The 72,089-nt window shown below is 39.2% G+C and overlaps 1 protein-coding gene across 1 annotated transcript; it reads right to left on the minus strand.

Moving 5' to 3' along the window:
• Nucleotides 1–8,764: 8,764 nt before the first annotated feature.
• On the minus strand, nucleotides 8,765–33,992 carry LOC150084914 (cystatin-1-like). The gene is made up of 3 exons (XM_090375643.1): nucleotides 33,630–33,992; nucleotides 12,619–12,729; nucleotides 8,765–8,924 (listed from the first exon to the last, which is right to left on the minus strand). Exons 1-3 carry the CDS (start codon nucleotides 33,816–33,818, stop codon nucleotides 8,793–8,795), a joined length of 432 nt encoding a protein of 143 aa, XP_090231769.1. The 5' UTR covers nucleotides 33,819–33,992; the 3' UTR covers nucleotides 8,765–8,792.
• Nucleotides 33,993–72,089: the final 38,097 nt, after the last annotated feature.

A 72,089-nucleotide genomic window follows, 5' to 3' on the forward strand; every position in this document is an offset into this window, starting at 1 on the left:
ATTTATTGCTCAAATAAATTCAAGGAACTGGACACTTTTGGAACAAATAGGTGAAATGGTTTTTTTATTTCTTTGGCTGATGCTGTATAAGCTTGCTTTTTTTGCATCATGTCATACTAATGCTAATGTTCCTGTTCACTATCATTTGTCCCCAAGAAATCGTCACTCGCTTTTATGTCATAGAATTTATACAAAGGTGAATTTATCAAATACTGTAACCATATTTTCACTATTTTCTTCTGCACACATCCTTGTAGATATGATTTATGTATGAGTCTTCGTTTTATATGTACATTAATGGCATAATTGTCATCTAATTCTCTAGGTAATTGATGAACCATCGTATTTACATTACCTGGTATATTTATTACTTGTTCAAAGATCTCATATTGTCCATGTTCATAATGTAAACAACAAATCTGCATAAAGGGTATCGCAGTGATATCAAATGCTCAGTTACAACATCCAGTGGAGGCAAATGAGTAGGATATGTTGGATATATAAATCCATTTGACGTGGCCATAGTTGGTATCCGTCCCTCTTTTAATGAAGTATGACATGTATTACCAGTGTTTTTTTTGCAAAAAAATAGGTGCCGGTACTCATTCTTTGCTATCAGGAAAAATTGAAAATTAAAAGGATATGAAAAGTACTCTAAAAATTTTTTTTCCCTGATAGTTAATTTTGTAGTAATGTTTTTGGAATAAGAACAACAAATTTGGTATATTAACACAGCTTATTAAGTATAAATTTATTATTCAAGTATATATAGAAAAATAAGCAAATAAATCGGTTAACTACTGAGTGCCGGGCACTCAGGATGACACGAATTGTCGTTAGTGTAGTATCTCAAATAGAGAGATTTATGGTAACTGAAAAAAGTTTCTAGTACCCCGGCTTGGCCTAAAACTCAGGAAATAATGAAAACGTTGCCTATCTGAGTCTTTCCAGTTGTTGTAAATACCAAGGGTGGGAGAAGCAACTCCGACTTCTTCCTGCAGAAGCGATTAAAGTCTTGGGGGAGAAGCGACTGGCAGGTGAGGGCCCTGCAAGACTCAGTGCAGGTGCCTCCCCACCACCGCCGTTACCTCAACACTGACTCTCTGAGTACCTCCTTGCCGGGACAACCCCAGCTTTGAAAATTGTAAAAAAATACTTCTTGTCGCAAAATTTATAAATGACCTTTATAGAATTATTAACTATTTAGCAACCTTTTTGTCACTAAAAGGAGAGTTATTTAGTAAAAAGAAGCACGCTATGAAGTTCAATAAATTGAAGTGCAAAAAAAAAAAGATTTTGAACTAATTAACTAATTTTAACACAAAAATAAATGATAGATTTCAATCGCAAACATTTTCCCTTGATAAGCATTGAATAATGCATGGTTAATGTGATTTTTAAATTTTTAGCTCTGTTAGCAATGGAAATGGAGGGGGGGACACGAAAATTACTTACATTTTCCTGTCTGCCGCCATTTTTAATTTTAAAAATATTTTAAACATACTCGTTGAGCTCTTTCCAACGGTGTAGCTATAGGTTGTCGACATTTTTACACCCATTTTAACCCCCCCCCCCTCCATTTCTCAGACAAATTTTTGTCAACAATGATCAATATGGCGTTATGTTGGCCCACTTGATGTGCAAACCCTTGCAAAATTTCTAGTCAATAGGTTGAGTGGTTCCAAAGATACAATGCTGTGACAGAGGGATGGACAGGAAGACAACCGAGTGACATTTTAAGGGTCCTTTGTTAAACTATGGCCCTTAAAAATAATAATAAGTAAAAATAATTTTATAATAAAGTTTTTGTAGAATATTCCAAATTTTATTAACTTCTCATCCGACACCCTATGCCGACTTTTCTTCCTCTGTGTGTCTCTTGCTGAATGACCTTTCTGAAGCAGCCACAAATCGACATATTTTGCTGGATCGAAGTGGGTCAGCGGTGGGCCTACAATTTTAAGAAACAGTAGTGAAGAAACTGTTTTTCTCATCAACGAAGCTCTGGTTGGGCTGACGATCAGATTCTTTTGTGAAAATCCTCATTCACATTCACTCGATGAAATTGGTATCATACTCAGACCGTCCATCAAATTCTTCAATTCTTCCGAAACCATCTTTTCAATTAGGTACCCCCGAAATCCATGAATTGCATTTAGCTGTAACCTAATTGACAATTTTCAAACTTCATTTTCACCAAATGCTAACAATTCATGCTTAGAAGGTTCAATGCTTTCTTTGTCCTAGTTTTCCTTCTCTCGTCATCGGTATTGTCACTAGTTCTTAAATTTGAATTTTTTTTTTTTTTTTTTGAAAATGTCAGTGTCATTCGGATATTCAGGTACTGTGACCATGTAAACAGAGATAGCGAAAATTTACGGAAAAATGTAGATAACGCACTTCCGCGAAACAACAGATGATTATTTGTCGGGGTAAAAGAAATTTCTCCCTCCTAATTCTCGAACGGGGCGCTTACAGTTGATTCACAAAAGTGTCCAACCTACGGTCCGCGAGGAAAGTGAACTAAAACAGCATTTTAAATTTTGTTAATTATGAAAAAAATTCTCATTAAATGTTTTGTTCAGTAAATGTAATTGTGTATTGTACTTAATAAAATTTTCGAATATTTTCAATTTTACTTTTATATGCAACAAGATATGAAAAATGTAAAACTAAAGAAATCTAACTTTGAATTTTTTTTAATATGGCACCTGTATGGTTGCAAAGGTTGGACACCACTGCAGTAAGTGGGCCAGAGCCCATTGGGAATACACCTTGATCTGCTCACTGACCAGCGCGACTTCTCCATACACGGGACAGGTGGTCGGATAGGTTTTACCAGGTACCACTAAATTATAGAATAGTAATCCCTTTAGCTATCTTAATTTGCTCAGCCACACTAATTTCCTAAATTGCCTGAAGGCCAGAAATGCGAACAGTGCGTACCAAGTTAATTCTCTCCTAATCCGTTCGCTATATGAAATTTTTCTCGCTCAACGGAAACTATTTTAAATGTAACTTCCAAGGGGAATTCAAAATAATTAAACAGAGGTCCGACTGAGCAATTTAGAATTATAAAAATGGTTATACAGTTTTATACAGAAAATATCTTAACAATAGACAGTGAAAAATGTAAATTTAGTTAAATAATTTTAAGCTTATTTGAATAGTAGATAAACATGTAAAAAAAATGTACGGAATATTACAAATTTTGAAGTGCACTGCATCCAAATGTCACACGTCACTGTTAATAAACGTGCCGGTATGTTGTACCGTTGCGTACCATCACAAAAAAGCACTGTGTATTACACGTCATGAAAGTACTTACTTCTTGTAAATTAAATTCATTTTGAAGTTGTTGGAATGGTTTCAAATCTAATTGAAACCATAAACAATCACAAACATTACAACTAAATCCAAATGGGTTTTTGTACACTAGTTTTTCAAACTCACTGTCAGCTCGTGTAGACACTATAGGGATGTAATCAGGAATCTCATAGCCATTTCTAATTTCGATTTTTTTCGTGCACGATATTCCTTCATTCATTCTGCTGGAGTTTTAGATTCCTGATAAGTATCAGGCATAGTGAACTCTGTGGTTGAATTTCATTATTATTCGAAATAGTTTGAATTTCTAATTTCCTTTTCTTCCATTTACGATATTCCTTCATTATTTCAGCTCGAGTTTTTTTGGGTGCAGTTTGAGAACTCGGGTATAATGAAACCTTGTTGAATTTTATCTGGATTCACATTTCTGTCCAATTCCCCTTATTTCTTTCACGATATTCCTTCGAACGCTGGGCTGTACATTTTGGCACAGTCACTCGCGTATTAATCATTACTCTGATATAATGTAGCACGTCACTGCTCAATTGTATTTGTGTCATTGCAACTTGTTACATCTCTGCACTTGTTGCGTACAATTCAGTTTTCTTGGGTGCATGAATTGTACTTGTTGCGCCACTGCATGCAACAAGTACAATACATGCGCATCGGGTTTCGTAACGATTTATAGGTAACATTATACTTTTTTTTCCAAATAACACCGGTAAAAATGTTCTCGGGTCTCGGCTGTACAGAGTATAAAACAGAAATTTATTTATTAATTTTTTATTTCTAAAGTGAGCATAAGCTCACTTTAGAGGTAAAAAATTAATTAATTAGAGAAATGGAGTAAATTGAAAAAATGCTAATACTAAAGGTGAGAGGAGAAGTTAGAGAGATTAACAGGCTTAAACAGGTAACAGATGAAGCAAGAGAGGAATGGTGGGAAGCATTTTGTAGGAAATTAATATTAGAAGAGTTAGGAAGTTATATGGGTAGAGTATGTGTGGGGGTGGGGAGAATATCATGGAACAAGATAGCTTTGGGCAGTCAATGTAGCAAGGTAATTTGCAACATTGAAGGAAATGATGAGAAACAAGACAGCAGTGGAAAATATTGTTACTAGAGGAAGTGAGTTTTAAAAATTACAGAATTATGTGTGTTAATATATGAGCAAGGTCCAAAAGATTTTGAGAATGCAGTAATGATACCAATAGAAAAGGAAAGTCATGCAGCTGAATGTAAAGATTTTAGAATTATAAATTTGGTATTACATGCAGCAAAGATAACATTAACAATGTTAAACATAAGGATGAAGGAAAATGTGAGAAGACAATTTGATTTCAGGAGGGAAACAAAGGAATGCAATAAGCATAATGAGAATGCTGACAGAAATACATCTGGAAAGGAACAGAGCCATATGTGTATGTTTTCTAGATTTAGGGATGGCTTTTGATTGGGTGGGCTGGCTTAAATTATTGAATTCAATAATCCTTTAAGGTATTTCCTTGAGCAACATGATGCATGGGTAAACTGTGTTGTTTGAAGTTAATAAATCTCTCAAAACCTTTGATGGTTTTGAATGATTTATTACAAATTTGTTATAAATCATTCAAAATTACCTTTTTAATACAATAATACAGGAACTTTAATACAATTATAGAAAGCTGGAAGGGGGGGGGGAGTTGACTCTGCCCTTCATGTGTTTATTTTAGTGCCAAAAAATGCATGTGTGTGTACACACACACACACACAGCTAAACATGATATGGTCTTACTAAGTCATGATAAAAAGACTGCTGGCCACGAAGTCCACACTTTACCAAATTTATCTCTAAAGCATACAACTTGTACTATGAGTATATTACTTTCCCAAGTTTTAATGCTTAATTGGATTGGATCAGCATACAGTCACCTAGATGACACAACAGTACTAAGATTACCGACAGGTAATCTTAGTACTTAGTACTGGGCTGGCTGAAGTCCTTTGGTAGTAGGACTTCACAATCATGTCTTCAGGACTCCATCGTTCTGTTTTTCTTCACAAAGAAGTGAAGAAAAACAGAACGATGTAAACTCTTCTGGCCTTAGCAATCCAAAGTATAAACAGAAATTTATTTATTAAGAAAAACAAAACCTATTAAGATGTTGGTTATCAGCTTTTGCAAAACCCTGAAATGAGTGGGCTCTGATGATGTCTCCCCTTTTAAATTCTTTGGATGATTAGATGGAGTTTCTCAGTAAATCCACAGTGGATTACAGTGAGAGATTTTTGTATTAATGACCAACTTTATTGTTCTTTAACAGATCAAGCTATAGTTCACCTTTACCTTTTTTTTTTTAAATTATATACAAACATGGCTGCAATTTTAGTGTATATAAACATTTATGGTTAAAATTTGCTATGATTTTGCAAAATGGTTAGTTCAGTCAGTTATCAGCCTCTATAATAATTATGACATACCTTTGTATTTGTCTCTCATATTGCTGACAGGAAAGGCAAAATCTACTAATCTGCTGACAGGGGTGGGTATTGTTTTTGCTCATTCTAAGCTTTAGCAATGCAAGGTAGAGAAGTTTCTATTTTTTACATTTAATTCTTCTAAAAATAAATCGCTACTGATCTCTAAAGTGAGGGAGGGTATCCTTTACACAACACTGGAAATGAAACTGCAGAACAAATTTTTTCAATGGCTACCAGTTAGAGCAAGTTTTTGTTGGTGTTTATTACAATCATGTCTGTTATTCTTGCTGTTTTTAATTACGTATTGTACAAGTGATTTACTTACCATCAATTAATTGCCATGAATTAATCAATTAAATAGTTATTAAAAGGCACCCAAACATTCATAGAATTTCATTCTCGATTTCTGCAACCGACATTCAAAAGAACAATCAGCCGATGATACCATCCAGGGTAATGTGTATGTAATGTCTGAAAAACAGAAAATCTGATTTCTCTCATATCTCAGGTTTTCATGATAAATTGTTTGACACCTGCATTCTGAATAAGATACCAGTAATGTCAAATTAAACATATATAAACATTTTCCTCTCAAGAGTGTTTTTTTTTTAATTGAAGGGTAATGCAAGATGCTACTATCAGAGCACTTCACTTCCCTGTGGCCACAAAAGCAGAAGCACAGAGTTCTGTGTCGATCACACAACTCAAAAAAAAAAATTAATTTTTTAATCAGAAATAACTTTGATAATTTCACAATGCTAAGTTCAATTTTGACTAACAGCCAAAGGGATAAAAGGATAATGAAAATAAAACAATATAATTAATATAAATAAGTTGATAATGCAGAAAAATTATCATTAAATTTATTATCCAAAAACTGGAAAATCTCCAGGTCCTGATATTGCTGGATTTTGGACGTTGCACTTGTACTACTTTCAAACAAATGGATATTGCCAAAGGTTAATCTGCCATTTATTTAAAAGAGACAACCTATTTGATGAGAGATCAGCAAGTCCTGAAACAAGCTGTCATAGCAGTACCATGTTTTAAATAAATCAGAGGAGACTGAGCAGGTTGCAACTTAAAGTGATTGTCGTGCAAATTTTAAGTGGGTATACAGAAGTAAAATCACCACGACACAAAGGTTGCAAGTCAAGCTTATAAATGGCAAGGGGCTACTGTATACTGGAAAGGATAGAAGAATGAACAGTAGATTGTACTGGGAACAAAAAGTTAAGGTAGGATGGGAATGATACCAAAAAGGAGGCATATCAAAGAAAATGTGGATGAGAGAAAGTAGTACAGGGTGAAGATGGGAGTAAAGGATATTGAGAGTGTTAGATGTGCAGATGATATGGCACTGGTGATGGATTCTGAGGAAGGATTTCAGAAATTGGTTTATAGGCTAAAGGAGAACTGCAATTTATGAGAATACTCAAATATTGAGAAAATAAAGATTATGAGAGTGGAAGGAGAAAGGCGAGAGTTAAACATTGAAATAGGGGAAGAAAGAAGCAGAATGTAGCAGAGATATAAGGATAAGTATACCAATGCACAAAAAAAAGCTTTTGAGAAGCAAATAGGAAGAATATTACGTGGGAGTTTAGAAAATGATTAGTGTGATGTCTGGAGTAGACATGGATGTTGATAAACTGAGAAGGGTGGATGAGATGTTTGGCTGAAATAATTAAAAGACAGAAGAGAAACTGGATCAGACAGGGTGTTGCAAAGTGAGAGATTGATGAAGGGAAAAGTCTGGAGGAAGAGGCCCAGAGGAAGAATAAGGAAAACTATGACAAATGAATTAAGAGGGGGATGGTGGACATGGGAAGACTGAGAAGAGGGCTAAGGATAGGGCGATATGGAGAAGTGGTTACTGCTGTGTATGCTTGGATTTCCCGTGACAGTAAGTAAGCCCAAAAACTGATGACCAACCAACATCACCAATACCTATTTCTGTGATCTTTGATAATCCCAGCTTACATGCAGGATGGGGGACCTGAACTGTTACTATGTTTATTTTGTGACATGGGTAACCTGGTAATGTTTTCCAGTACTTCATTGGGCAGGTCGCATTACGCCAGAAAAGCTACATCCTAAGGCAACTTTTATGGCAATCCCTAATTTAAACAATTGGAAATGGTTAAAATAGTCAAGTTTTATAAAATTAGCAATCTTGCAAATGTTGTTTCAAAAATACTATTTTTTAAAATAAAACAACCTCTCATGCCAAATCATTACAAAATATCTCATATGTATTTAACACCACATTGCCTAATAATAACCTTGTTTATTTTTTCAGCGACATTATATCCAATTCCATACTATGAGAAACAAATATTACCAGATATCACATTAAACAATGAATGTCTTCAGCATCTTAAAAATATTTACTGTGAATTATTTTCTTAACTGAAAGGATTTAAAAGTATTTTAAAAAAATGTTCAACATTTCAAAATGATTTCTAAACTACAAGTATCTGTAGTGTTTTATTAATTTAAAGAAATTATACAGAGTATTCAAAATGTTATATACAAATTACACTCTTTGCCAAATATTTAGTGACCATATTGGCATGAAATTACTTTGAATTTATTTTGACATCCAAACAAGTTTTTCAAGCATTATTAAATACGAATGGATAATCTAAAAATCACTACAAGTTATTTGCTTAACTGAAAGGATTTTAAAGTATTTTTTTAAAAAATTCAACATTTCAAAATGATTTCTAACCTAGATATCTGTGTTTTATTAATTTAAAGAAATTATACAGAGTATTCAAAACGTTATATACAAATTGCACTTTTTGCCAAATATTTAGTGATCATACTGGCATGAGATTATTTTCATTTTATTTTGTGACATCCAAGCAATTTCTTCAAGCATTATTAAACTTGAATGGATATATTTAAAAAAGTAAAAGTAACTGTTCAAATAATTCTCAGCAGTGAATCATTCAAACAATCTGATAAAAAAAATGATTACTAAAAACAAATTTTATAAGTTAAAAAAAAATAGGATTCTTTGAAATCAAATTCCCAGACCTTGTAGTTTTGGGTACACATGACGAATGTAATAATTTCCGGAAATTTTGCCAACTTCTGATCCATATAGTAACATTACATATTTCTGATGGCTGCAATGTAAAATAAAAAAATTTTTAATGTAAATTGAGTAAACAAAATCAATGATTCAGGATTATTTTATTTTATTTATTTTTTTTTTTCCACCTCTCACAAATACTATTTTATAACATTCTTTGAAATCAAATTCCCTAACCTTGTACTTTTGGGTACACTGAATAAATGCTACAATTTCTGGAAATTTTCCCAATTTCTGATCCATATAGTAACATTATGTATTTCTCATAGGTGCAAGTTTTGAATCATTTATAGGGTTATGCATATGAAAAAAAAAAAAAAAAAAAATTGTGCATAACTCTTTAAATGATTCGGCGTTATTTCATTCTCGTATATTTAATGCCATCTATGAGATGAAGAATATTAGCATTAGTAGAGGCATATGATGCAAGAAAGCAAGCTTATGCACCATCACCAAAAAAAAAACAAAAAAACAAAAAAACAAAAAAAAAAAAAACGCGCTCCCATTTCACCACTCCGTTTGTTCCAAATACCTGTCCAGCTCAGCCTTAATTTATTTAGGCTATCAACTTCCACAACAAAAGATGGAAGTATGTTCCACCAATGAACTACCCACTGGCTAAAGGCAAACTTCTGCACATCTATCCTACATCTGTCTTTCCTTAATTTGAATTTAAGCCCTCTCAGGTGATTATTCTCAGCAAGAGGAAGAATCCTATCAGCATTGAGCATGCTCAAACCATTCAAGACTTTATACACCTCAATCAGATCACCTCGCAGGTGCCTAGTCTCCAGACACTGCAATTTGCAAAATTTAAGCCTTTCTTCATAAGAGCAGCCAATTCACTAATCTTTTTGCCCTTCTCTGTACTCGTTCCAACAGCTCTATATCCTTCTTAAAATGAGGCCTCCAGACCTGTATACAGTACTCAATGTGTGGCTTTAACCACTGCCTTATACAAGGGAATAATCACCTCCTTATCCCTGCTAGAAAAATTCCTGTATATCATTGACAAGACACTATGAGCTACTCTTGCAGACAGTCTGCACTGCTCAGAAAACCTGCACAATTACCCCCAGGTCCTTTTCGTTCTCTATCACTGGCAGTGTAGCCACAGAGTTGATACATCACTCTAAGGTTACTGCTTCCCATATGTAGTATTTTACATTTGTCAATGTTAAATTTCATTTGCCACCTCTCAGCCCATCTGCTCAACTTTTCTAGATCCTGTTGCAGCAGCATACTGTCATTAATGTCCTTAACAACCCTGCCAACCTTCGTCATCTGCAAACTTGGACATTAAGCTTGATATACCATTATCATTATCATTTATAAATACAGAAAACAACAATGGACCCAATACTGAACCCTGAGGGACTCCACTAATAACATTAGTCCACGATGAGCAGTGTCCATTGATTACCACTCTGTCTTCTCCCACTCAACCATCCCTTTATCCATATCAGCAATTTGCCACCAATGCCACACTGCTCCAATTTGTTCAGCAGTCTTCCATGTGCAACAGTATCAAAAGCCTTCCTAAGATCCAAGTATATGATATCAAAGTTATTCCCTGCATCCAGTTCCTTTGTGACCACATCATAGTATCCAATCAAATTGGTCAGGCAAGACTTTCCCTTAACAAAACCATGCTGTGTCCGAGCTATAACTGGTCTTGTCTAGATGATCCTGCAGTGCTTCTTTAACCAGTGCCTCCATTCATTTTCCTGAAACAGAAGTTAAACTCACAGGTCTATAATTACTTGTGTTGCCCTTTGATCCTCCTTTGTGAATTGGGATCACATTTGCACATCTCCAATCCATGGGTGCCTCCCTTGAGTCCAAAGAAGCTCTCATAATTATGGCTAATGATTTGCTTACTTCCTTTGCTGCCTCCTTTAATATAACTGGATAGATCCCTTCCACCCGGTGTGTCTTTTTTGTTTATCTTCAACAATTTCTCCTCCACTTTCCTCTGAGTTATTACAAAATCATCTAGCTCACCGCCAGAGTTTAACTCACTTCTGGCATTTCCCTCCCTGAATAACTCCTCATGGGCGAATGTAGATGCAAAATACTCATTTAGTTTCTTAGCCACCTGAGCAGGATCATCAACAGTTGAACCATCAATATCCAGTGGACCAATCTGATTCATCCCTTTCCTTCTAGAGTTTACATAGGTAAAGAATTCTTTGTTGTTTTCTTTGCATCCTTTGCCAAGGATTTCTCATAATCTGCCTTTGCCTGCCTAATATTCTTTGGTACTTAAGTTTCTGAAACGTTTTAAATAGATAAAATAGATATTTTATCTATTTTATCTTTTACTTCAACAAATTCTTGCAGTTAGAACATAGCCAGAAGTGAGCGTTGCAGGGAGCATTTCATTTGCAACCCCTCCCCTAAGGAAATTTTCATGTTTTAATTTTATGAAACCCCCATTAAAATTTAGTGGGAGTTCACAAAAATCATTTGAATGACATATCTGATTAATAATTACAAGTGATTTCTCATAATCTGCCTTCGCTTGCCTAACCTCCTTTGTGACTTGAGTGCAGACTAGCTTATATATACCATAGGCTTCACCTGATAATTTATATTCATTCCCATGCATTTTTCTTCTCTTCCAGAAGTCTGATTAGCTAATCTGACATACATTTAGGCCTGAACCTTGAACAGTATTTCTTTGTTGGTATGAAAAGCCTAGTAGCTTCCAAGATTAATTCATTGAATGCTTCAATTGGAATTTGCTGATGGTAACATCATTAGTTGGTCCTACTATATAGAATTTAAAAACTGTACCTTCCCTTTACTACTGATGGTAGTTTCATCATTAAGTAAATCCCACATTAGCACACTGTGATCAAGGGCACCTACTAGTTCCTTTATCTGCAGATTCTTAATGCATGAATAATCATTGCTGATAATTAGATCAAGAGTACTGCTCGCTCTAGTTGCCTCTCGAACATGCTGCTGTAGAAAACAGTCACTGAATAAATCCACAAAAGTCTTGTTATGGTACAATTGACCCACCTAAAAGTTCCAGTCAATATCCCCCATTTTAAGACAATCTAATTTAATGTCTCACTATTTCTCTGCAGAGTTGTTTGTTGTACTCTTCAGAGTCCTTAGGCCTATAACACACACACCTACTTTCAATTTTGCTTTCCCAGTACTTATGTCACACCAAAGTAACTCAACATTGCACTGGTGATACATGTCAACTGGATGCATCACACTGGCAGCCTGTCTGCCTAAGTAACCTGCCAGGACAGTTCATGGGATTTTGTCAGTGACTTTTATTCTCGACTAGCCTTAGTGTTGAAGCATACAGCTAGTATGTTACTCTGGGGTTACTGCTACCCACATGCAGTACCTTGCATTCATCAATGTTAAGCTTCAATTGCCACATCTCAACTCATCTGCCTAATTTTTCTAGATCTTGTCGTGGCATACCCCGATCAATGTCTTTAACCTTTGTATCACTTGCAATGTTATACATTAGGCCCGATATGCCTTCGTCAATATTATTAATAAATACTGAAAACAACAATGGACCCAGCACTGAACTCTCGGGAGGAATCCACTAATACCATTAGCCCATGAAGAGTAGTGCCCCTTGCTAACCACTCTTCTCCCACTCAGCCATCACTTTATTTATAGAAATAACATGCCGATAATGCCACACTAAGAATATAAATTAAAATAATCTAGAAAAAACTTATACTTACTTCATTAGCCTGAAGAGGGCAAGTTTTAACATCCGTGACAATTACATCATTTTTCTTACAAGTTGTTGGACCAATTTCAATTGTTAAATTGTATTTCAAACCAGCTACAACCTGCAGTCGTATATAATTCAATAAAACAAAATTATTCTGTGATGATTTATAAATAATAATTCTCAAGAACAAATATAGAAAAGATCTCAAAAGCTACAGGTGTGTGTGTAGGTAAGGGGGGGTTAATCCTCCAGTAAATGGAGTAAAAAAAAAAGAATCCAAAGGGGCAAGTGAATGGTTTATTTTACACATCATTTTGCTTTCTTGGGATAAAAATGCAATAAATTGTTAAATATGATGTACTTTGTAATTTTATTCTTTTCTGATATTATATACTGGAAGATTAGAACATATTATATTATTATTATTATATTGGTAATAATAGTCCCCAAGCATACACTCATAACCAAACATGTATTATGGCTGTAGAAGCACATATTTACAGGGAAATTTGCATGCTGTGTGGGCCGGAAAACCAGGACCAACTCACAGCAAAATATCCCACTTCTTCTGCCTGTATTCAGCTAACTATAGTTGCAACTGAAAAGGATTTTAGAAATTCCTCCAGTCAAAGGGAATCAAACTCAGACCTCTTCAATTGAGTAATAGATAGTGATGTATAATGCTGACTAAGTTGCCACAGAGCATGATTAGAACAAATAGTATTTTTATTAACTGCAGTGTTATTATCCAAAAGAAAAAAAATTCTCAACTGCTTCAGATACTTAGTAGTATAAAGTTTCATTTCATTTTGAAGCAATATGACACATATTTTTAGAATATACATGATTTAAAAAAAAAAACAATATTTGTACCATATATCACAATGTTCAAGTAAATTTAAGGGGAACCCCCTAAACTTACGTATTCCTTGGGAAAAATGTTCTTGTGACCAAAATAATCTTTTGTGATGGTTCAAACGTGCCTCCATTACATACACATTTCCAGTTCTGAAATAAACATAATAATACCAACATAGGTTTTGAGTGCTTTATTATCTTCAAATAGCACTAAACTTTTTTCCCAATTTGACCTTCAGCTTTTTTTATTTTATTTTTATAACCACTAAATACTTTGCATCTCACATATTCAGAAGCATTGGGGGGGGGGGGGTAATCAGATGTCTAGGGCCTGGAAATGATGACAAAAGACCACTACACAGAAAGACAGATCAGCCCTGTGAGGGTGTTTCCTCCAATGCCCATGCTGGTTCTCAACACTCCATATATTTGTGAGATAAACTGTATACATTTGTTATTCTTTATTTGGGACTGTGCAATAGTATCCTGGAACTCAGTTGCATAGCTGATTTTAGTTGCTCTTAGCTTTTTTTTTTTTTTTTTTTTTTTTTTTTATAATTACAATATAATCATTAAACAAATGTTTTGAGCCATTTACACAGGCATTGCTTCCTCTAGGCATGGAATGAAATGTTGCTAATTTTCTTTAAAGTGAAAGGGAATTTTGTACAAATCACTTTATATACATAATATTATTGCAAGGCAAGAATGTGATACATACAGTATATAAATATTAAGTTAGGTAATGTACACAGTGCATTACAATATTGCAGATGCATTTGATTTTTTTTCTCAAGTAAACTTAAGCAAAGGCAAAAAGTCTCCCTCCCCCAAAAAAGGAAATTTTCTGTTTCTGTGATTAACAGAAGTAAATAGTAAACATAGTTATCTTCTTATCAATTAAATACTAAGATTATAACTTTATAGAACAATTAATAAAAGCCTAAAGTTTTACTTTCTCTAAACTTAGACATTCAATTTAATCACAACTGTATGATCTTTATTACCTTCTCCCATATACAGGCTGTCCAGAAAGTCGTATTAAAGCTGTATAAATGTTGCTGCAGTGCTCTGTACTTATGTGATGAAAGTATACACAGTAGACTGTTGAAATAACAGCACTCCAAATAACGGAACTTTTAAGCTAACGGCACATTGAGATCGGATGTTTAGTATGGTGCATATGTACTGACGGCCGAAAAAAAAAAAAAAAAAAGAAAACAGCAAGTCACGTGATTACTATATTTGTTTAAGTTTGCCATTTTGAAAGTGAATTCTGTACTGATATTGCGGTTTTACATTTTTTTTTTTTTTTTTATTAGCCATATGGTGCAAGGAAGCCTGAGGCTTTTGCTGCACCAGCCAAAAAAAAATTTGAGTTACCCTGAGAGAGAGAGAGTGAGTATTAATGGCAGAATATAACATTGGATCGTCAAAATGTTTGTTTTTTTTGTGCAGTTAATAAAATTGCATTCTTAATCTCTCAATTTCTTATTTAACCTCATTATTTCTGCATTAAATATATTAAAAATAAAATTTCTAAATAATGCAAAAATCAAAATAGCGGCAACTTGAATCCCCAAAGGTACCATTATTCTGAAAGTCTACTGTAGTAGAAAAATCCTTGGAAATATTTTACTGTACAGTGAAACTTCTCCTAACGGACACCTCTCGTTAACGGACATTTTCAAATTCTCCAACTCACCTCCTATTGGTTTTAACGTGTTTGCAGCTTCTGTCTAGCGGACATTCTCTGTAACGGACGCGGACAGGCAATCTGCACTGTTTCGTTTAGATTAGCACTTAATTTGATCTCCCCATAACGGACAGCGGCCCTTTTTCTAGGAACTTTTCTTCCACGTATTGCCTCAATTGTGTGTTTATTTTCTATTTCCGATTCTCTTAATTTTATCAAGGTTTACGTCGATTCTCTTAATTTTATCAAGGTTTCAAGAATTTTAAGGCACGTGTAAACTTCTGATGAATTCGGTGTGTGCAGGGGGGGGGATTTGTCGGCCTTTCGTCTTTTGAGTTTCAGTTTTGTTCAGTGTCGTGTGAAGTGCACAATATCTTCTCGTAAACATTTAACTTTAAAAGATAAAGTCGAACTCAATGCGTATGATCGGCAAAAAAATAGTGTTCACAATCTCGCTGCAAAATCGGAAAGACGCAGGTAAGCGACATCCTAAAGAAAAAAAATCAATAATTTCAAATAGATATTTACAGTATACCCAGTTATAAAATATAAGTACAAATTCAGTAGCTTTCGGAACACGTGTCCCTTTATCAACTGACAAATTTGAATACATTACAAGCAAAGTGTGGCACGTTACTCATGCATCATTGTTGTAGCACGGACGTGTGCTGCCTTACGCCAGTGGTCATCCATCAATAAAACGGTTGTCTCTAGGATGGGATGTATACGCATGCCTTTCTGGCGATTTAATGCCTTAGGGTTGTTTATTATGTTTAGTGACTCTAGCCATAGGCGGTGGCGAAAGTGTCGCGCGTGGTCCACTATCTCAAAGTCGCGCTTGGGGTCAAGATCGTGGTTGGTAGCCCAAAAATGTTCTGCAAGCACGGACTGGTCAGTTTCGGCAAGCCGGATTGCTCTGTCGTGTTCCGTGAGGCGATCCTGGAGACGTCTCGATGTCTCACCTACGTAGCAACTGTTACAGGCCCTACAGGTGATACGGTACACTACATTGCTGCGTAAGACAGGTGTGACAGGGGTCTTCACACTGGAGACAAGTGAACGTAGGTTCCTACCGGGTAATTGCACACATTTGATGTTGTAACTTCTCAGGATCTTCGAGATACGTCCTGACACTCCTGGATAGTACGGAATGTAGGCGGACGATATGCCGACTTGCTTCGGAGGTCTTGGGTTGGAAGTAAGTTCTTGTGTCTGTAACAAGCATCTGTTTAGTACATGGGATGGATAACCGCATCTGGTTAGGTCCGCCTTCACACGGGAGATCTCGTTACGTCTAATTGTGTCGGTGCTGGAATGGCTCCAGGCCCTGGAGAACAGGGTGCGGGCAGTGTTATTGAGATGGCTTGGAGCATGGCCGGACCCGTAGTTGGTGAATTGACCGCACCACATGAGTTTGCGGTATACTGAGGTCTCTAGACATGGGCCTATGCGATGCACTAGCACGTCCAGAAACGGGAGCGAACCGTCCACCTCTGATTCTACGGTAAACTTGATGAAATTGGATAGAGAGTTGAGGTGTTCTAGTAGTACCGTTTCAGAACCACGTGGTATTATGGTAAAAATATCGTCGACGTATCTACACCACGTTGTAATAGGTGTAGGTGGGTTCTGGTGTATCTGCTCCTCCAGATCTTCCATGGCGATGTTAGCTACTACGGAACTGACAGGGGCACCCATAGCAGTGCCATGTACTTGTTTGTAGAGTGAGTCTTCAAAGGTGAAGATGCTGCTAGAGAGGCAGAGGTTGAGGGCGGTACAGATGTCATCAGTGGATAGTGACGTCCTGGATTGGAGGCTTAAGTCGCTCTCAAGGAGCCTTCTGGTGCAGTGCACGGCCTGTTGGACGGGAATCGAGGTGAATAAAGACACCACGTCAAATGATGCCATGACAGAGTTATCAGGGATTGAAATGTCCTTAATGATGTTAATGAATTCACTGCTGTTTTTAACGGTGTGAGATGTATTACCTATAAGAGGCGAGAGGAGGCTCGCGATGTGTTTGGACAGTTCATACGTTGGGGCACTGCAGCAAGACACTATAGGTCTGAGAGGAATACCCGGTTTATGGATCTTTGGTAATCCGTAGAATTGCGGTAGTTGGCAGCCAGTAGCACGTAGAAGATGGTGAGTCGCGGTCGGGATCTTCTTATCTTTAAGCCATGCGTGGACAAGTTTATTAACATTTGCTTCCAGACGTTTCAAGACTTTAACGGGAGGATCAGGTAGAGGTTCATATACGTTAGGATCGAGTAATAGGGCCAAGGCTTTCTCTCGGTAGGCTGATCGGTCCAGCACAACAGTCTGGCGCCCTTTATCCGCAGGAAGTACAACGATGGGGTTGTCTTTTCTTATAGATGACAGGGTGGCACGCTGGCGGTGGTTGAGGTTTGAGTACGTTTTTCGAGTGTTGCGGAGGACTGCGGCAGTCTTGAATCGGATCTCGTTGGCAGTTTCTTCGGGAAGGTTGGTAATACTGGCTTCTATACCCATAGCGAGCTGTGTGATGGGAGGTTTCGATGGTATATCGGCGAATTTCATACCGTTTGATAAAACACTCAGCTGCTCGTTGGACAGTTGTTTGTTACTTAGATTCAAGACGAAAGAAGTCGTGTCGTCTGAACGAGTGTTCGCCTTTAAGGAGTTAGCTTCTATGCTTAAGTTTATGAACTTGCGCTGTTGGCGTAAACGGTAGGTATCCGAGGTCTGACTAGCCCGATGGCAGATGGTATGCATAAGGTTTGTAAATACAATAGGCGAGACCTTACCTTGTAGATGTTGTAACAGTCTGGACTTGTTGTAGTCAGCGTTCCTGATTTCACGGTGGAGATGGGATATCCAGGACGTCACTATCCACTGATGACATCTGTACCGCCCTCAACCTATGCCTCTCTAGCAGCATCTTCACCTTTGAAGACTCACTCTACAAACAAGTACATGGCACTGCTATGGGTGCCCCCGTCAGTTCCGTAGTAGCTAACATCGCCATGGAAGATCTGGAGGAGCAGATACACCAGAACCCACCTACACCTATTACAACGTGGTGTAGATACGTCGACGATATTTTTACCATAATACGTGGTTCTGAAACGGTACTACTAGAACACCTCAACTCTCTATCCAATTTCATCAAGTTTACCGTAGAATCAGAGGTGGACGGTTCGCTCCCGTTTCTGGACGTGCTAGTGCATCGCGTAGGCCCACGTCTAGAGACCTCAGTATACCGCAAACCCATGTGGTGCGGTCAATTCACCAACTACGGGTCCGGCCATGCTCCAAGCCATCTCAATAGCACTGCCCGCACCCTGTTCTCCAGGGCCTGGAGCCATTCCAGCACCGACACAATTAGACGTAACGAGATCTCCCGTGTGAAGGCGGACCTAACCAGATGCGGTTATCCATCCCATGTACTAAACAGATGCTTGTTACAGGCACAAGAACTTACTTCCAACCCAAGACCTCCGAAGCAAGTCGGCATATCGTCCGCCTACATTCCGTACTATCCAGGAGTGTCAGGACGTATCTCGAAGATCCTGAGAAGTTACAACATCAAATGTGTGCAATTACCCGGTAGGAACCTACGTTCACTTGTCTCCAGTGTGAAGACCCCTGTCACACCTGTCTTACGCAGCAATGTAGTGTACCGTATCACCTGTAGGGCCTGTAACAGTTGCTACGTAGGTGAGACATCGAGACGTCTCCAGGATCGCCTCACGGAACACGACAGAGCAATCCGGCTTGCCGAAACTGACCAGTCCGTGCTTGCAGAACATTTTTGGGCTACCAACCACGATCTTGACCCCAAGCGCGACTTTGAGATAGTGGACCACGCGCGACACTTTCGCCACCGCCTATGGCTAGAGTCACTAAACATAATAAACAACCCTAAGGCATTAAATCGCCAGAAAGGCATGCGTATACATCCCATCCTAGAGACAACCGTTTTATTGATGGATGACCACTGGCGTAAGGCAGCACACGTCCGTGCTACAACAATGACGCATGAGTAACGTGCCACACTTTGCTTGTAATGTATTCAAATTTGTCAGTTGATAAAGGGACACGTGTTCCGAAAGCTACTGAATTTGTACTTATATTTTATAACTGGGTATACTGTAAATATCTATTTGAAATTATTAAACTATGGACCCCAGTACTCCAGGCCCATTTGTCACTAAAAAAAAATCAACTGCTCAAACAATTTTGGCAACACGAAAATGATCATGTTCAAAAATCATTCCCGAAAACTGTTGGACTTCAAATTGACAATGTTACGTATGAGTGGTTTTGTCGCGCACGTGCTAAAAAAATTCCCATTAATGGGCCTATTATTAGGGAAAAGGCTTTGGAGGTTGCGAAATCTATGGGAGTAAATGAGTTCAAAGCTTCTGTGGGATGGCTAGACAAGTTCAAAACTCGGCATAAAATTTCTTGGAAAACCGTAAGTGGTGAAGGTGGATCTGTTGATACTGGGGTTGTAACAGAGTGGACCGTCAAATTGGAAGATTTATGTCGTGATTTTGAAGCTAAGGATATTTACAACTGTGAAGAAACGGTTGTTTTTTAAAGCTCTTCCTGAAAAAACAATGAGTCTAAAAAACGAAAAGTGCCAGGGCGGAAAAATTTCTAAGCAACGCTTGACTGTACTATTGTACAGTCAAGCGTTCCTGGTTGTTTCAAGGGCATAAAGTTGAATCTTTTGAATGTTGACTGGAAGTCTAATATAAAAGCGTGGATGACACAAGATATCATGAGCGAATGGATGTCACTTTAACCAAAACATGATTCGTCAAAACAGAAAAATTATTCTTTTCATGGATAATGCTGCATCTCACCCGCACATTGAATTGTCCAACATTCAAATCGTTTTTCTGCCACCAAACACATCTGCAGAGTGTCAGCCCTTGGATCAAGGGATAATAAAAAAATTTTAAACTTCACTACAGAAAACGTGTTTTAGGACATCTCATTGCAAACATGAACGATGCAACAAGTGCGAGTGACATTGCAAAGAAAATCAGCATCCTAGATTGCAATTCAATGGATTTCCTCTTCAGTAAACGCAATTAGAAAACAAACTGTCGCAAACTGTTTTGTAAAGTCTAGCTTCTCAAACGCAAAAATTGAAGTTGTGAACAGCAATGTGGAGCACCAAGAAGAACAAGAACTTCATCTATTGATAATGTACGATACTTCAGCTACAAGTGACCTGGCTACAAAGATATAGACTCGAACCTCACTACAAAAGATGGTGCTATAGATATCAAGAACATTATCATCGATACTTTTCAAGAAGTTCCTCATGAGGATGAAGAAATGGAAGGAGGTCATTCTGTCGAAGAACATATTAACGACGAACCACCGATGAAAATAGAAGAAGCGCTCATACAAATCAATCGTTTAAAAATGTTTTTCGCCGCTGAAGATACTGAAGGACTTTTGATGGTTTCTTCACTCCAAACAAATGTTGAAAACAAGATTATCAGCCGGAAGAAGGTGCAGATGAAAATAACTGATTACTGTATGTATTTTTCTTAAGATAAAGTCATAATATGCATAGCACAATTGTTAGTATATTATTTACAAAAATATTGTGAAAAATCTGTATATAATTTAATTTAATTTTACATTACACGTTTAACGATTTTTCTTTCTTTCTTTTTTTTTTTTCTCCCTCAGACTTCTTGTTAGCGGACACTTCTCTCTAACGGACACATTTTCGTTCCCCATGGCTGTCCGTTAAAGGGAAGTTTCACTGTATATATAATTTGACAACATGGTACTAATTTATAGATGGTCCAATGGATCTATATGCTAACCATTGTTCTCACTGCAAAGAATGATTTTACAACAGGTTTTGAGTGATAGTAACATGCTCCTAAGTATCTTAGGTGCCACAAGTTTAAAAGCATACTTAAGGGCTTCTTTTTGTCTGGCATTGGAATCAAAATGTTTTTGAGAAACTTTCTTGTTCCTTTATGAATCCCCATAATGCATTGTCACAGCTTGAGAAATCTTGGCACCTCTGGGAAGAGGAGGATGTTCATGATCAAATCTTTCTTGAAATGGTTCACGTATTCTTCTATAGGAATGTCTAGTCTCTTATCTATCATAAACCCAAGTAGTGTCCACAATTCATTGTTCTAAGGAACAGATACCACATCACATATATCTCAACTTTATGAAATGCACAAAAACAATGTTAATCATAAAGAATCTAAAATGTTATAAATAACCAAAAACAAGATTATTAACAAATGTTACATTGTTAAATAAACAGGAGATTTTACATAGGTATGAGCACCCCTGCATTTCCCCCCGTCTCTCTCTCTCTCTCTCCCCCTCACAAGCAACACAATGTTCACGCATCTTGCATAAAGCATGCACAGATTGGTCTTTTTTTTTTTTTTTTTTTTTTGATTTGGTAGTTGTTGGCGCATCAGCTTCTGTGGCCATATTGCACCTCCCAAGGTTTTTGCAGTACTTTGATCCAAGCCCGAGGCGGGAATCGAACCCGCGACCTTTGGGTTGCCGGGCAGGTACTTTACCCACTCGGCTAGCCCGGTCGGCCACAGATTGTCTAAAGTTAACATACAGTGAAAACACAAAAATAATACTGCATTTTTTAGGTGGATGCCCTCAAAGGATTAAAAGTGAGGGGCCCGTCAAGCTCTCAGCTGCCCACACCAACGCCAGAGCTTGCACTTGGGCATCACAAAATACAGCGGCAACCCCCAAGGCAGAATGCGCTGGTCCCAAAGGAACTAGTAGTTTTTGCTGACTCTATTGTCAGGGAAACATGCTTTGTAAAAAGGATAGGTGGAACAGGACCAGGGTATGTCTGCCACAGGCAAAGGTTGATGACGTTGTAGAGCAGATATCATCTTTTAAGGGCACAAAAGGTGATATAGCTGTACACGTTGGCACTAATGATATTAAGAGTAGGAGACCGGCGGAATTACTTAACAAGTATAGGTCACTGTTGAAAAAAAGCCGTGAATTAGGGTTGTATTTGAAAGTGTCTGCAAGTCTACCCAAACACAATAGGGAGTATATGATGAGAGCCTTGTCGATCAATTCAGCCCTGGAAAGATTGTGCAAGGCTCAAGGGGTAGAATTTTTTTCAGCCTGGTCTGTACTTGTTAACAGGAGAGACTGCTTCTACAGGGATGGGATACACTTAAATAGAAAGGGTGCAAGAATATTTGCTGATGCTATCGAGGCAGTGTTAGGTGGGTCGGAAAACTGCTAGATTGGGGGATACAAGGACTAATGGATTAACAGTAGCCACTGGCAGAGGTGAAAGTGATTCTTGCACTGCTTCTATTGGAATGAGCAGCAGCTTGGAAAATAAGATGCAGGATATTTCAGAGACTGCTGGGAGTCATTGGGGTACAAGTAAACACATGGGTTGTGTTACGGTAGCTAAGAAAAAGAACAGGTGCATGTATACTTGCGTTTACACCAACGTTAGGCATTTGGTAAATAAATTTGATGAATTTGAGGTATTGCTCAAAGCATCAAAGGCAGATATTGTTGGGATATCAGAGACGTGGTGTCACACAGATATAAGTAATGAAGAACTGGAATTTGTGGAGTACAACATCTATTATTATTTCTGCTGGCATTGTATCGATACAGCAAATATTTGTAGTTTCTATGTAACTTGTAGCAGTGTAATCACTATCAGGCAGAGGATTATAAATCATAAATTACAGCACAACTTACATGATTTAATAATTTAACTTGTCACATAGATTGTAACTTAGGACAGTAATATTCATAGAGCTTTTAATATACATATAAGCTGACTTTTGAATTTCCCCAAACTGTCAGCCTCTATCACCCATGTAAGTAACTTATTCCAGTAATTTATAACTTATAACTTAACCTAGTTAAAGAATCATTTATAACCGTTGAAAATTTCATCCTCATTCCTTTAACTTATGCTTCTCAAAGCATTAAACACCTCAACCAAGTCTCCTCTAAGGTGCCTAATTTCCAAGATCTGCAACCTACATATTTGATATCTTTCCTCATATGGACATCCTTTTGCCAATTTCACCAGTAACAAGAATAAGAGGTGCTAAAACTATGTGAAGGAGTAAAGAGGGTAGTATAGAAATGAATTAGTTTCTCACTACATGTTTGTAAAACTGATTGCTCAAGAGAAATAAAACAAAGAATACATGAACGTAAAAAGGAACAGAAAGAGAAAAAAAGGGATGGTTCGGGCAGTTCTGGGACACAAATTCCATTCCTATAGAAAGGACTTTGAACAGAGTTCTGCGAGTATGAATCATGAATTTAAAGACAGCTATACATATACATACATATAGTGTTCTCCCCAGGACCTACTGAATGGGTGCACTGCCCGGCTCAAATTTAAGTGATTCTTGCAGTACTACTCACTGATTTCGATCAATATTAATTCGAACATACTATAAAAACACAATTGATATATGAATTTTTCTTTCTTTCTTTTTTTTTTTTCTACATAAACTGTATGAAAAACAGAAACAAAAATTGCCAAATTTTTATTTAGCATTAAGCATTAGTAGAGGCATATGATGCAAGAAAGCAAGCTTATGCAGCATCAGCAAAAAAAAAAAAAAAATTAAACCACTCCCATTTCACCCCTCCGTTCATTCAAAATACCTGTCCAGCTGAACCTTAAATTTATTTAGGCTATCAACTAAATTCAAATTGAGGAAAGACAGATGTAGGATAGATGTGCGGAAATTTGCCTCTAGCCAGCAGGTGGTTGGTTGGTGGAACAGACTTCCATCCCTTGTGGTGGAGGTTGATAGCCTAAATAAGTTTAAGGCTCAGCTGGACAGGTATTTTGAACGAACAGAGGGGTGAAGTGGAAGTGGGTTTTTTTTTTTTTGGCTGATGCTGCATAAGCTTGCTTTCTTGCATCAAATGCCTCTACTAATACTAATGCTAACTTCCACAACAAGGGATGGAAGTTTGTTCCCCCAACCAACTACCCGCTGGTTAAAGGCAAATTTCCGCACATCTATCCTACATCTGTCTTTCCTCAATTTGAATTTATGCCCTCTCAGGTGATTATTCTGAGCAAGAGGAAGACTCCCATCAGCATTGAGTATGCTCAAACCATTCAAGGCTTTATACACCTCTATCAGATCACCTCACCGGTGCCTAGTCTCCAGACACTGTAATTTACAAAACTTAAGCCTTTCTTCGTAAGAGCAACCCTTTGTTCCATTCACTAATCTTGTTGCCCTTCTCTGTACTCGATCCAGCAGCTCTACATCCTTCTTGAAATGAGGCCTCCAGACCTGTATCCAGTACTCAATGTGTGGCTTTGACCACTGCCTTATACAAGGGAATAATCACCTCCTTATCCCTGCTAGAAAAATTCCTGTATATCATTGACAAGACACCATGAACTGCTCTTGCAGCCCATCTGCACTGCTCAGAGAACTTCATATCTGCCTGTACAATTACCCCCAGGTCCTTTTCATTCTCTACCAATGTCAGAGTAGTACCACAGAGTTGATACGTTGCTCTGGGGTTACTGTTTCCCATATATAGTACTTTACATTTGTCAATGTTAAACTTCATTTGCCACCTCTCAGCCCATCTACTCAACCTTTCCAGATCCTGTTGCAGCAACATAGCGTCAGTAGTCCTTAACAACACTGCCAACATTTGTATCGTCTGCAAACTTGGACATGAAGCTTGATATACCATCATCAATATCATTTATAAATACAGAAAACAACAATGGACTCAACACTGTACCCTGAGAAACTCCACTAACAACATTAGTCCACGATGAGCAGTGTCCATTGATTACCACTCTCTGTCTTCTCCACCTCAACCATCCCTTTATCTATAGCAGCAATTTTCCTCCAGTGCCACACTGCTCCAATTTGTGCAGCGGTCTTCCATGTGCAACAATATCAAAAGCCTTTCTAATATCCAAATATATAATATCAAAGTTATTTCCTGCATCCAGTTCTCTTGTGACTGCATCATAGTATCCAATCAAATTGGTCAGGCAAGACTTTCCCTTAACAAAACCATGCTATGTCCGAGCTATAATTGAAGTCTTGTCTAGATGATCCTGCAATGCGCCTTTAACCTCCATTAATTTTCCTGGAACAGAAGTTAAACTCACAGGTCTATAATTATTTGTCAGCCTTTGATCCTCCTTTGTGAATTGGGGGTCCCATTTGCACATCTCCAGTCTATGGGTACCTCTCCCCTGAATCCAAAGAAGCTCTCATAATTATGGCTAAGGGTTTGCTTACTTCCTTTGCTGCCCCCTTTAATATAACTGGATATATCACATCCACCCAGGGTGCCTTTTTTATGTTTATCCTCAACAATTTCTCCTACACTTTCCTCTCGGTTATTACAAAATCATCTAGCTCGCTGCCAGAGTTTACTTCACCTCTGGCATTCCCCTTCCTGAATAACTCCCCGTGTGTGAATGTAGATGCAAATTACTCGTTTAGTTTGTTAGCCACCTGAGCAGGATCCTCAACTGTTGAACCATCAATATCCAGTGGACCAATCTGATTCATCCCTTTCCTTCTAGAGTTTATATAGGTAAAGAACTCTTTTCTGTTTTTCTTTGCATCCTTTGCCAAGGATTTCTAATAATCTGCCTTTGCCTGCCTAATCTCCTTTGTGATTTGGTTACAGACCAGGCTTCCATGTCACCCCTTAATTTATATATCCCATCTCTTTCTTGGTGATTCCCTTCTACTTTTGACTCTCTCTCTCTCTCTCTCTCTCTCTCTCTCTCTCTCTCTCTCTCAGGGTAATTAGTGAATTTCTTTTTTTTGGCTGGTGCTGCATAAGCCTCAGGCTTCCTTGCCATATAGCTAATAATAATAATAATAAAAATAATAATTTTTCTTCTCTCCCATATGTCTCATTAGTTCATCTGACATCCATTTTGGCCTAAACCTTGAACAATATTTCTTAGTTGGTATGTAAAGCCTAGTAGCTTTCAAGATAAGTTCTGTGAATGCTTCCCATTTTGAATTTGCTGTTGGTAACATCATCAGTTCGTCCCACTGTATAGAATTTAAATACTGTCTCAGACCATCATAGTCGCCTTTACAAAAGCAAAAACTCTTCACTTTACCCCTGATGGTAGTTACCTCTTTCAGTAAATCCCACTTCAGCACACTGTGATCACTGCCACTTAGTGGTTTCTTTATCTGCAGATTCTTAATGCATGAAGAATCACTACTGATAATCAGATCAAGAATATTACTCCCTCTAGTTGCCTCCTGAACATGCTGATGTAGAAAACAATCATCCAATAAATCCCCAAAAGCCTTGTTAGTGTGTGAGTGACCAACCCACAAATTCCAGTCAATATCTGGGAAATTAAAATCTCCCATTATAAGACTCTCTGATTTACTGGCCCACTCTATTTCCCTGTACAGTTTCTTATTATACTCATCGGTTATTAAGCCTACAGCACACTCCTACTCTCAATTTTGATCTCCCAATGCTTATGTCACACCAAACTGACTCGACACTGCACTGTCCAGCGATGTCAACTGGCTTCACTTCCTTGGATTTTGTGTTTCTTAACTAATAGTATAACTCCTTCTCCCTTCCTGTCCTGTCTATCCTTTTTGACCATCAAATTCATCAAATTTATTTACCAAACCCCTAGCATTGGTGTACACACAAGTATACATGCACCTGTTCCTATTTTTAGCTACCCTAACACAACCCCTGTGTTTCCTTGTACTAATGACTCCCAGCAATCTCTGAAATCCCCTGCATCTTGTTTTCCAGGCTGCTGCTCATTCCAATAGAGGCAGTGCAAGAATCAGTTTCACCTCTGCCAGTGGCTACTGTTAATCTATTAGTCCTTGTAATGCCCCAAGTTAGCAGTTTTCCGACCCACCTAACACTGCCTCGATAGCATCAGCAAATATTCTTGCACCCTTTCTATTTAAGTGTATCCCATCCCTGTAGAAGCAGTCTACAGGGATGGGATAGAGGGATGTAGAAGCAGTCTCTCCTGTTAACAAGTACAGACCAGGCTGAAAAAAATTCTACCCTTGAGCCTTGCACAATATTTCCAGGTCCGAATTGATCGACAAGCCTCTCATCATATACTCTCTCCTATCATGTCTGGGCAGAATTGCAGACACTTTCAAATTCAACCCTAATTCACGGCTTTTTTTCAACAGTGACCTGTACTTAGCATTAGCATTAGTAGAGGCATTTGATGCAAGAAAGCAAGCTTATGCAGCATCAGCCAAAAAAAAAAAAACCACTTCCACTTCACCCCTCTGTTCATTCAAAATACCTGTCCAGCTGAGCCTTATTTAGGCTATCAACCTCCACCACAAGGGATGGAAATCTGTTCCACCAACCAACCACCCGCTGGCTAAAGGCAAATTTCCGCACGTCTATCCTACATCTGTCTTTCCTCAATTTGAATTTATGCCCTCTCAGGTGATTTTTCTGAGCTAGAGGAAGAATCCCATCAGCATTGAGCATGCTCAAACCATTCAAGGCTTTATACACCTCTATCAGATCACCTCGCTGGTGCCTAGTCTCCAGACACTGTAATTTGCAAAACTTAAGCTTTCTTCGTAAGAGCAACCCTTTGTTCCATTCACTAATCTTGTTGCCCTTCTCTGTACTCGTTCCAGCAGCTCTACATCCTTCTTGAAATGAGGCCTCCAGACCTGTATACAGTACTCTAGGTGTGGCCTGACCATTGCCTTATACAATGAAATAATCACCTCCTTATCCCTGCTGGAAAAATTCCTGTATATCATTGACAATACTCCATGAGCTACTCTTGCAGCCCGTCTGCACTGCTCAGAGAACTTCATATCTGCCTGCACAACCACCCCCAAGTCCCTTTCATTCTCTACCACTGTCAGTGTATACCACAGAGTTGATACGTTGCTCTGGGGTTGCTGTTTCCCATGTGTAGTACTTTACATTTGTCAATGTTAAACTTCATTTGCCACCTCTCAGCCCATCTGCTCAACCTTTCCAGATCCTGTTGCAGCAGCATAGTGTCAGTAGTGTCCTTGACAACCCTGCCAACTTTTGTATTGTCTGCAAACTTGGACATTAAGCTTGATATACCATCGTCAATATCATTTATAAATACAGAAAACAATAATGGACCCAACACTGAGCCCTGAGGGACTCCACTAATAACATTAGTCCACGATGAGCAGTGTCCATTGATTACCATTAATTACTTAACAATTACTTGTTAAGTAATTCCGCCGGGCTCCTACTCTTAATATCATTAGTGCCAACATGTACAACTATATCACCTTTTGTGCCTTTAAGAGATGATATCCGCTCTACATCATCATCAACCTCTGCCCCTGTCAGACATACCCTGGTCCTGTTCCACCTATATTTTTTTACAAAGCATGTTCCCCATTTCCCTAACAATAGAGTCACCAACAACTACTAGTTCCTGTGGGACCAGCGCATTCTGCCTTGGGGGTTGCCTGACTACCAAGTGCAAGCTCCGGCATTGATGTGGGTAGCTGAGAGCTTGATGGGCACCTCAATTTAGATCCTTCGAGGGCATCCACCCTGTCCTTCAAGCTCTCATATAGGCCCATAACAACACTGAGTTGTCATTGCGCACAAACAAAGACATCCCCCACGGCAATATCATGTCATCCAATTTTAATAAAATCTGGGAAGGCTTGACAAATCTTTCTAAAAGAACTAAATAAAAAATTTCATGAAAATCTGTCTGCTGGGAATCAGGTTGTTAGATGCAGGTGGATAGACAGACATAGGACTTACGTGCATATATATGTGAAGCACTTCATATACTGAAGCACTACTTTGGTCTGGCAGATACCTTACTACCTTGAAGTCAATCTTACTTCCCAGACATGTCTGTTACACTCAACCTTCAGGCACTTTTGACATCACAAGAGGCATCCCACAGGGGAGTGTGCTTTCAGCTATTCTGTTTGCATAGCATGTAATTTCCTAGCATGTAATTCTAAATTTGTTACTTATGCCAATGATCTGAAGTTCTACATGAGTTCAAATAATCCTAATCAGATTCTTGATATTAACCAACACACCTCTACCACACAGATAATAAAACTGGAAAACTATCTAGCCACAAATGGGCTGCATCTGAATCCTTCCAAATCTGCATAAATACCGATGACAAAAAAAAAAAAAAAAAAGTTAAAAATGATGTCCAAATCTTTGTTAGTAGGGAAAGGGTGACTTCCCACACAAACCTATGCCTCACCTGGGATGTTGGACTCTCCTTCCAGCCTCACTTTGTCAATATGAGACAAAAGACACATGTGGCACTTTGGGCATTGCATCAGGGGCTCGTTGGTGTGCATCAGCTAGCGGTGCTTTGTCAGTACATCCTGAGGTGCATTACCCCAATCCCTCTTTATGCATCTGAAATTTGGTCATCTGCTCCTGCCTCCCACCTAAACAAGTATATCAGTCTAGAATATTGGTTGCTCAGATGGATGAACAGGGTGGTGAGCCACCCTTTTACTATCTCCAGATCCATCCTCCAAGTTAATCCAGGCACCACTCCCTGGAGATTTATCACAAAAAGAAATGTACTCACGCTAGCACAGCTTATCACTGGCCAAATTGATGCTCTATCTATATCTCCATTAATCTCTGGCCAAAAAGAAGACAAGAGGAGAACGCCCCAACTCCTGCCTCCCTCTGCGGCTTACACTTACAAACATTGATTCCCTTAGGGAGGGACATGTTTCGGCCAATTGCCTCCAAACCTACAATAAGTTGGGCATCCACCCTGATAAGTTCTGTGAGGAACTTATCAGGGTGGATGCCCAATTTCTACATAAAAGAAAGCCTTAAGAACAGATTCAATAGCTGGTAACAGTTAAGAACTGTTACTAGCTATTGAAAATGTGACGATCACCTGCACGTGGAATTTTTTGCCTGCTGCATTTATGTTTCTTTTACTTCTACCTTGTTGTCTATTACAAACTTTGTTTTTATTTTGAGCTTTTGTAAGTTGAATTTTGTAAATATCTCAGGTCAAACATGCATGTACTCTTATACATTGTATATGTGGGTGGTTCCTCCCACCTCAGTATGTAAGTTTCACACCCTCCTGGCACATTGCTGTCCCAGGGTGACTCACAGTTTCTTGTGGTTAATAAAACTGATGATAATAATATATATATATATATATATATAAAAATGTGAACATACCTAAAAATGGGGTCTAAATATTAAAACGGAACCATAAAATTATGGAAATTGGCCAGAATAATTATTTTTAAAGCGGTTCTTAAAGAATCTTCTAGAAATCTTTAGTTAAGGTTACACATTTTGCCAATGTGTAACCAAATGCAATGTAACTTTCTATTATCTATCTTCTGATTAGGATAGTGATCCTCTCTTCTCCACACTAGTGGAGAAGAGGATCTCTTCTGCTGATCGCCCAACAACAGGGTGGATGCCCAATTTATTGTAGGTTTGGAGGTAATTGGCTGAAACATGTCCCTAAGGGAATGAATGTTTGTAAGTATAAGCCACAGAGGAAGGCAGGAGTTGGGGCGTTCTCCTCTTGTCTAGACATTAGTCATCTCCTTTTATTCTCCACTAGTGTGGAGAAGAAAAGGAGATGACTAATGTCTTCTGTTCACTAAACTTACTGCTAATTAATTTTGTTTATTTTGTATAATTTTTGAATTGCTGACGTAAGCTTTGCTTCAAAACTTTTTGATGTTTGAACAACAAAGACTACTCGCTATCATTTCTGATTTTTCTATTTTGTGCCTGTGGCTGTGCCACACAGCCAACATCCACATCAGGGGGGGGGGGGCTTTTCCTGTAGCATGCCACAGAGTTAAAAATGTGTCATGAGCCACCTGGGAGGGGGAGCGTTCAAAGCTATCAGAATCAATACTCCCCTGCCACTGATCAGCATCTAGTGCCAAATGTTTCTATGTAGAGGAATTTTATGCTAAGCACTTGTAATAAAAAGAAATTAAACAAATTTTTGTTGAAATTTAGTTTCCAGTAACCGTCATTTCATACTATGTAATAAACAGAAGGTTGTGTTAAGGATGTTAACTGAGAAAAATAGTTGTAATTAGAAGGGAAAAAAATGCTTATAAGAGGGGCATGTTTTTAATCAACTTTCATTTTTGTTTAGTGAAAAAAGGTTATGTTTTTACATGACTTTGGGAGGGATTCACACAAAAACTGGTTGTTGGCCATGGCCAGGGAATACCGGATACTAAAGTTTTACCGAAATTTTATGTTTATAAAATAAGTTCAATATAGATTAACAAATAAATTTGTGAGAAGATCACTTATATCCCACTTACCTGCATTAAATTAAAACTAAAAGGTAGTAATACATACAATAATAAACTGCACGTTAGTGTTTTCCAAACATTTTTGATAACATACTATGCACATGCCAAAAATAATTTGCACCCCATCCAGAATTTTGCAATAATTCAACAGCCCCATCCTTTTCCCCTTTTCCTTAAGTTGATATTACTATCAATGGCACAAAAGTTCCTTTCTTTCAGATCATTCTGAAAACATACATACATACTGTATTTATTGATATACCATGTTTTGTACTGAAAGATATACATATTTTATACATGTTTACATATATAAAATATGCATATCTTTCAGTATAAAACATGCTCTTATTCTTTTTCTTAATAAGAGAAGGAATAACAATAACAGAAGGCAAGAAGATAAAGATAGAATAAGAGAAAGTATGAAAGAATATGATATAGAATAATAAGAAAGAATAAATAACAAGCTTATTCTTTCTCTACATACATGTTTTACGTGTAAATGTAAAACACGTTTATTTTTTCATTGTGAAGAATATGAAAAAATAAACATCATAAATTAATGTATTAATCAATATATGCAGTGAAAGGAAAATGTGATAGTGAAAACAATGCTGGTATGACAGAAAACTTTGGTGACATCCTTTGGGACATGAAATGACACATTGGAAAGTTGTACTGTATGTGTTCAGCTTCAGTCTGATTTTTCAAACTGGTTGTTTAATTTTTTGCCCATTCCACTCTTGTGGCATGGGCAAAAAATTGACCACTCGTGAACTGCGTTGAATGCAAGCCTGTGTTAATGTTGCTGCAATATCCACACACCCTTTTGGTACTGGTCCTATTTATATTTGTTGCTTTATTTCATTTGGATAAAAAAAAAAACTATTTTACAACCTGATAAAAAGTTAAAAATGAACCTATTTCTTAAAAACATGTAACTGATTAATAGAATTAATATATCAAATCAGATTTTGAATATAACTTCAGATATCCCATCCCAAATAGAGGGTTATAACTTCAACTAACAAAGAACAATTTTATATTATCTTATGTACTAATACTGAAATTAGAAAAAAACAACTTGATAAGTATAGATATCTGCAACAAGTTGTTCTTGGAGGAAGTATGGTATAAGGCCAAACTGCTCCATGTACATAAATTGCGTGTTCCTCAGGTCGATTTTTTGTTTGCTGGACGAAAAACCCTGAGTTTCCGGGAGGAAGAAACCATGCTCTTCTTTGCCTGAGACTGACTAACTCAGCCATGCTGTGAAAAAGACCCATAAAATTCCTCCCGTCATTATTATTATTTTATTATTAGTTATACGGTGCAAGGAAGCCTGGGACTTTTGCTGCACCAGCCAAAAAAAAAAAAAAAAAAAATTCTGAGTTACCCTGAGAGAGGGAGAAAAAACAAGAGTCAGAAGTAGAAGGGAATAACCAAGAAAGAGAAGAATGATGGTATCCAGCTCAGGACCTTGCGTGTGCCAAGCCCATACTCACCAGATGTGAGCCCCTGGCATTGACGGAACTCGAACTCAAGTCTTTTCCACCTGTTATGGGGAGGACGACAATCCTACCAACTGTACTACCCACAAGGGCCAACTGGTGGTAAATATGGATAGAGCAAGTGAAAGTAAACACAGAGTTAAAATAGGTGCAATTCAGGAGTTACAGTTAATATTAATCTTCCAATACTTTTACATCACTAAAAATACTGGATTAATAACGTTATATTATTATTTTTATTGTCCAGGAAATACAAAATCCTGGCACGCCCACGCGGGAGGTGCTAAAGTCTCCTCTCAAAGAATATATATACATGTATATTATTTTTTATTTTTATGTTATATAATTGTACTGTATCAGTTGAAGAAAAAGCGTCCCTCTCCCTCCTCCAAACAAAACTTCTGGGTGTGCGCCGGCACATAATGTTGTATCTTTATTTCACATGTTTTTTTTTTTTTTTTTTTATAGTGAAACCAATTTTTCGTCTGATTTGAACAGGAAAGTATATCATACAGCCACCTTAGCCATCTATCAACTCCCCCCAAAAATGAAATTTTTTGCCTCATGGCTTATAATAATGGTTTAAAATGAGCCATACCTGACGCTGTGCATGATGAACAGTTATTAACTTTCTATAATACAAGGAATTTGATTGCTGACTGATTTTCGCTAAAGCAAATTCAGTTACATTTTGCACAGTTTCACTAGTGGGATCCACTTTTCTCCATCCACCAGTCATCATACAAGAAAACATAGGCAAAATAACTAATAATATTACAAAAAGCATTTTGAAACGGTAGGACGATAACCTTCTACTAACACTAAACTAAACCTAACGTCCGCTTTCTGCGCGTGTGTTCAAATTACTGAACCTATCAACATGCACACTTACACATCTAAGTATAATACGCCATTCACTAAAAAGTGACAAGAATGAAGCAATCACCAAGATAGGGTGACCCACTAATCTGTGCAAGACACGTGAAAATTGTGGCGAGCATCTCTTGTTAGTGGCCCACTACACGATAGGAAAAAATATAAATAAAAAACGTGTTTGAAAATGCAGACGTGAAGCTAAACATACATACTAGAACTTTCCAAAGTGTGTGACACCTTCATGTCCCAAAAGATGATAACAAATGTGCCATCATATGAGTTCTTTTCATTATCTTATTTCCTTTTAGTGCATATATTGATATAATTGATTTATTAAAAGGTATTTAATGATTAGTATGTAATTTATGGCATTTACGTCTTCACATGCTTCCTATACTCTTTGTTATTATTGTTGTAGTAGGGTTTTAGGAGCATCAGCAACTAATGGTCTGCGCGTGTAGCACAGTGGTGTCGTCCCCACACCGGATGGAAAAGACCCGGGTTCGAATCCCGTCGTATGACGCGAACAACTTTAATGGGCTTTTTTCACTCAGTGGCTGAGTCAGTCAGGCGTAGATAGCATGGATTTCCCCCCTAGAAACTAGGTTTTTTTATCCCCAGTGGCTTGCATCTGGTGAGCATGGGCTTGACATACCCAGGGTTCTGAGCTGGATATCATCATTCTTCTCTTTCTTGGTGATTCCCTTCTACTTCTCTCTCTCTGTCTCTCGGGGTAATTCAGAAATTTTTTTTTTTTTTTTTTGGCTGGTGCAGTATAAGCCTCGGGCTTCCTTGCACCATATGGCTAATAATAATAATAATAATAATAATAATAATAATAATAATAATAATAATAAAGGCCATATTGCTACATGTATACAGAGCAAAGTGGCCTAAGTCGCCAGTCTGAAAATTGCGTGTGTTCTTTGGTCGATTTTCTGTTTGCTGAACGAAAAACCCGAATTCTCGGGATAAAAAACCATGCTACCCTCATCTGAGACCGACTAACTCAAGCACATACAACATTCCTCACGTCATTGACGAGAACCGAACTCAGGTCTTTTTCACCTGGTGTGGGGAGGACGGTGATCCTACCAACTGTGCTACCCACGAGAGCATACAATTTTTAGACAACAAATTAGAAACCTTTTGCAATTATCGTCAACAGTTATTTAAACGTTCGGTATCCAAATGTAAGTTATCCCAGGTTCCTTGGAATCAGATAAATACTGTACGCTTTCTTGGTGCTTTATAGTCCATCCGGTCATGGGGAAGATAGGTGATTCTTGCGACTTTCAAAAGTTGTTATTCTTGGTGCACGTTTAGCAGGAGCCGCAAAAAAAAAAAAAAAAAAAAAAAAAACGAAATCACTCGTATGGCGAAGGCAAAAAAAAAAAAAAAAAAAAATGCATACAATGAGTGGAAGACGAAAGAAGAACGCAGCAGAAAGTCGTTACTCCAAGAATGACACCGCAGCAATTTAAGGAGAATTGTGCATCAGATTAGAAGGTTCACTGTGTAGGAAATACCTTCAAATTTCAATTTGGACAAAGAAAGACCCATTTCTAACCGGACTATGTGGCAGGAGTTGAAGAATCGGGGATTTAGTAGTCCTGTGCCTAGACAAAAGCCACTATTTTTGTAAAAGATTGAAAGATTAGACTGAGGTGATGCCGTTAACATGAAGACTTTACTGTGTAACAGTGAAAAAATGAATCATGTGGTCTGGCGATTCTCGATATTTGCACCAATATAGGATGAAAATGTGGCGTGCACCCTAAGCAGCCACACATCCAGACTATCTCATTTCCATCGTTCAACCAGCTTTGAGGTGGTATCATGGTATGGGTGGTAGTATTATGACATGGTTCGAGGTGGTATTATGGTATGTTCTGTTGGTACAGAGTGGATCTACTTACCCCCAATGAATATCTTTCGGTTGTATCGAACTAACTTCGCCTTTCAATGCTTCATTTTTACAGAACTATTCAGATATAATTTTTGTATCTGAATAGTTCGAGGAACATCTGCCATGGCATGTGTATGTGTACCATGTCTATGGTGGCGCCCAGAAATAATCCATCTCCACCTGTTTAACTGTGCAGCTATACAGAACTCTATAAAACGGGCCTGACATGTGGGTTAATGTGTGTTTATGAAGTGTTAGTGAGTGAGTGTACTGTAGTGTGTGTTGTTTTTCCTATAGTTAAATTTATGCTACGAGATGTATGGGCTCAATTCGGGCAAAAGGTTGCCCAACTAGACATTGAATAACCGTTGCTAATTATTTCGGCTGGTAAGTGCAGAATTTCGTTTAGCTCTGGACACTTTCTCTTTGAAAGCTAATTACTTACCCAACTGATTTCAAGTAGCCTTGGTTAATCCCGTAACTGGCACCATTTTCCCTTCTTTTTCTCATACTATTGTTAACCTGTTTTTATACGGAAACAAATTGCATTGTTTCCATATTACAATGCAATACCATGAAGGTATCTGACACTATAAAGTCCCAAAATAAGATTGTGATGATCTCCAATGATCCAATTGACACTTTTAGGTCCACCACGAAGATTCAAAATGAGTAGAAGTCCAAACCAGGAATTGCAGTCGAAGTGAAGAAATCAGCTTTTCCTCAAATCCGAACCAACAGTACAGCAAAGGGGAATACTTTAACAGTCTCCACATAGAGTCTCTGGTACCAGAACATCACAGGATCACAGATCATCCTTTGAGGAAGCAACCACAATGCAATCCAACAGGTCGTCATGGTGGTCTAACCCTCCAATGGAGTCCCAATTTCTCCGATATAATCCCGCATGAAAAAAGTCAGCAGTTTCCATAATAACTGATCTCAATCACCTGTTAGTAGAAGTGTCATCTGGAAGATGTATTGTGTGGTTCTTTAGAAGCTGCAGTGTTCACTGAATAGACTCTCACCTATGAGCAGAACGCTACCACTCATCCTGCATCCAACCTATCTACCATATTAATATTCCTTTCTAATATAGCAAATCATGCCCTTTACAAGCCCGTATAACTTTATTTCAGTATATGCGGCTCATGTTCCTCCAATTGCAACAAGATCCACCTTCTTATGAACAGCTGGACTGAAAAATTTCGAAGTGCATAAAAATCTTCTATTGTACTAACTGACAGTTGTTCACATCCATGAGTAAGGTAGTAGAAAACAGGAGCTTCTTCGATTAATTGTCTCTCAAATCACAACTTATCACATTAATTAAAAATATAGTTACAGTCTTCCGGGAGTCCACAAGTACATAGAGTATACTCAGTGATTCCAAATAACCTTAACTTTGTAAATAAAAAAAAAAAAAAAACCACATCCAGTCAAAAGGTAAGTTGTATGGAGATTAGGATTAAACAGTTGCCCACTGTTTACCATTACTATTTAACATAGAAAAAAAAAATTTTTCGTTACCACTCCTTCCACACAATTTTGCCACCATTTTACCAATTCTGTCCATAGACACTTCCTTTGATCTTTCTAACTCTTTGTAACAACTACCCTGCTCAACAAAACTAACAGAACACATAGAATAAATGGTGTAACCAGTGCAGCTTGCGATAAATCTGTGAAATAGTATGGTGGTGTACCATAGAATAACGATGAAATGAGGACACAGAAAGATACTTCGGACAGGTATAAGGGACATTTATGGGGGTGTATAATTTCCAAAAAGGTCATATTACAGAAGTCGAAGTTCCTTTTTTTGCTGGCCATTTTATTTTATTTTATTTATTTATTATTGTTATTTTTTTTTAGTTCTGCCTGGTTGTTGTTGTTGTTGATTTGTTGTTTAATGGCACAAGGGCGTTCTGCATGGGTTTAGGCTCCCTAAGTACAAGGGAGCCAGTATCCACTGGTCTTGCACTGCACTAATCGATTTCTTTTTGTCTTCTTTTATTTATTTATTTATTTTTTTGCTGGATTTTATTTTATTTTTTGAGGTTCTGCTGGTGTTTGGGCTTCTGGGATATGAGATAGCTGGTATCCACTAGTTTTGCACTCCACAAGTGGGTATAGGATTTTTAAATTTTTTAAATTATTTTTTATTTTAATTAATTTATTATTATTATTATTATTATTTTTTAATGAACTCAAAGTCGATTTAGGCATTCAGTATGAGACAATTGGGGTACACAACGATTTGCCAGGATAAGGGCAGTCACACGGCGAGGCATTGAGTCCACTAGTTCACGAAAGCGTTCCACGGGTATTTCCATCCATGCTTGCTGTACTGCTGTCCATAATTCCGTCGCATTCCTGGGTGGATAATCCAAAGCTTGAATGGACCTTCCCACAGCATCCCAAAGATACTCCACAGGGTTCATGTCCGGTGCATGGGCAGGCCATTCCACGGTGGTAAAATCTGCAGAATGCTCTTCAAACCATGTTCTAGTCACCACAGCTCTGTAGGGGGGGAGCGCATAACTTCCTGCCAGAAGACTCCATTGCCCTGTGTGTGCACAATGACCATAAAGGAATGCAGATGGTCTGCAAGGATAGACACATCTAGACCGTTCAGAGATGCATATAGACATACCAGACTTCCCAACATGTGCCAGTTGAACACAGCCCAGACCATTACCGACCGTCCACTTGCCTGAACAGTTCCTTGTTGACATGATGAGTGCATAGCTTTATGCGGTTTCCGCCAGATACGCACACTCCAGTCTGGTCGAAATAACTTGAAACGGGACTCATCGGACCAGGAGACCGTCTTTAATCATTCAAGGTCTACTGCCAATGTTATTTCACCCAGTTGAGGTGTAGAGTCCTGTGTCACGGTGTTAAAAATTGGACTCTGGAGGGTTGGGGGCTGTCATAACCTATTGTGGCTAATGATCGCCTGATGGTCTTGGTGGAGACGTTTCTGGTATCCTCCTCCTTGAAATCGTTGGTGTTTTGTGCCACTGTCCCTCTGCGGTTGGCCGAAACAATGCAAGCCAGACGTCGACGGCCACGTTCATCCACCAACTTTCTCCGCCCACAGCGCTGTCGACGATGAGATGTTATTCTTGAAATGGCGTATTCGCAATACACTCTTGATACTTTAGAACGAGGATAGTGCAATTTTTGTACCACCTCCATCATAGAATGACCCATACATCGGGCACCCGTTATTATCCCTCTTTCAAAGTCGGTTAACTCACGACGTTTATCCATACTGACATCGAATTACCATCTAGTGAAGCAGTGATGCAGTGTACCTATATACCTGCCAAGCGGTGAGTTCGTCCACTAGCAATAGGAGTGAGAGCGTTGCGTTGCCGCGGAGCCAGGTATCCCATGAATTCTGTACTTTCAGTGTACATGTCTACTAGTGAAGGGGTTAGTGCTATTGCACCATATTTTGTTTGTAGTGAAAGCAATGGCACTATCCTGTTCACTAGTGAATCTTACGCATTAGTGCCATTGCATCATATTTTGTACACAGTGAAGTCAATAGCACTAACCCATTCACTAGTGAATCTTAGCTAATTCTCGTGCTTTATGCAAAATGATCACCTTAGTTTATACTATTGCACATCATCAGGCATATCTCGTATTGTGGAGTTACTTCATAACTGGATTGTCACGACTGCAACACCAGAGTACCTACCTGCCCACTGAGGGGTGGCCAGCAAGCCTTAAAACGGTGCCTTCTGGGTAGTATCCGCTGAGAATAAGTAACACTAGTCTTCTCCATTGGTGAAGCGTTACTTATTTAGGTAGTGCAATTCCATGGCAAATCGTTGTGAAGGTATTCACAATATGAGGTACAATTAAAACGATGCCAATTATTTACTTCGGCAGTTCACTGCGATCAAAATACGGTGCAATAGGACAAACCCGCTCACTAGTGAATCTTACGCATAGTCTCATGCTTTATGCAAAATAATCACCTTAATTTATATATACCCCCATACTCTCTGAAGATCTACAATGACGCGGTGTTCCTTCCTATGATTACCTAAGCTGCTGGAGCCTGGTTCCATAGGGTGGGAATCATGAGATTTCAAACTAAATTAGCAGAGAACAATGTTGCTTGTATCTACAGCAGTGCTTCAGGTGCCGCAGGAACACTGCCTATAGACCAGTTCGTGATTTGTATAGGCTCGGTTATAGGATAAGAAAAGGATAACATCTACAAAAATCTTTGGGCTAACCATTAACACTCAGACTGATGTTTAAAAAAAAGAAGAAGAAAAAAGATGTTTCTACGATTTAATTAATATCTAGCAATCAACTCAGTGGATGGGATACTACCTCGTCAGATCTGGTTACCAGATCTGACGAGGTAGTATCCTGATTGGGGGATTCCACTCCGTAACGGGTACTGCTACCAAGTACACAGGGTGGTTGTTGTTATGTCTGGTGTTACTGCTGGTCGAGGAACTCTCTGACTGTCCTACAGGTGTTCGGGTTTGCGACTTTCTGGAGTTTGTTGTAGGTGTTCACTGGGAGACTGCTATGTATAGTCTTTGGCACCATACCGGTGGTTGACACGATGATCGGGTCATCGTGTCAATCACCTCATGTCTCAGGTTTGTGTATTTCCTAATTTTTTCCTCATGGGTTTTCTGGACATTGCTAGGTTGGGCACCGCTATATCAATCAGGTATGTTGCCTTTTCCATCTTGTCCACAAGGGTTATGTCCGGTCTATTAAGCGAATGGTCTTATCCGTTTTTATGGCGCGGTCCCAGTACAACTTGCAGGTTGGGGTTTCTAGTACTGCCAGGGTTTCGCACTTGTAGTACGGTGCACTTTCTTCAACCAACTGGTATTTCCTTGTTAGCTTCTGATGTATTATCCTGGCTACCTGGTCGTGTCTATGAGTGTACTCAGACTGGGTGATCACCTTGCATCCCCCCCTGTGATGTGCTGGATCATTACTGAGGGCAAGTGGCATCGTCGACATGCGTCATCTGACATTCCGGGCTCCTTTGCGATGTATTTTCTATAGTTTCTGGTGTTGCTTACCTGGTCTTGAATGGCGAGCATGAATCCTTCAGTCTTGGGGAAGAGCGTTCCGCTCGTGAGCCATGCATCGGAAGCAATGTTATCTATGTGATCTTGATGGGGATCATTGTAGTGTCTGCCATGGAGTGTCTTCTCTGCCCATCTTTCTAGCTTCGTTTGTACCTCCTGGTTGGGGGTGGACTCCTCGCTTAGGTTGAGTGAGGGAATACTGCTTATCTCCGTTCCTTATGTCCTGTTGGAATGCTGCTGTGTGTTTCTGGAAGTAATCCTTCAGATTAACTATCGCTGTCTTCTGTTGCTCAATTAGGTCTATTAGGTCCCTTCCTCCTTCTTCCCGGCCAATTTTTAGTCTCTCCACGGAAGATTTCTGGTGGTATTGGCGACTCTTGGTCATCATTGTCCTTGTCGTTCTCATGATATCCTCCAGTTCGGTGTTAGTCTAATCTATGGCCCTGAAGGAGTATGTTAGCACTGGGACTGCATAGGTGTTTCTGGCTTTAACTGTGTTCCTTCCTTTCAGCTGGCTTCTCAGTCTCTGATAGTATTTTATGGTCAGGCAGGCCTTAATTTCCTTGTGCTGTAACTGTTGAGCCTTCATCATCCCCAAGTATTTGTAGGCCTCACCCTCTGCCATGGCTTCGATCTCTTTACCACTGCAGCTGGTAGTTTTGGTTGACTAATTTTCCCTGGCGAAATCCGTGGGTCTTGCACTTGTCTAGACCAAATTCTATCCTGATGTCCTTGCTGAATTCTTCGGTGATCTGGAGTAGTTGTTGAAGGTGCTTTTCGGTTCTCGCGTCACCCATGTACATCAGGTGGGTGAGGGTGTACAGGTTCTTCCTTCCTTTTTTGAGTTATATCCGTATTTGCTACTGTTGAGCATGGTAGATAGCGGGCTAAGTGCTAGACAGAACCACAACGGGCTCAGGGCATCTCCCTGAAAGATTCCTCTCCTGATGGGAATTGGTCTGGGTGTGATGTTTCCGACCTTCATTATTATTATTATTGTTGCTGTTATATTATTTCTTCCTGATTGGGAGGATCCCACTCCGTGATGGGTACTGCTACCAAGTACACAGGGTGGTTGTAATGTCTGTTGTTACTGTCGATCGAGGAAATCTCTGACTATCCTACAGGTGTTCAAGATTCCGACTTTCTGGAATTCCTTGTAGGTGTTCTCTGGGAGACCTATGGCTGCAAGGCTGCTATGTGTAGTCTTTGGTACCATACCTGTTGTTGACATGATGATTGGGATGGTTGATACTTCTTGCATATGCCACATCTCCTTGATCTCATGTCTCAGGTTCGTGTATTTCCTAATTTTTTTCCTCATTGGTTTTCTGGACATTGCTAGTGTTCGGCACCGCTATGTTAGCATTAGCAGAAGCATATGATGCAAGAGAGCAAGCATATCCAACATCAGCCAAAAAAAAAAAAACACTTCCACTTCACCCCTCCGTTCGTTCAAAATTCCTGTCGAGCTTGGCCTTAAATTTATTTAGGCTATCGACTTCCACAACAAGGGATGGAAGTCTATTCCACCAACAAACTACCCGCTGGCTAAAGGCAAATTTCCGCACATCTATCCTACACCTGTCTTTCCTCAATTTGAATTTATGCCCTCTCAGGTGATTACTCTGAGCAAGAAGAAGAATCCCATCAGCATTGAACATGCACAAACCATTCAAAGCTTTATACACCTCTATCAGATCACCTCGCCGGTGCCTAGTCTCCAGACACTGTAATTTGCAAAACTTAAGCTTTCTTCGTAAGAGCAACCCTTTGTTCCATTCACTAATCTTGTTGCCCTTCTCTGTACTCGTTCCAGCAGCTCTACATCCTTCTTGAAATGAGGCCTCCAGACCTGAATAGGTCCGGCCGTTATTCAACATAGGTTTTTTTATTAAGGAGTTGGTAACTTTATTGTCTATTTAGATGTTTGACATTATGCAGGATTGAAGCCGCTTCATTATGATTTAGTTATATTTAATTTTTAGAAAGATTCGATTTGTCATTAATGAGATAGGTACTCATGAAGATTTCGTTGAAATAATTACGTGCATCGGCGACGACCTTAACTTCTTCCCCAACCACTAAAATCAAAGGGCATTGTTTCCGTTGTTTTGGAATGTGACCAACAGCAACACCTCTCATTGGGCTGAATCCATGAATAATATTCTGAATGCCCTACTTCAGACTGATGAGAGTCCCCTCAATGATGAACAAAAGCAAATTAAACAAGACAACCAGGCCTTCTCCAACAATAAAATAGAACCTCCTTTCACCTCTGAGGAAATGAACAAAGCACTTGACAGAACAAAAATGAATAAATGCCCTGGTCATGATAATATTGAGGTTGAGGTCATCAAGAAAGCAGCAACACATCTCCCAAACCACCTATTAGCACTATTCAACAAATGCCTTGCGAAAGGAATTTTCCCTGATTCTTGGAAACAGGCAGTGCTTCGACTCATCCTAAAAGGTCCAGATAAAGATCCTACTCTACCCAAATCTTACCGCCCCGTTGCTCTTCTCCCGGTCTTGGGAAAGGTAATGGAGCGGTTGCTTCAATCCAGATTATCCACCTACTACCAGACAGCCAACTTAGACTCTCCAAAGCAGTATGGCTTTAAGCCAGGATGCTCCACTGAAGATGCTATGAACAATCTGCTCAACACAGCAAACTCAACCACAGAAAAATATCTACTGGCTATTTCCATTGACTTTACCATCCAAACTGGAGTCCGCCAAGGGGATGTAGCCTCCCCATTGCTTTTCAACATCGTGGTCGACGCCATTATGAGGCAAGCATTCAGAAACAGACAGGGCATACAATATGACAAGGATCACTATGTGACTGACCTGATGTTTGCTGATGATAGTGCTATCCTTGCCGGTAACGACGCTGAAGCCACGGACATCCTCTACGACATTGCCCGCATTGCCCGGCCATACGGTTTGAAGATCAATGCTGGTAAGACAAAGGCCCTGACAACAGATGGGTCGCAAGCCACCATCTATCTCGAAGGCGTCCAGATCGAGCAAGTGCAGGACTTTAAATACCTTGGGTCGCTGGTCCAGGAGAAGAAAGTTGCATCCACCATGGAAATCCACAGCAGAATTGGACAGGCGGCCACTGCGTTCGCCTCGCTCAAATGGTGTCTATGGAAGAGGACCAACATTTCCACAAAGACTAAAATCCGACTCTTCCGGACTTTGATCCTGCCCATTCTTCTTTACGGATCGGAAACATGGATTTGTCTCAAGTTAGATTTGAACAAACTTGAGGTATTCCAAATGCGATGCCTGCGGCAGATCTTGGGCATCTCTCTTCGCGACCGCATCACTAATGATACCATCCGGGCCAGATGCCAACAGCAACCAACCATTGCCGACCAAATCCAGAAGCGAAGGCTCAGATGGTTTGGCCACGTATGTAGAATGGGCACGAACAGAATACCATCCACACTCCTTTGGAGACAACGACCCACCCAATGGAGCATCCAACGGACCGCGCCTAGGAAAACGTGGGCCAAGCAAGTGGAAGATGACTTGAAGAGCCGACGTCTCGACCTTAACCAGGCCAGGACTGAAGTCATGGATCGTAAGGTATGGAAGAACATCACAGAGCAAGTCCGAAACCCTGCGGCACCTACAGCAACATACTGGTTGCGTGGCCAACCGCCTCCCCCAGCTGCCAGCTAAGGACCAAAGAAGAAGAAGAAGAAGAAGAATTGACTTTGCTGGTGCCTTCGATTCTATCTGGTGGCTCAGCATTGTCAGGAGATTACGTCAAATCAATATTCCACTCAACCTCTACCGCTGTCTCCAGAACTACCTCTTCAACCGCTCAGTCACTGTTCAAACAAATTTTCAGAAAACCTCCCGACCAGTTGTTAGAGGGTGTCCACAGGGCTCGGTTCTTGGGCCCTACTTCTGGAACTTGATACTAGATGAATTTCTTCTTATGGATTTGGGTCCTGTGGACTGCATGGCCTATGCAGATGACCTCATCCTCCTTATCAAAGCTGATTCTAGAACTCAGCTTGAGCAAATTGCCTCCCCTGCCTTAACGATCCTCCAAAATTGGGCAAACAACCACAAGTTAGTCATCTCTGGGGAAAAAACGAAGACTATCCTCCTCAAAGGATCCTTGGACATAAGAAGACCACCCCAAATTAAAATCTCTGGGCAGACATTGCAACTCAAAACAGAACTAAAATATCTAGGAGTAACCTTCGACTCCCGATTAACATTCTTACCTCATCTTAATTACCTCTCCAATAAAATACGTCGTTATACTGCCATGATCGTAAGAATTAGCAGAGCAGACTGGGGTTTGAAGAGGAGGACTCTTATGCTACTTTATAAAACCATCTTCTTACCAGCTGTGTGCTATGGTGCAGCCATATGGTTCCCTTGTGCCATCATTGCACGTAATAAAGCAAAGCTACATACAATTCAACGCAATATCCTACTCACTGTGACTAGAGCATGCCGCACAGTCAGTAATCCTGCCCTGCAGGTCTTAGCAGGCACTCTTCCTCTGGACCTGGAGGTTATTCGTCGCGGCCTTGCATACCGCATAAAGAGAGGAATTCCCACCACCATTCTGGATATAACACTCGATCTAGCTAAAGATCCAAAAAACGAAATGAAACAGATTTACTCTAAGCTCTTCCAGCATTAGCAAAGATCTTGGGAGCAAACAACCAAAGGTGAAACAACTAAAAGATTTCTTCCACAAGTTATGATAACTGCACCAAAACCTCCTCCGTGGTGCTCACCAGGCCTTCACGTCTCCTTCTTCCTCACTGGTCATGGATCGTTTCGGGCCAAGCTGCATGCCCTGGGTCTCACCGATTCTCCTCCCTACACATGCGGTGACAATGAGGACTGGATTCACCTCATGTATAATTGCCCTCTTTATGATTTACCCAGAAGTCTCCTAATCACCAAAACTGGAAATATACCCAGTGGGCAGGAACACCTCTACATAATTGACGAAACCAACTACAAAGCCTTCACTACTTTTGCCCAGACTGTATTTGAAATGCGTCAAATTCACCTACAGCAAACTGTTCAACGCACCCCCATCTTATAATGAACCCAAAACTCAATTCACAGAACATATCCTGAATGGAATCAAAGAAAACACAAACAGAATATTGATCTTTGTCATGACCTAACAGGAATCTCTCAATGTTCACAAAGGTAGCTATCTGACAAACCCACGAACCCAAAAAGGACTTTTCTACAATAGCCACAAGAACTCCAAGCAATCCTTGAGCTTCATGAATCCATGTGCCTCCTCTCATCCCCTAAGAGAAGATTATCCAAGTCCCAGTGTGGGACACTGCTCATTGCCTACAATTCACCCTTGGATGAAGAAGATTAAATTGCTTGACACTGGGCCCCTTGCCCATTGTGGGACCCACTCACTTGCTGGCACCTCTTCTCTTCAAGGTGTATGGCAATATCTGATTTTCCTACTTGTGCAGGAACTCATATAAATACTCCTCTGGGAGTGGGACTGGCATTTGACTTGTCAAATGCAGGATCATGCTATTAGGCAATCTGACTTTGTGGGTCACTTGACCTCACAACCTTTTCTCTTCTTCCTGAGGTAGGGTGGGCTCCCCCCTGGGGGAGCCCACCCTACTCACCCTCTCTCTTCTGCTTACCTTCTTTCTTCTCCTCAATCTCTCACCCCTTCTCCTATTTCAAAAAAAAAAAAAAAAAAATTATTTATTTATTTTTATTTATTTATTAATTTTTTATTTTTATTTTTATTTATTTTATTTTATTTTATTATTTTTTTATTTATTTATTTTTTTTTTATTATTTTTTTATTTTTTATTTATTTATTTTTTATTATTATTAATTTTTTTATTTTTTATTATTATTTTTTTTATTTATTTTATATTATTTATTATTTATTTTTATTTATTTATTTTTTTTTTTTTATTTATTTATTTTTTATTATTATTTTCTTTTTTTTTTTTTTTTTTTTTCGGCCCTCCCTGGGAAGCTCAGGCTAACCCCAGGGTCGGCCAGCCAGAGTTCTCTTTCCACATACCTGGTCCGGCTCCCAGTGCCAGTGGCGGTAACTAGCGGTCTGTGGTGTTCCACGGACCCTAGGCTAAGCGGCCAGATGAACAACATAACCCGCACTAAGCAAACCTGAACATACACCAACATATGATATCTGGCCTTGACAGTACTGTACTGTCTTACTTCACAAGAGATTCAAATGCGGAGATGTGCGAAAGCACCGGTGCCGCTTGTCAAAAAAACACTATGTCACTATGGTTGGACCACTCTATGAGCAATATGTCGTCAGAAGATTTTTTACAAACCTGTCAGGCCTGTCTGAAGAAGGTAAAACACGTGATAATCTGCAATGGCGACTGCGGCCGATCCCTGTGCGGAAATTACTCAGAACGGTCACTAATTTCTAAAATGACAAAGGTAGCTAAAGAGCGTTACGTTTGTGCCCAATGCCAGTGCAAAACTGCCCCAAGGGCCATAAAGACGCTAATGTGCTGCCAGAGCAGAATGACGACCCCGAAGACTCTACATCACTGAATACAGATGCTAACACCATACAGTCAATAGATGGATCCATAACAGAACAAATTCATTCACTGTGCCTAACTGGAGAACGGTCCAACTCCAGATATAACCGCAAGCATCAAACCACCATCAACAAAGAAGAAAACACTACTCATCACGCCACATCTGGTCATAATAAAGCCAGTGGAAAACTCGACTATAGACAGTGGAAAACTCGATTATAGACAGTAGCGATGCAGTAAAAACTACCGTTGTCCAGAAATTGGCCAGGGACTTTAAAACCACAAGAATAAAGTCCATCGGAAAAACAAGAAATGTAGTAGTAATCATTGAAACAACAACCAAGCAAGAGGCTCACTCTATCATCACCACCAATCCAACAGTCAGCACCCTAGGTCTCACATCAGAAATCCCTAAAAAGAGAGGCCCATCCATACATATATTTGATGCGGGCAAGGATATCACTCCAGAGAACATCACAGATGAACTCTTCAACAGAAACGTCCAAGAATTAACTGACATATCTGCAAAGGAACACATCAAACCAAAATATCACACTAGCTCCAAGTCTCCCCAGATATACAATTGGGTGGTGGAGCTTTCTCCACAGGCAGGGAACATCCTCAAACTACAGGACAGGATCTTTATGGGTTGGAGCAGTCACCGCTTCAAGGATCATGTGCCTGTTCCAAAGTGCTTCCGATGCTGCCGTTTCGGCACACCACCCACACATGCACACAAACCGTGTCTACGTGTCTACCAAAAAGGGCATGACTATAATTCTTGCCCAAACAAATCCACAGATGCAGTTTGCACAAACTGCAAAGCAGCAAAGCTTGATGCAGTACATTCTCTTAGGGACAGTAAGTGCCCTGTAGAGGAACCAACAAATAAAGACCGATTATGGCAGTACGCCCTGAATCATTCAACAGCAATATCATAAAGTTTATCCAACTAAACGCCCAGCGAGCCCATGCAGTAAGTGCCCAGATTAGAATCAGGGCCGAAGAGGAAAATGCTGACATATTAATTCTACAGGAGCCATATACCCTTTCAAAGCTAGTCAGAGGATACCCCCTGATTTTCAAAATCGTACATACAGATAAAGACACGTCCTGGGCTGCCATAGCTGTCCATAACCTTAACATCACGGTTACAAGGATTTCCTCCCAGTGCACTGCATGGGTGGCGTGTGCCCATGTAATTTGCCCGTTGGTAACCTTCTACCTCATCTCTCTCTATTGCAGACCTGGCCAAGATATCACTCTCCAGCAATAAATTATCTACATACAGTCCTTGCTACACTTCCCAACAGCAAGATTATCCTTGGGGGCAGATGTAAATTGCCGCTCTCCTACCTGGTACAGCCTGACCACTGATCGCTCTGGGTGCCACAATGGGCAGCTTCTTGAAGATTTCCTGGCCACTTCTCCCTTCAAAGCCCAATAACCTGCCTACCTATTCCAGCACTCTGTGGGAATCCACAATAGATATCTTCATAGCCACACGATCCATTCGAGCCCGTCACCACCAAATACAGAGGAGGCGGAAAGGTCAAGGGAATGACCACCGCATATTCCCGGAGCAATATGGCCTTTGTTGCTAATTAGCATTAGCATTAGCATTAGTAGAGGCATTTGATGCAAGAAAGCAAGCTTATGCAGCATCAGCCAAAAAAAAAAAAAAAAAAAACCATTTCCACTTCACCCCTCTGTTCGTTCAAAATACCTGTCCAGCTGAGCCTTAAACTTATTTAGGCTATCAATCTCCACCACAACGGATGGAAGTCTGTTCCACCAACCAACCAGGGTGGCAGGTCAATGACGCCTGGACTACCTCAGATCACAGAGCTATTACATTTCAATTCACAAGATCCGTTGATTCAACTCCACCACCTCACTACAATATTAATCGCTATGTCATTAACAATGACAATTGGGATATCTTTTTCCCAACCAACATCAAAAGTTCACAACAGAAATCATCATCCAGGCCTGCAATCAATCAATTAGAAAGAAAAGAACAATGCCTAATGCCGTCCCATGGTGGTCCCCAGAGCTGGAGCACCTTCGCCGAATTGTACACTCCAAAAGAAAAGCCTTTCAAAGAGCTTGTACCTCTTGGCCCCCAAATGAGATCAACACCCTCCATGAAGAATATTATTATTATTATTATTATTATTATTAGCCATATGGTGCAAGGAAGTCTGAGGCTTATGCTGCACCAGCCAAAAAAAAAAAATTTAATTTACCCTAGGACCCAGAGAGAGAGAGAGAGAGAGAGAGAGAGAGAGAGAGAGAGAGAGAGAGAGAGAAGTAGAAGGAAATCACCAAGAAAGAGAAGAATGATGATATCCAGCTCAGGACCCTGGGTGTGCCAAGCCCATACTCACCAGATGTGAGCCCCTGGGGTAAGAGTCAGAAACGACTACACCTTCTTTATAAGGCAGCGTAAAAGATCATTTTGGGAATGACTCTTGAAAACGATTGGCAATACTGAACCCTGGGGGGGTGGTGTACCACATCACCACCAACACGCTCCCCAGAGGCGAAGCTATCCAATCCACTCTCACATCACAGAGCACTATGACTACATTGTGGAAGCATTCTATGGCCAATAATCTGGACACACCTTTTGGCACAGATACTGACCCTCTGACAGTACAACAGCAAGAAATATGCCAGGCAAGCAACACTTACTTCAACAATGCTGTAGAACACCAATTTACCACCAAACTGCATCAGGCTCTTACCAAAATGCCCCGGACCAGAGCTCATTGAACCCGAAGTCATTAAAAAGACCGCCCAAATCAACATCCCGTTTCTACTCAACCTCTTGAATAAGTGCTTCTCCCATGGATCTTTCCCAGAAGAATGGATAAACGCCAATGTAAAACTGATCATAAAAAATCCGTCTAAACCGCTCCAACAACCAGAGTCATATCCACTCATTGCCCTTTTATCCATGGTCAGTAAACTGTTTGAACGTCTACTCCTATACGGCTCCAAGACCATTACACCAAAGCTGGGCTCCAGTTCAACTTCCAGTTTGAATTTCGACCGGGGCATTGCACAGAAGATGCACTGCAAAGGATCATCTCTGCAGTCTCAACTTTTACCTTCAAATACTACCTACTAATAGCAATAGATTTCGCAGGAGCCTTCGACAGGCTCTGGTGGGCAAATATTCTTCGCAGACTTAGGCAAGCAAATGTTCCATTAAATTTATACAAATGCATCGAAAACTACTTATCAAATAGGAAAATTACAATCTCCACAACGTACCGATGAATCACCAGGTCTATCTACAGAGGTTGATCCCAGGGTTCAGTCCTTGGTCCTTTTCTGTGGAACATTGTCCTGGATGAGTTCCTTGGACTGGACCTAGGTCCTGTAGCTATACAAGCCTTTGCTGATGATGTGACCATCTTGATTGAGGCTGACAGCAGAGGTTCTCTGGAAGCCAGAGGAAACCAGGCACTTCAATTCCTTCAGAACTGGGCAGCCCTACACAAGCTGAGACTCTCACCCCAAAGGACACAATCCATTCTCCTGAAGGGATCACTGCAGCCTACTAGAAACCCCACTATCAAACTTCAAGGCCAAGCCATCAAGCTAGTTTCTACGTTAAAACTACTCGGAACAGTAATTTACCCTAAGTTCACTTTCTCTGGGCATCTTACACACCTCCATGCGAAAGTGAGAAACTATGCTCTCATTGCATCGAAAGTAAATTGGGAACCATCCAGTGCACCGTCTTTCTTACTATTACAAGGGCATGCTGCACAATCAGCAACCCAGCCCTTCAGGTTCTTGCGGGCGTCCTTCTGCTTGATCTGGAGGATATTCGAAGGGGCTTCCACAACTGTCTATCCAGGGGTATACCAGCAACTATCCCTGGAACACTCCATCAATAACCTGAATGAAATCAGGCAGGAAAAGAAACAAATTGCCATCCTACTACTTCAGACTTGGCAGGATAGATGGACTGCTACCGACAAGGGCCCAATCACCAAGAAATGCCGTATTTCCCAAGTCTCCAAATAGGTTCTCTCGTGGTCTTTATACCACCTACCTCATTACCGGACACGGATCAATAAACCATAAACTAACAACCATGGGAATCATTGACAACCCCTACTGTGCATGTGATGAAATAGAAGACTGGAACCGTCTATTATATACCTATCAACACTATGAGGACCTCCGCAGCATCCTGTTTACTCGTATACAAGATAACCCTCAAGGAAATGAACACTTATTCATCACAGAACAAAACTACTACTATGAGATTACCAAGTTTGCACAAGCTCTCTTCACAACACGAAACACCCTATTGCCAACACAAAATAGAAACAACCAAAACATCTGATCCTGACCTAACTGGCCAACCGATCTTAACCTGGATAGGATCAACTGGCGTACAGGCCACCTTATTCCTCAGTGGCAACTACACGCAGCTCTCTTGCTGTGTCTTATTTATCGTCCTTCCCAGGTTCCCCTTTCACCTGATGGCACTTATTGCTCCACTGATAACCTGGAGGATGCCTTCGCCTACATTCTCCATACATATTTATGTATGGAGAATGTAGGCGTGTCCTGGGAGTGACTGTGCAGTCAGATATGAAGTTTTCTTAGCAGTGCAGACAGGCTGCCAGAGCAGGTCATGGGGTGTTGTCAATGATATACATGAATTTTGCTAGTAGGGAAAAGGAGGTGAATATCCCTTTACCCTCCTTTCTTGCGTACACTCTGTACTTCCCCGACTCTAACTTTTTTTTTTTTTTTTTGTCTCCGTCCAAGAAGCTCTGGCAACCCTGGCGGAGACAAGCCAGAGAATAATGGGCAGCCTGGCTACCTCCTAGTGGTGTGTGCGGGCAACGTGGAGTCCCACCAGGGCCCCTGCGGCCAAATACCAGGACACACAACAGAACCTAACTCAATATGTTATATACAACACACAACACTTTTCTGGCATTTACAGTACTACTATATTCCTTCACAGCAAACATGTGGCGCAGATGTGGGTAACCACAGGTGGCGCCTGACCCTAATACTATGCATACTATGTGGTACTAGACTTAGGTGGTTTGTTTGTTATTTGGTTTTTAGGAGCATTAGCAACTAAGGCCATATTGCTCCAGGATATGCGGTGGTTATTCCCTGACCTTTCCGCATCCTCTGTATTTGGTGGTGACGGGCTCGAGACTTAGGTGGTAGACAATAAAAAAGACCTGGGAGTGACTGTGCAGTCAGATATGAAGTTTTCTTAGCAGTGCAGACAGGCTGCCAGAGCAGGTCATGGGGTGTTGTCAATGATATACATGAATTTTGCTAGTAGGGAAAAGGAGGTGAATATCCCTTTATATAAGGTAACGGTCAGGGCACGCCTTGAGTACTGCATACAGGTCTGGAAGCATCATTTTAGGAAGGATCTAGAGGTGCTTGAGAGTGTACAGAGAAGGGCAACAAGATTGGTAAGGAAAACGAAAGGTCCTCTTACCATGAAGGCTTAAGTTCTGAAAATTGCAGCGTCTGGAGATTAGGCATTTGCGAGGTGATTTGATTGAGGTGTATAAGGCTTTGAATGTTAGGAGCACACTCAATGCTGATGGGATTCTTCCTATTGCTCATATTACGAATCTGAGGGGGCATAAATTCAAATTGAGGAAAGACAGTTGTAAAATAGATGGCGGAAATTTGCCTTTAGCGAGCAGATAGTTGATTGCTGGAACAAACTGCCATCTGTTGTTGTGGAAGTTGATAGCTTAAATAAATCCAAGGAGGAACTGGACAAACCTTTAGAGGAAATGGATTTGTGAAATGGTTTTATTTATTTACTTTTGGCTGATATTACAAAAACTTGCTTTCTTGTATCACATGCCTCTACTACTATGCTCCTACTACTGTTATAAAATCATGTTTCTAACTATTGAAGATTTTTGTTGGATCTATATATGAAAGTTGGTTCATGTACACACTGCTTCTCTGAAGGTGATCTTAAGAAAGTCTGTTTAGTGGCAGGAAATTGGTGTTATTTCACTTTTATAAGCACTTTATTTGTCTTGAATATATCAGGTTTATTGGTTTAAAAGATACGGATGCCATTCAGTGTTGAGAATTTGTGCCTACTGACTCAACTGAGAATGTTTCTGGAATGCATATGCATAAGGATAATTAATTGATAACTCTCCTCTCCTTTGAATAGTGCTATTGGAATGGTAGTGCATGTGTTAATTGATAGTTTATTTTAAAAAAAGACTTATTTTCTTTTTAAGAACTTCTATCGGTGCAATGATAACTGTCTTTTCTGGTGAAATATCTCCTCTGTGAATTAATAGACTATTTTTCTACTTATGATACCCACTTCGCTTCTATAGCTATATTCTGTGTTGGCTCGTGAGAGCCCATTGTTATTTATTTATTTTTATTTTATTTTATTTTTTTGAAAATTTTTGAGACCATTGTTGAAACGATCATTTATTTTACAAATGAAATCTTGAATTCAATTATTGAGTATCCAGAGCTGAAACCACAGTGGGGTGAGCGGGGTACCATCCCGAGCATTTTAATTGCGCAATCGGCCATGAATTTTGCTAGTAGGGAAAAGGAGGTGATTATCCCTTTATTTATGTGTGTACAGTGTGTGCGTTGTATTGTTGTGTTGTTCTGGACTCTTAGCTACCCAAAAGCGTCAATAACCTGGAAAATTGTTCCTGAGTACTCGTCCATACCACGGGAAGGTTGTCCAGTTCCAGTAGTAAAGACAAGCTAGACATTCCACCCAACTTCTCTGTGGAGCCCAATCCAGAGAGAGAGAGAGAGAGAGAGGGGGGGAGAAACCTACTTATAAGATTAATTTCCTTCGTTATTATTCCCATTTTAACATTACACCATAATGATTACAATAATTATTACAAGTATTAGTAAGCTCCAGGAATTCGCCTCTTAGAAATACAAAAAAATAATAATAATAAATAAATAAATAAAAAAAATCGAAATAACACTTACTTAAAGTACGAAGCTTCGTACTTTAAGTATATGTTCAATATGATAGCTTATACTAGATTATACTGAAGTCCATTTATTCCTTTCATTATATGATATCGTCTTCAGCTCGATAGCCCAGATTCTGACATACTTGGCTAGAAATCAAGTTCACATCACGCATTAATTTCAAAGTTACTCCACGTTATGCAATAATTATCATATGGAATTCTAAAAATTCTTTGTGCGCACCATAGAGTTAAGATCAAAACTGTACCATTACTAGTAATAATAATAATAATAATAATAATAATAATCCTGTGAACCACTGAAATAAAAACATTGAATATAGCCAGTGGTGAGCTGTGAATATTTTAACAATGGGCGACTTTTTGATATGAAACGTCCTTGGGGGTTCCTATCGAGTAAATCTGATCGATCATGGAGGTGACATCTTCCTTGATTTTCGCCAAAGGTGCTTCCCACGCTCACACCAATAGTCTGTGCCGAACACTCACTAGTAATGTGATTTAGAACGAATGAAGCATTTTTCGTGACCGGTAATATTTCCAGTTCTAACTTTTTAGAATTTTTGAATAGTATGACGTCGCAATCATACTTCCTGCAGTTACTACTGCAGTAAGTATGACTGCAACAATACAAATATTTGTCAACAATTTCTTTTTTCGTCTCGCATTTTCGTTACATTCCATTGTTAGGTGCCCCAACAGTTGCGTATGTCGTTTCAATTAGAAGATCGGGTGCTTCAACCGATCCGATTTTCCAGAAACATTTAGATACGTTGCAATTGCAAGTATACATCTCTTGCTTTAGTTATCATTAATCCATTTTAGCTTGTCTTCCAGAAATTATGAGAATTTGTGAATGATCAATAAAATATTTACAATACAATAGCTTTTTTATTTTTATTTTTTTTTACAACTAGTGAAATATAATGAATCATTAATCATTAATAAATCATCTAAAATCATTAATTTTTATTTCATATTTTATAAGAAAACTTGAATTTCTTATTCGTTTTTTATGTCATGCCTCTAGCCATGGACACGAAAGTTCTTCCATATTCCCACGATTCCGGGTAGCATATGTTTAAATTTTCTTTCAATTCCTCATCTTCAATGATATCGTTATTTTCTTTATTTAATTTAAAATTACTCCTTTTGCATTAATAACCGATCCTTTAAGGATAAAACAATGTAGTTTAATAACTTGTCACGAGATAATTTTTTAAACGTGTTCTTACTTTCGATTTTGATTCCTTCAAATTCTTTCGACTTCAATATGCTCTCGATTCTAGCTTCATAATTTCCTTCAGAATTTTAGCAATAGCATTGATAGTTCGAATAATTAATTTAACTGCTTTTGCTATAATGATGCTGCGACTTTGTGAAGCCTTTGAAAGGTAAGCGAGCTCCTGCAGGATGTCGATCATTAGTGTTAAATCGTTAAGAAATTCCAGATTTAAAAGTGGGTTTAATAATCTCGAATACATATATTTAACTTCTGATTCAAAATGTTTGCAAAAAGCGAGATAATTCCTCCAAATTGCAATTGGCGTTCCCTAGCTACAAGCTGCCCATCGTGGCCCGAACTTTAAATAAATTTCCACATCAAGTTCTTTAGCAATCATCTTTAAATCGCGTTGGTTTCATGGAGATTGGTGATATAATGCATACAGTTTTTTTTTTTCTTTCTTTTTTTTGTATTATTGCCTCTATGCCATTATAGTTTGGAACATTTTCTTTACAGTGAAGGCCTCGACCCAGTTTAAAAATCTACCAACATTTCATCTTCGGAAAGTTTATTTAATATCTTAGTTGCCCTCATTTCCTCCCCTCTCTCTCGACGTCGCTGCTGTCACTAGTTCTTTGAATACTGTGTAAAATATCGGAATCACTCGGATATTCAGCTACTGTGACCATGTAAACATAAATAGGAGAAATTTACTGAAAGGCGTCTATCACTCACTTCTCTGAAAAGCAGACGACTGCTTGCCGGAGTAAAGGGGAACCACGGGTTGACCACAGGCTATTATCCGTGTCGATAATACGCCTGTATCATCTGACTGGCTATGGTAAACATATTGACTAGCACGACTTCTCGGTAGGTGGGGCGACTAAGGCCATGATGCACCTGGATAGATGGCTGCATAGGTTTTACAGGCACTACTAACATTGCGGAATGGCAAACCCTCTAATCCTTAATTCGCGCTTTCTTCGGTATAAAGAAGTTCGTTAAACAGAGGTCAGACGTTATTAAAACAAAAATTAAGCAATTTTAAAATGCATTACTGGTTGCCCGTCTCTCAAACACCTCTAGATCCTTCCTAAAATGATGCTTCCAGACCTGTATGCAGTACTCAAGGCGTGGCCTGACCGTTACCTTATATAAAGGGATAATCACCTCCTTTTCCCTACTAGCAAAATTCATGGCCGATTGGCCATGAATTTTGTACACACAAACCCACACATGGCCATATTGGCCATGTGTGGGTTTGTGTGTACAAACCCACACTACATACATATCTAGCCTGTTTTACAGCGTTACTGTGCTATTAAATTGAAAACGAGGTGAAATTGAACGAACGTTCTAGGTGCCACCCTAACATATACATACATACATATCCCATATACTGATGCCGCAGAGCCTTAGTTTCCTCAGCGCAAATACTAAAAGAAGAACAAGAACAACGAAATTTTTTTTTCATTTAAATTATCTGCTTCAAGATAAATTTCTTATAATAAAAAGGTAAAAGATTTCAAAAAAGTATAGTATAATAGTTTTCGCCCACTAGTTGTGGATCCAAAAAAAAGTCTTCTTACTGGTTGTTGTTGTTATATGGTTTTAGGGGAATCAGCGACTTAGACCATATTGCGTCGTATATATTATCTTTGTAAATTGCGTGTGTTCTGTTGTAGATTTGCCTGCTTTCTAGACGAAAAACCCTTGTTTTCGGGAGTAAAAACCATGCAACTCTCGCCTGAGACCGGTGAACTCAATCACATTATGTAAAAGTCCCATAAAAATTCCTTGCGTCATTGATGGGAGTCGAATTCAAGTCTTTCCAGCCGGCGTGGAGAGGACGGTGATTAGAGCTACTGCTGCAATGGCCTTCTTATAGGATGACACGTCAATTCTGTAAAGTTTGTAAACTAGAATTCTACAGTCAGTGAAATCGATGGCTAACGCAGGTCCTGATGAAAAGGGCATGAAGGGTCCCCTTGTTTGTGTGTGTACGTGTGTTCTTATGCAGCTATGAAGATTCAATAGGATAAAAAAATGAATAAAATAGAAACTTTTTCAGAAATTTGCAGATTTGTTGATTTTAAACTTTTTTTTATTATTAAAAATGAATTTATTTACTTAAAATAAAGGTCTCGGAAGGGCTCCTTGAAGAACTGTGGGCATAGGTACTGTTGATCCCTTAATCTTCCAACCTCCCCTCCAAGTATCGTCGGGCCTGCTTAATTGTGATCTTGTGGAGATGTCTATGGTCTTAAAGAGGTTGAGAAAACTTAATGATAGGCAGTGGCAGTCCCAGATAGGGGCTATAACCTCACATGATAAAACTAATGTGCATTTATTTTTACTGATACATGATGGTTAAAGCTCAATTATTCCCCGGAAAACATTGCTTTAATACCATCTCCCACACGCCTTCAGAAAATCCTGGGACTGCCACTGATGATTGGGGATATGTTCTTTTTCTTTTTTTGATGTAAACAAAAGGATTCAAATTAATTTCAATCTGCACTTCAGAAAGATGCCTTTAGTTGGAACAATTTCAACCTGGCCTAACAAAGTTGAAGAGTTATGTGTATTTAAAGAGTGATTGGGCTAATACCTGATATTAGGTATTAGCCCAATATTAGCTCAAGGTATTAGCTCAAGTATTAGCCTAAACAACTGGGAAGACGTTTTATTTTATTTTTATATTATCTTTACATTTTATTCCTTTTTTATTTTATTTATTTATAATCCAGGTGCTACATAAATTTTGATTCCTTGCATCGTACTGCCATTTTAATATTAAGAATGCTAATAAGTAATACTTTCACGTACATTATAACGACGTACCAAATATGTAGCTAAGTTTGTACAGTAATTTGGTTTAGTTTAATATTAATTTAAAGAATAGAGAACAGCAAAACAATACATTTCAACCGTTAATATTTAACATGCACAGATGCTTTATGATTAAAGTAGTTATTTCAAAATGTTGTTACCTCAGATTTTGACTTGGAGCATTATGCCCTTAGATACCAATGCTCCATAAAACAACAACTACCTCAGATATGCCTTACTCTATAACTTTATGATCAATGATTTTACCCTGACAGTTTTTCATAGGCTTTAGGAGTCATTTGTATCATTACAACCGTGTAAGTAAGTACAGCTCCCACTATGGTCATCATGGAGCCTCTCTCGACAGTGAAGAAATGCCACACGCTAAATGTAACATTTGGCGTATAATGTTCCCATATAAGCATTAGAGACTGTATTGCAAAATCGACTTCTAAAACCTTCTGATGACAGGTTATGGTATGCCCCCGTAACCACCCTGCATGCGCTTCTTCTGATGTCCAAGCAGGAAACATGAAAATACCAAAGAATAGCAGTAAAGTATAAATTATCCTTAGACAGTAGAGAATGTAACCTGGTATATTATTCATTTCCTCAGTGTCACTTTGTAGGACTTCTGTAATTTCAAAACATGTGTTGCATATTATCATTGTGGTCCAGACAAAGGATAATTGACAATAATTATCATCAATCTCTTCTACAAATTTCGATAGGCGACTATGGATTGTGCGTACTACTTGCAAATCAATGGCATTAATAGATTCTTCTGCTGATTTTATTATTAGGTAGTGCAATATTTCATTATAACTCCGGAAGCATTGCCATAAATCTTGGCAAATAGAAATATATAAAGTAGGTAAGAAATGCAATGTACCCCAAGTCAATAATGTTCTCATGTTCCATTCAATGATCATGATTATATAACCTTTTGATTTTTCGGTTTCCAGTTCAAAGCCGTAAAAATGATCTTCAAAATATTCCACAATATCGGTATTCACTATTAACATATTTGAAGCAACTAAGTTTGCCAATAAATACAACCAGTTGGAGATGGTCAAAATTAATACAAATCTCCGTAAACGAGAAGTAGGCTTCCTGTTTTGTCTAAACACTATGGTCGAATACGTTTCGAGATCCTTCAAAATTTCCCACACCCTCTTGTAATGGCACAAAAATAGATCAAAAGATATAGCCGCGATCAGTTGATGCATTAATAGGGTCAAGTTTTCAAACATATGCTCAGAATGCCATACACTGACACCAATTTTGTGAACAGCATATACGTGAAGAAAGATAAACACAATTGTCCTCCATAAATTCATTAAAACAGTAGCTGAGCAAGAACAGCTTGAAGCAGGTGGTATTCCGAGTAATACAGTCAGTGAGCAAAAAATTGGTCTGTACGACAGCAACATATTACTAGTTCTGTTCCCTTCAATTCTGTAAATAAATATCCCTTGAAGCTATCCCTTCACGAATAAAATTTAAAAACTCATTAAAACCAAATAGAAAAGTCACTGTGTTTAAACTTCTTATTGCTTCAGCAACTATAACTGGATGAATTGATTTAGCGCTCTGCCCAAGGGCGTGGAAGAGATTATAAGATATTCAACTCACGTAGTACTGAAGTCCGCAGAGGAATTTTGAGTTATTATTTTGTTGTATATCGATAGAATCAGAACCGAATGAAAAGACGAGTTGAATAGGATACGCCGCTTGAGAAAAGCGCCGAAAAGAGTTTATGTCATAAAAAATAATATATAAATAAAGAGTCTGTATTGATATCCCGCTTGATAAATAACATATGCATTCATGAACATTATGGTCACCTGTCTCCACCAGTCCACGGATCCTACCGTACCTAAGAGTGATATCACCGACCGGCGCAGCATATAAGTTTTTAACACAGTGGCTGATGCTGTGTTAACATGCTTCATTGCATCTTTTTCCCTATTAATACTAATGTTAAATACTAATATACTGTATTACCAAAAATAACTGGACTGCTTCAAAGTAATTTTTGTATCAAAGTATATTTTGGCCTTTATCCTCATCACTTTCTGATAACAGGAGGGGGTATCTTGATCCGTTTCTCTTTGAACTGAACTGTCTATTCAGCTACCCACTGCTTGAAATTGAAGTCGACATTCTAAGCAACTCGGTAGGCTAATGAAGTTTCTGCAATGCCATTTTCAAACTAAGTAACTAAAAGCTCTGCAGCATGACATGGTGAATTGCCATGCAGAAACATAAAGGGCCTATCCTCATACTGCTGCCACAGTATAGCTAGATTGGAATTGTCCCCGGTATCAAGGTACCAAGCGGAATTCATTGTTTCAGGAACAACGAACAGTGGTCCGAGTTAAAACCACGAGAAACAACCCCAGATGATGGCACTGCCGTTGCCAAATTTCACAGCTGGGATGGCACACTCTGATAAATAACATTCTCGGAGCATTGCCTAGACCCGAACACGTTCATGTGATCCGAAAGCCCTCTACACTGATTTGTTACCCCATAACACAGCTTTGAAACCTGACAGAGACTACGATGGATTGTGTACTAGAAAAGCCGATGCTGTACACTGGATACTGTGATGTTTTGTCTGAGTGTGTTGCATTTCTGCTGAAAATATGATGCAATGCGGCTTCTTTCATATCATCCTTGTATTAATTCCTTGTTCCTGTGTCCTTGCGCGTAGCACAGTGGTTATACCTAGTAGAAAAGTCCCAGGTTCGAATCTCGTCAATGACGCGAGGAACGTTTACGGGAATTTTTCACTTCATGGCTGAGTTAGTCGGTGTCAGTCGAGGACACCAAGGTTTTTCTCCCGGAAATTAGGGTTTATCGTCCAGCAACAAGCAAACCGACCAGAGAACACGTGCAATTTATGGATGTGATACACATGGGTGGATGAAGTTTTTTTCTCGGGTAACCATAATATGACATTTTTTTTTTCTTTGGTATCAGTCCCTTCGGCCTCTATGAACTGCTTGTTGACAGTATTCGATGACGATTGACAAGATGTAAATACCGCTCTTCAGAGCTCCAGTCACTTTACTTCACTTTGTTCGGTCTACCCTAATATTTCTAATCTGTAATAGCATCGTGATAGTTCCACTGGTTGTTATCAGCCACCGTTGTTGAAGGGTATTAGCAGTTTATCTGTAATGGCACACAGAGTGATTGTTCTGTCTGGGAATACCTTAGTATTAGTATTAGTAACGGCCGTATGGTGCAAGAAAGCCTATGGCTTATGCTGCACCAGCCAAAAAAAAAAAAAAAAAAAAAAAATCCGAACAAAACAATGATAAAAACAAAAATTAAATAAATAAATAAATAATAATAATTAATAAATAAATAAAAATAATAAAATGAAACAAAAAATAAATAAAAAGGAAATTAATCCTATCATCCTATGCGCTTCCCTTACCCGAAAGTACTGTCCAGATGACCTTTGAATTTCCCCAAACTGTCGGCCTCTACCACCCATGAAGGCAACTTATTCCAGTAATTTATAACTCGCTGGCTAAAATAAAACTTCCTGCAGTCCAATCTAAACGTCCCCCCCCCGTAACTTGAATTTATGTCCCCTAGTTCTAGCATCATTTATAATCGTAAAAATTTTGTCCTCATTCATTTTACTGATGCCTCTCAGAGCCTTAAACACCTCAATCAAATCTCCTCTATGGTGTCTAGTTTCCAAACTCTGCAACCCACATATTCGAAGTCTTTCTTCATAAGGACGCCCTTTTGCCGATCTCACCAGGCGAGTTACCCTTCTTTGCACCCTTTCAAGAAGCTCGATGTCTTTCTTTAGGTGCGGTCTCCATACTTGAACACAGTATTCCAAGTGTGGTCTAACATAAGCCTTATATAATGGGATTATCACGTCCCCATCTCTACTTGCAAAAGTTCGATAGGACACCATGGGCCTTCCTTGCAACCTATTTACAATGCTCAGAGAATTTCATGTCTGACCGTATCGTAACACCCAAGTCCCTTTCCTCCAGTACTGGGTTTAGTTGAACTCCACCAAGTGAATAAGTTTTTTTGGGATTACTGTTTCCCAGGTGTAATACCTTACACTTTGTTGGATTAAAGCACAGCTGCCATTTTTCTGACCATTCTTGAAGTCTATCTAGGTCTCTCTGAAGAAGCTCAGCTTGACAGTGATCATTAACTACTCTACCAATTTTAACATCATCTGCAAATTTAGACATCACGCCCTCTATCCCTTCATCAATGTCGTTTATGAAAATTAAAAACAACAGTGGTCCTAATACTGATCCTTGGGGAACCCCACTTCTTACATCAACCCAATCTGAGGAATAGCCATTTATCACAACCCTCTGCCTCCTGCCCTGAAGCCATCCTTCTATCCATCTAAGGATTTTTCCAGTGATTCCAACCTGTTCCAGCTTATAAAGCAACCGCTCATGTGGGACTGAATCAAAAGCTTTGCTGAAATCTAAATAAACAATGTCGAAATTATTCCCTAAATCCAGCTCGTGAGTGACCCTTTCGAAATAGCGAACCAGATTTGTTAAACATGATTTTCCCTTTACAAAACCATGCTGAGTATCCTTGAGAATTTCAATTCGATCCAAATGATCCTGAATTCCACCCTTGATCATTGCCTCCATGATTTTCCCTACTACTGAAGTCAGACTGACAGGTCGATAATTTCCCACTTCACTTTTAGACCACCCTTATGTATGGGAGATACATTTGCACTTTTCCAATCCAAGGGAATCTCCCCAGAGTCTAGTGATGCTCGCATAACCAGCTTCAGTGGTTCAATGCACTCGCTTGCCGCCTCTCTCAAGATTATAGGGTATATTCCATCAACTCCAGGAGCCTTACTGGTCTGTAGGCTTGAAAGTTTTTTTCATTAAATAATCTTGCGAAATTTCAATATCATTAATTACATATTTTTTAACTTCGCTCCCACAATTTCCCATTGCCACAAAAGGCTTTTCATTTGTAAATATCGATGCAAAATAACTGTAGAGTTCATCTGCAACGGCAGCTGGTGTATTTATTACTTTCCCCTTTCCCTTACGTAAAGGTCCGATCTGGTTTGTCCTGCTCTTCTTGACATTTATATATGTGAAGAATTCTTTATCCCCCCTCTTTGCTCTGTTTGCTAGTGATTTCTCATAAACTGCCTTTGCCTGTCGAACCTTTTCTGTGGCTCTATTACACATCACCTTGTAGCTGTTATAGGATTCAGTACTTTTTATTGCTCTGTAAACTTTCCATGCCACCTTTTTCTGCTCAAGTAATGTGGCAACTTCACTATTCATCCAACTTGGAACCCTTCTCGTGGAGTATTTTTTTAATGGTATATACGCATTCAAGGCATCTGTGATTAATGTTTTAAAAGCGTACCACAGTTCAATTGTATTCATTCTCTGCGCGATATCTACCCAGTTAATAGAGGCCATGTAGTACCTTAAGGCATCGTAATTTCCTTTTCTGAAATTAAAACCCATTCCTTTGCCTTTTACTTCTGCTACCTCTCTCGTCATCATCCACCGTAGAACTCCATGATCACTTCCTGCTACTGGTTCCTCTACTGTCAGCCCTGTTATGTCATCTGATTCATGGTGATGATGAGGTCTAGGATATTCTTTTCTCTAGTACTTTCCCTGACATGTTGACACAAATAACAGTCATCTAGTTGATTTAAAAATTTTGTTCCCCATGTCGAGTTTCCTTTCCATTTACTCCACTCAATTAGAGGCAAATTGAAATCACCTATAATAAGGCATTGACGCTTACTTGCCCATTCCATTTGCATGTAGAGGCTTTTGTCATAGTCTTCACAATCACCTGGTCTGTAGATTACTCCTACTCGCATTGTACCTTTGTTTCCAACTATCTCACACCATACAGACTCTGTACTAGCATGTGAAATGTCTGAATCCGGGAAAGCTATCGTCGCACTCAGGCTGCTTCTGATAAGAAGCATTACCCCACCACCCCATCTATCTACTCTATCCTTCCTAAATACATTATACAAGCCGTACTGAAACTCATCATCCCCAATTTCCGGGTGGCACCACGTCTCTGTAAGCCCTATTATGTCCGCGTTACTTGTTTTAACCAGCAGTTCGAATTCGCTCATTTTATTGACGACACTTCTAACGTTACTGTATAAACAATCAAGATTTACTGTTCTTGTATATTTAACAACCCTAACACAACCCTTGAAGTTTTTTAGGCTCTTTTCCCTGATATTAGCTACCCGCTCACGTGAAACGTCTTTGGCCCCAGAACATCTAGATAATACGTCCAGTTGGGGTCACAGATAAGAACTCTTAAGGTATGTGCAAGAGTTACATTGACCAATATTATCAGATAAACACGTGTCAGTATTACCCACATCCCCCCTAACTAGCAGTTTCCCTGAGCCTTTAAGGTATCCTCAATAATACTGGCAAAACTTTTGCACCACCTTTGTTTAAGTGTATCCCGTCTCTACAAAACAAATTCCTTCTACCTACAAGTGTGGGCCATGCTGATAGAAATTTACCCCCTAAAGCCTTGCAGATTCCTTCAAGTGTTGAGTTAATCCACAAGGCTCTTAACATATAATCCCTCCTATCGTGTCTGGGCAGAATTGCAGACACATAGACATTATGGCCTAGCTCGCGACATTTCCTCAGCATGGTCCTGTATTTTTCCAACAAATCGTCAGATCGTGTACGTTTAATATCGTTTGTCCCCACATGAATAATAATTTTTTTTTTCCCCTTTAAAATCTGACAGTCTGTTGACAATAGTTGCTCCCGGCAGACATACCCTGGTTCTGCTCCACCTATCTTTATTACAAAAAATATTCCCCGTTTCCCTGACAATGGAGTCTCCTAATAAAACAATGTCCTTTTTAACTAGAGTAGTTTGCACTTGGTTTTTCTGTTTTCAGGCTCGAATCGGGTGTGCATCACTTGGTAGATTGCTGGAGTTTTGAGTCCCTGACGAGCTCCCAGAAGCAATATTTTCGAGGGCAAGCACTCGTTTTTTCAGGGACTCAAATTGTTCCATCAGTGCACCAAATTGTAATTTAAGATCGGTGCACTTCTTACATCGATCACAAAGAAAAGAATCCCCAGGTGAGGTAGGATTAGTCACCAGGTCGACCTTGGAAAACATTCCACAGGTTCCACAACGGATTAAATCATGACTCACCCGTAAATCGCCATCTGCTATTTCCGTGTGAGTCACGATACCCTGTGACGTGTTTAAGGCAGATCTCGTAACTACCATTATAAAATTAAATAAATATCAATGAAAGTAACTTTAAAAAATTATATCTATAATATTATTAAAATCAAACAGTTACAGGAAAACCTATAACAAAATAATCCAACAATATCTAAATAAATCAAATATTTAAAAGCACTATCCAAAAGTAAACCACTTAACTGAGGAGCCCTGTCTAAGCGCGTCCGCTCACCTCGAATGCCAACGTACTATGGTCTCTTATTTTCCAGTATGTGCCCTTAAAGCATGGTAAAAATTATAAATAAAACGCCAAAATGAAAAACTAAATGGGAGCGAAGTATAATGCAATTAAAAATACAATACATTAGCATTAGTAGAGGCATTTGATGCTAGAAAACAAGCTTATGCAGCATCAGCCAAAAAAAAACAACAACTTCCACTTCATCCCTCTGTTCGTTCGAAATACCTGTCCAGCTGAGCCTTAAACTTATTTAGGCTATCAACTTCCACGACAAGGGATGGAAGTCTGTTCCACCAACCAACCAACCACCCGCTGGCTAAAGACCAAATTTCTGCACGTTTATCCTACATCAGTCTTTCCACAATTTGAATTTATGCCCTCTCAGGTGATTATTCTGAGCAAGAGGAAGAATCCCATCAGCATTGAGCATGCTCAAACCATTCAAGGCTTTATACACCTCTATCAGATCACCTCGCCGGTGCCTAGTCTCCAGACACTGTAATTTGCAAAACTTAAGCCTTTCTTCGTAAGAGCACCCCTTTGTTCCATTCACTAATCTTGTTGCCCTTCTCTGTACTCGTTCCAGCAGCTCTACATCCTTCTTGAAATGAGGCCTCCAGACCTGTATACAGTACTCTAGGTGTGGCCTGACCATTGCCTTATACAAGGGAATAATCAGCTCCTTATCCCTGCTAGAAAAATTCCTATATATCATTGACAATACACCATGAGCTACCCTTGCAGCCTGTCTGCGCTGCTCAGAGAACTTCAAATCTGCCTGCACAACTACCCCCAGGTCCCTTTCATTCTCTACCACTGTCAGTGTAGTACCACAGAGTTGATACGTTGCTCTGGGGTTGCTGTTTCCCATATGTAGTACTTTACATTTGTCAATGTTAAACTTCATTTACCACCTCTCAGCCCATCTGCTCAACCTTTCCAAATCCTGTTACAGCAGCATAGTGTCAGTAGTGTCCTTGACAACCCTGCCAAAATCGTATCGTCTGCAAACTTGGACATTAAGCTTGATATACCATCATCAATTTCATTTATAAACACAGAAAACAATAACGGACCCAACGCTGAACCCTGAGGAACTCCTCTAATAACATTAGTCCACGATGAGCAGTGTCCATTGATTTCCACTCTCTATCTTCTCCCCCTCAACCACCCCTTTATCCATAGCAGCAATTTGCCTCCAATGCCACACTGCTCCAATTTGTGCAGCAGTCTTCCATGTGCAACATTATAAAAAGCCTTTCTAAGATCCAAGTATATAATATCAAAGTTATTCCCCGCATCCAGTTCTTTTGTGACTGCATCATAGTATCCAATCAAATTGGTCAGGCAAGACCTCCCCTTAACAAAACCATGCTGTGTCCGAGCTATAACTGAAGTCTTGTCCAGATGATCCTGCAGTGCTTCTTTAACCAATGCCTCCATTAATTTTCCTGAAACAGAAGTTAAACTCACAGGTCTATAATTACTTGTGTCAGCCTTTGATCCTCCTTTGTGAATTGGGGTCACATTTGCACTTCTCTAGTCTGTGGGTACCTCCCCTGAATCCTAGGAAGCTCTCATAATTATGGCTAAGGGTTTGCTTTCTTCCTTTGCTGCCTCCTTTAATATAACTGGATAGATCTCATCCACCCCAGGTGCCTTTCTTGTGTTTATCTTCAACAATTTCTCTTGCTCTCAGTTATTACAAGATTCTCTAGCTTACTGCCAGAGTTGAATACACCTCTGGCATTCCCCTCACTGAATAACTCCTCATGTGTGAATGTCGATGCAAAATATTCATTTAGTTTGTTAGCTACCTGAGCAGGATCATCAACAGTTGATGATCCTGCTCAGTTGATGATGGAGGCAAATGGCTGCTATGAATAAAGGGGTGGTTGAGGGGAAAAGACAGAGAGTGGTAATCAATGGACACTGCTCATCGTGGACTAATGTTATTAGTGGAGTCACTCAGGGTTCGGTGTTGAGTCCATGATTGTTTTCTGTATTTATAAATGATATTGATCATGATGATGATTATAAATGAAATGATAATGATATTGATCATGATGATGATTATAAATGAAATGATAATGATATTGATCATGATGATGATTATAAATGAAATGATAATGATATTGAACATATACAATGTAAATGTAATCCAAATTTCATTCGCCGAAACCTCATCTTGTAGTTGCAGTAATTGCAATTTGTTTAGCCCTATTCAAGCATTCAAAAGTGTGAATGCTTAGCCGTAGCGCTGCAAGTCAGGAGGCTTATATTTATAAAATATTAGTTTACAAGTGTTAAGATGATCATTGTCCTTTACAGGTTTGAGCACATCACTGAATATAAGAATCAATGAGAAGCAATGTATAATTTTTGCGTTTGACATTCTAGATTCCTATTTCTCTAATATTTGTCAACAAAAATTAGAACCCTTTCGCTTTGTTAATATTTTTCAATTGGAGCACTACGAATTGGTTGCTAGGAATCTCCTAGGATTAGGGCGATTCATGGTATGGAATCCTCCTAATCCAAGTAGATAACCATCTCACTGGTGCGAGATACGCGCCCCATGCTGCAGAACCTCTCTCCGTCCGGAACGTGTGACTTCGAGATTAAAAGTGCTACACTTCATAAAACGTCCATATTGTAAAGTTGTATTGGAATCACAAGTCAAATTATTATTTTAATGGCTCTGAGCTTGCTGCTCATATCGTTCATTGTGTAGTTATTTGTAGAAGTGTGTATTCACAGTCTGATTTGCATCCGCTGCTGTCTGAAAAACTCGAAATAATTTATGGGATCCCCTAAAAACAGCATGAGATTGGCTAACAGCCAATGTCGAATGGAGACAAGTTGTCTCCATTCGAGACAACTTCAGGAATTTCACCAGTAGCCATTGGGAACCGAACCCGGACCTCTTTAAACGCGTGACAGGCAGAGAGAGAGAGAGAGATCAAACGAATTTCATGGCAGCGTATCGTGTCGAATATGCTGCCATGAATGACTTGATTGGAAGCACAAGGCAAAGAAGTTATCTGTCTGCTAGGGTTCTCCAATAACATGACATCAACCTATTGAATATTTGTAAGTTTCTGGAGTGGCGTTTATGCCAGAAGTATACTTACTCATCTAATTCTCTCGCGAGTAACACAATGGATATAATGACAGTCCTTCTCATACCAAATGGAAAAGGCTTGGGTTCGAATCCCATTAATAAAGTGAGGATTATTTTCGTCCGCGTCAAGCAAACAGTCAAATCGACCGCAGAATACATGCAATTTGCAAACACAATATACTGATCATCAGTGACTGATGCATCATTGCGTTGCTTTGGCTCTTTACATACACATAATCTAATCGTGTTTTTTGTTTTTTATTTGGGACAATGGTGTTCAGAACCTTGTTCGTCTTCGTTCAGTAACTCTGCCGTATTATTTCAACATTAGTCACACAGGGTAGTTCAGCCATATTTCAGTGACGTTCGGTAGGTGTTTGCAATATTCTCTCCATCGCCTGTAGCATACATAATGATTAAAGCAAAACGTATGCAAAATATAGGCTGAAACGCTGAACCTAATGCTCTTTTGATGTCCTCAATGTGGTTATAGAAAAGACGAACAAACACTACGCATAATTACTTGCCCATTGTGTTGGTGGTCGAGAAAATGTCAATACGTGCCTGGCGTGCAGATATGTTTTATTTTAGTTCCTTTTATGCTGTTCTAGCATAAAAGGAACTAAGCTATGACGTCTTTTTCCGTTGGTTCTTCAGCTCGGTTGACTGGATAATAGTTATTTTTCATTTCTTTCATTTTAATACATTCCTAACTTCTAACATAACAATTTTATTGAGTTGGAACCTGAAATAAACACCCCTTTAGACCTTATGGCTGTCCTATGGTTAATGCATTCGAGTGATTAATAAATAGCCGAATTAATTAATATCAGGGGCAAGTTAATCCGATTAGTTGAAACCTAAAGGCGACCATCTCAAGAGGCCACTTGCGAATTTTTATCATTTTTTCACAGGAGCCCAAGTAATATCAAGATACTAAATATTTATACTGGGCTGTGTTATTGGAAACACGAATAGCGTGCGAAACTTTGTCCTTGGCAGACGAATTTCAATCCAACGGTCAAGGTCAGACACTTATCCGTGTGATTACTAAATATTCTATGTATACATTCACAGTAAAAGGGGGGGGGGGGGGGGAATGGAGTGCGTTTCAAATATCACAAGATCATACTTCAAACAGGTCGATATTTCAGCAGCAGATAAAATGAATGAAAGGTAGATGGTAGTCCAGTAAATAAATCACACCGAACAAAGAAATCACAACATATTAGAATTCTTGGACAGTGAAGGTATATCTCCACAGGTCATTATCGAATCACGCAACAAAAATATTTTATGTATCAGTGCTCGAACTGGAAAATATTAAAAGCCAGGACGTCGATGTTTGGAACATAAAAAACAAGGTAAACTAATTTTGCTAAAAAGTTTATCCTGCACATGCAAGGATTACACAAATGCAGTACATTGGTGTGTTAAATTACATATCTTCAAATTACAGTACGTATCCTCAAACTTCTAATCGGCAATAACTTGGGACTACCATAGATGCGGCTAATGCGGCTAAAGTTTAGCTCTCCCATATAATCAAAACACTGCTTTAGTCTCTTCACCCATCCATTAGAAAATTCTGGTACCCCCCCCCCCCTAATGACCATATGAACACTGAACACTCTGAGAAACTTCTTATTTTATTTAAATCAGATTAAAGTATACACCTCATCCCGGAAATGGCATATGACGCCAGGGGGTTTTCTTGCTAATATTACATATAAAGCCAAACAGTCACATGACTAATACACAAAGAGAGTGACATTTAAGGAGTTATCTCAGTTCAACGAAAAGTAATTGACAATGCCAAATAAATGTATACATAAACAGGAAAATAGTCACGTGATTAATTAGATTGGACCGTTCTTGTGCCCAGTGAAAGGCTTCACAATTAAGAAAGGAAAGATACGAAAAGAGCAAAAAAAAAAAAAAAAAATCACAAATTGTTGATAGCTCTACTGAAACTCCAATCGTTCATAAAAAAGAAAAAAAAAATCGTAAAAGACTGAAATTCTCAAAAAGAAATTCCTGAAAATATTCATATTCGCAGTTCAGGAAATTTAATACATGACGTTTTTGGAAGTATCGAAACCCCTTTGGAAGAAAAGTTTCAATTTAGCTGCAACAAATAATACTGTTCGCTGAATGAAAAAAAAATTAAGATTCCAGGAGAATTGAAAATAGTTTATTCATCAGACCAAATTATTCCAGATAGTTGTAATGCTGAAGAATACAACTCTGTAACACCCGAAACACTTCATTCTCTGGAGCCTTCAGGTTTATCTCTGGAAAAATTACTATTAAAGGTAAACGCAATTGGTTTTAAGAAACTTAGATATAAAAATGGAATTTGAAATGGTACAAGACTACGTGTAGTGGATATAAGGAAGAAAGGCTTGGTTTGGGAACAAGTCACAGGTGACAGAGCTGGATCGAAAGCACGGATTCATATCAAACGAAGGGGAATATAACTTCATTTTTAATCGAGCACAGTTTTCTGTTATTGGCTTTTAGTATGACAATAAGAGCCGTGCGGAAGGTGAGTTGAACGAGGCTCTGGCCTCAGGTCAAAAGCTGAAAGGGGCGCTAAAAGAAAGATTAAATAATTGCCAACGTTCTAGATTTTATGTTTTGATTATTCCAAGTCTGCGCGTGGCACAGTGGTATCGTCACCGTCCTCGCCACACCGGGTGGAAAAGGCCCAGGTTCCAATCCCGTCGATGACGCGAGGAACTTTAATGGACTTTTTTCACTCTGTGGCTGAGTGAAATTATGCCCTCTCTTTCCTGAGAGGGCATAAATTCAAATTGAGGAAAGACAGATGTAGGATAGATGTGCGGAAATTTGTCTTTAGCCAGCGGGTGGTTGGTTGGTGGAACAGACTTCCATCCCTTGTGGTGGAGGTTGATAGCCTAAATAAGT

This window comes from Mastigoproctus giganteus, chromosome 6 (assembly GCF_048544385.1).
Source record: "Mastigoproctus giganteus isolate SK-2022 chromosome 6, ASM4854438v1, whole genome shotgun sequence".
NCBI lineage: Eukaryota > Metazoa > Arthropoda > Arachnida > Uropygi > Thelyphonidae > Mastigoproctus > Mastigoproctus giganteus.

Excerpts from the sequence above, each read along its gene's own strand:
- LOC150084914 (XM_090375643.1), bottom strand. The coding sequence starts at position 33,818 with ATGCTTTTTGTAATATTATTAGTTATTTTGCCTATGTTTTCTTGTATG. Across the intron at positions 12,730-33,629 it reads TTCATCATGCACAGCGTCAG|GTTGTAGCTGGTTTGAAATA; the intron begins GTATGGCTCATT and ends ATACGACTGCAG. Across the intron at positions 8,925-12,618 it reads GCCCTCTTCAGGCTAATGAA|CCATCAGAAATATGTAATGT; the intron begins GTAAGTATAAGT and ends TTTACATTGCAG.